This window comes from Salvia hispanica, chromosome 5, assembly GCF_023119035.1.
Source record: "Salvia hispanica cultivar TCC Black 2014 chromosome 5, UniMelb_Shisp_WGS_1.0, whole genome shotgun sequence".
NCBI lineage: Eukaryota > Viridiplantae > Streptophyta > Magnoliopsida > Lamiales > Lamiaceae > Salvia > Salvia hispanica.
This window is the reverse complement of record NC_062969.1, coordinates 8924283-8992109: the sequence shown is the minus strand read 5'-3', so window position 1 is coordinate 8992109 and position 67827 is coordinate 8924283. Positions and strand designations below refer to the sequence as shown.

General features: G+C 36.2%; 11 protein-coding genes and 1 non-coding gene across 19 annotated transcripts; 4 read left to right on the top strand and 8 right to left on the bottom strand.

The window, feature by feature from the left end:
* Positions 1 to 2022: 2022 nt before the first annotated feature.
* Positions 2023 to 3086, top strand: LOC125188689 (BURP domain-containing protein BNM2C-like). Its single transcript, XM_048085691.1, has 2 exons — positions 2023 to 2148; positions 2224 to 3086. The coding sequence occupies exons 1-2, from the start codon at positions 2107 to 2109 to the stop codon at positions 3001 to 3003; spliced, it is 822 nt and encodes a 273-aa protein (XP_047941648.1). The 5' UTR covers positions 2023 to 2106; the 3' UTR covers positions 3004 to 3086.
* Positions 2169 to 6255, bottom strand: LOC125188686 (rRNA-processing protein UTP23 homolog). 2 transcript variants are annotated; one of them, XM_048085689.1, is made up of 7 exons: positions 5966 to 6255; positions 5762 to 5842; positions 4418 to 4538; positions 3964 to 4254; positions 3776 to 3841; positions 3263 to 3401; positions 2169 to 3010 (listed from the first exon to the last, which is right to left on the bottom strand). In XM_048085689.1, the coding sequence occupies exons 1-6, from the start codon at positions 6154 to 6156 to the stop codon at positions 3300 to 3302; spliced, it is 852 nt and encodes a 283-aa protein (XP_047941646.1). In that variant the 5' UTR covers positions 6157 to 6255; the 3' UTR covers positions 2169 to 3010; positions 3263 to 3299. The 2 variants fall into 2 exon arrangements, with proteins under 2 accessions (XP_047941646.1, XP_047941647.1); XM_048085690.1 differs by having other exon boundaries at positions 3292 to 3401.
* Positions 6256 to 7706: 1451 nt separating this feature from the next.
* On the bottom strand, positions 7707 to 8225 carry LOC125189355 (organ-specific protein P4-like). The gene is made up of 2 exons (XM_048086639.1): positions 8178 to 8225; positions 7707 to 8068 (listed from the first exon to the last, which is right to left on the bottom strand). The coding sequence occupies exons 1-2, from the start codon at positions 8223 to 8225 to the stop codon at positions 7838 to 7840; spliced, it is 279 nt and encodes a 92-aa protein (XP_047942596.1). The 3' UTR covers positions 7707 to 7837.
* Positions 8226 to 10773: 2548 nt separating this feature from the next.
* On the top strand, positions 10774 to 14964 carry LOC125189231 (ATP-dependent Clp protease proteolytic subunit 6, chloroplastic). Its single transcript, XM_048086523.1, has 9 exons — positions 10774 to 10959; positions 11063 to 11112; positions 11348 to 11411; positions 12162 to 12363; positions 12473 to 12538; positions 12689 to 12829; positions 13414 to 13467; positions 14415 to 14507; positions 14794 to 14964. The coding sequence occupies exons 1-9, from the start codon at positions 10871 to 10873 to the stop codon at positions 14839 to 14841; spliced, it is 807 nt and encodes a 268-aa protein (XP_047942480.1). The 5' UTR covers positions 10774 to 10870; the 3' UTR covers positions 14842 to 14964.
* Positions 14965 to 15029: 65 nt separating this feature from the next.
* Positions 15030 to 18242, bottom strand: LOC125189230 (dehydrodolichyl diphosphate synthase complex subunit NUS1). Of its 2 annotated transcripts, none has more exons than XM_048086522.1 (9): positions 18224 to 18242; positions 17896 to 17961; positions 17663 to 17714; positions 16903 to 17173; positions 16724 to 16785; positions 16268 to 16451; positions 16059 to 16155; positions 15622 to 15704; positions 15030 to 15223 (listed from the first exon to the last, which is right to left on the bottom strand). In XM_048086522.1, the coding sequence occupies exons 2-9, from the start codon at positions 17949 to 17951 to the stop codon at positions 15216 to 15218; spliced, it is 813 nt and encodes a 270-aa protein (XP_047942479.1). In that variant the 5' UTR covers positions 17952 to 17961; positions 18224 to 18242; the 3' UTR covers positions 15030 to 15215. The 2 variants fall into 2 exon arrangements, with proteins under 2 accessions (XP_047942479.1, XP_047942478.1); XM_048086521.1 differs by lacking the exon at positions 18224 to 18242 and adding an exon at positions 18139 to 18157.
* A 654-nt stretch (positions 18243 to 18896) lies between these two features.
* Positions 18897 to 22429, bottom strand: LOC125189232 (mediator of RNA polymerase II transcription subunit 32). 5 transcript variants are annotated; one of them, XM_048086526.1, is made up of 5 exons: positions 22142 to 22429; positions 21529 to 21598; positions 21276 to 21322; positions 19762 to 20206; positions 18897 to 19269 (listed from the first exon to the last, which is right to left on the bottom strand). In XM_048086526.1, the coding sequence occupies exon 4, from the start codon at positions 20197 to 20199 to the stop codon at positions 19762 to 19764; it is 438 nt and encodes a 145-aa protein (XP_047942483.1). In that variant the 5' UTR covers positions 20200 to 20206; positions 21276 to 21322; positions 21529 to 21598; positions 22142 to 22429; the 3' UTR covers positions 18897 to 19269. The 5 variants fall into 5 exon arrangements, with proteins under 5 accessions (XP_047942483.1, XP_047942482.1, XP_047942484.1 ...); XM_048086525.1 differs by lacking the exon at positions 21276 to 21322; XM_048086527.1 differs by lacking the exon at positions 21529 to 21598.
* An 8634-nt stretch (positions 22430 to 31063) lies between these two features.
* On the top strand, positions 31064 to 44589 carry LOC125188574 (phosphatidylinositol 4-kinase alpha 1). The gene is made up of 26 exons (XM_048085508.1): positions 31064 to 32260; positions 32391 to 32732; positions 32822 to 32983; positions 33177 to 33347; positions 33483 to 33641; positions 33740 to 33867; positions 33959 to 34265; positions 35287 to 35455; positions 35589 to 35806; positions 36348 to 36506; positions 36598 to 36780; positions 36893 to 37402; positions 37489 to 37848; positions 38301 to 38515; positions 38677 to 38860; positions 38968 to 39104; positions 39203 to 39353; positions 39687 to 39953; positions 40254 to 40331; positions 40414 to 40485; positions 40897 to 41069; positions 41154 to 41349; positions 42128 to 42268; positions 43136 to 43344; positions 43806 to 43967; positions 44057 to 44589. The coding sequence occupies exons 1-26, from the start codon at positions 31370 to 31372 to the stop codon at positions 44313 to 44315; spliced, it is 6003 nt and encodes a 2000-aa protein (XP_047941465.1). The 5' UTR covers positions 31064 to 31369; the 3' UTR covers positions 44316 to 44589.
* Positions 44590 to 44820: 231 nt separating this feature from the next.
* On the top strand, positions 44821 to 47266 carry LOC125188577 (ABC transporter I family member 10). The gene is made up of 5 exons (XM_048085511.1): positions 44821 to 45110; positions 45369 to 45455; positions 45962 to 46087; positions 46178 to 46300; positions 46966 to 47266. Exons 1-5 carry the CDS (start codon positions 44859 to 44861, stop codon positions 47173 to 47175), a joined length of 798 nt encoding a protein of 265 aa, XP_047941468.1. The 5' UTR covers positions 44821 to 44858; the 3' UTR covers positions 47176 to 47266.
* Positions 47267 to 47356: 90 nt separating this feature from the next.
* On the bottom strand, positions 47357 to 50765 carry LOC125188576 (oxidation resistance protein 1). 2 transcript variants are annotated; one of them, XM_048085509.1, is made up of 8 exons: positions 50421 to 50765; positions 49188 to 49657; positions 49019 to 49091; positions 48853 to 48933; positions 48672 to 48735; positions 48214 to 48301; positions 47816 to 47900; positions 47357 to 47624 (listed from the first exon to the last, which is right to left on the bottom strand). In XM_048085509.1, the coding sequence occupies exons 1-8, from the start codon at positions 50511 to 50513 to the stop codon at positions 47586 to 47588; spliced, it is 993 nt and encodes a 330-aa protein (XP_047941466.1). In that variant the 5' UTR covers positions 50514 to 50765; the 3' UTR covers positions 47357 to 47585. The 2 variants fall into 2 exon arrangements, with proteins under 2 accessions (XP_047941466.1, XP_047941467.1); XM_048085510.1 differs by having other exon boundaries at positions 49188 to 49652.
* A 5020-nt stretch (positions 50766 to 55785) lies between these two features.
* Positions 55786 to 55877, bottom strand: LOC125191458. The gene has a single exon (XR_007171140.1). It is a non-coding gene; the product is annotated as a small nucleolar RNA U31b (small nucleolar RNA).
* Positions 55878 to 56391: 514 nt separating this feature from the next.
* On the bottom strand, positions 56392 to 60279 carry LOC125188738 (polyol transporter 5-like). The gene is made up of 3 exons (XM_048085764.1): positions 60032 to 60279; positions 59560 to 59922; positions 56392 to 57818 (listed from the first exon to the last, which is right to left on the bottom strand). Exons 1-3 carry the CDS (start codon positions 60171 to 60173, stop codon positions 56746 to 56748), a joined length of 1578 nt encoding a protein of 525 aa, XP_047941721.1. The 5' UTR covers positions 60174 to 60279; the 3' UTR covers positions 56392 to 56745.
* Positions 60280 to 61496: 1217 nt separating this feature from the next.
* On the bottom strand, positions 61497 to 65682 carry LOC125188740 (polyol transporter 5-like). The gene is made up of 3 exons (XM_048085767.1): positions 65436 to 65682; positions 64964 to 65326; positions 61497 to 62783 (listed from the first exon to the last, which is right to left on the bottom strand). The coding sequence occupies exons 1-3, from the start codon at positions 65572 to 65574 to the stop codon at positions 61726 to 61728; spliced, it is 1560 nt and encodes a 519-aa protein (XP_047941724.1). The 5' UTR covers positions 65575 to 65682; the 3' UTR covers positions 61497 to 61725.
* Positions 65683 to 67827: the final 2145 nt, after the last annotated feature.

The window sequence follows — 67827 nt, the reverse complement described above, 5'->3', positions numbered from 1 at the left end:
ACTTTACTCTCTCTTACTTTTTCTCTCTACTTTATTCACTTTATACTTTATTCTCTTAACTTTTCATCTCTCTTACTTTTTTTTTATCTATTTATTTAACACACCCAACACTCATTTCTAAAACTCTGTGCCGAAAAGTTCCGCCTCAACTATGAAGAAACGGAGTGGGTGGCATCCTTCAAGATTTTGATTCAATTGTTCGACGTGTGCACAAAAAAAGGCAACTTTGCAATAGATTTTTATTTTTGTCACATTTTACTTATAGCTTTTATAGAGTTTTTAGAGACTCTGCCTTTAGGGTTAAGTAGTTGGTTAATCTATGATAGTATAGGTGTTTCTTACCTTCGTTAGTTAGTGTTAGTTTTCAGATTTTACTAGCTTTTCTTTACCAAAAGAAAGAATGAGTTTATTAAGTCTTATTAATAATCTCATTCTTTAGAATATGTTTTACGTTCATAAGTTTGTGTTAGTCTTTAGGCTTTACGTGCTTTTTTTTTAATGAGTTTATTAATTGTCTAATTAAATCTATTTGTTAGCAAAGTATTAAATAATTATATTGATTTAAAAATTTATGAAACTTATAGGTATATCTGGCTTGAGCAAATTCATTTAATTCAATAATTTTAGTTTATAAATTTTTGAATATTGATGTGGATGCTAACAAGGATGAATCTGGGAAAATTGTTCAATTATGTTATGATTATATATTTTCTTTTAAATATCAAATTTCACAAATAATAATGTATGAAAAAAAATAAACCGTGAATTAAATCAAATCAAATCATAATGTAATTTGATTTAGGATTTAAATCAAATTGTGAACACACTTAAGTTGGCAAGTTAAATTGAAAAGTTGTAGTACTGATAAAATCAAATTGCTCAAATAAATATCGCCCCAAATAATTGAGAAAACATATGCGGTTAATATGGGGGCCCTTATTTTTCAAAGATAAATTGACCCCTGCATTATTTGCAATACATAGAGTGATGAAAAAAAGATAATGATAAGCGACAGTTTTCAAAACATAAATATACAATTGCACCCACCAACTAGTACTAGTATAATGAATGAAGATTCTATGTAAATTGTGATTTAGATAAGTTTTTGCTATGATAAAAAAAAGTTACAAAAAATCATCGACAAACTCAATCTACAGTATTATTGCCTTTGAATATGACTAAAGCCTAAATTATATTCATGGATTCTATGATCATTTTTATTGCCTTTGCAAGAATAGATAGAATGAGGGCGGTAGACCGTAGATGTTAACATATGATTTTGAAAGCAATCGAAAGCTACTATATGTTTGGTCCAAATCATGTCTATAGACTATAGTTGTTCACCTGCAACGTATATAAATATTATTAACTGGATATTATCTATAGAGAATAAAATAGATCATCCAATCACATTTTTTTGTATCTTACACAATAAATTAAACCTATACATATATCAAATTACGAAATTGTCCATATAGAATGAAACAAATAAGAATGGTATGGATTTATCAATGTTTGTAAGAATATGGACTTTCATACATAATAATAATAATAATAATAATAATAATAATAATAATAAAGTATTTTTTGAATTACAACTCACATGAACATCTAAGATAACATATAATTAGAGAGAAAGCATCTTACAAAATTACGACTATATTATAATTTTATAGATCATGCAAGTCATTTGTCGATTATCAAATGAAATTGTTGTTCTATCCTACTAATAGTTACAGTAAATCGAACATATTTATTTTGGTATATACCAGAAATTTTGGTTATTTTGGGGTGCACATATTCATTTGTTTCTTTTTTATCCTTTCTTTAGTAATAGCTGCATAGAATACCAGATATAAAGGCTAGGTGGATATGTAATGTTTTTTATATCAATTGCCTTCTCATTTCCATTGCTCATTATTGAAGTGTCTGGGACAAAAAAAGTTCATATAATTAATAATAATACCTTCAAGCCTGTCCAATCAAGATAGTCATCAACAAAAAAACATATTGCCACCTAATACTATTTCATTTCAATCCATAACTTGTACAGTTGTACTAGAAAATATTGAAATCTGTAGATTTCGCATCAACTTAGAAGATCAAATGGATGTAAAGCTCCCACTCTTCAGCCTCATCATTCTACTGGTAAATGTTTCAACTCCAAATTTCAACACAAAATCTGGTCCATTTCATGTAAACAAACTGTGATAAATTTGGCAGGCAGCTATTAATGGAAATGGATTGCAAAAAATGGATATGAAAATTGAGCAAGTTCATTCATCACCCCACATGCATCACCACATGGATCCTTCAGTCATCGTCTTCTTCTTCGTGGAGGATCTCACGGTAGGAAACACCATTCCCATCTACTTCCCGAGCAGAGGACTGGACTCTGTCTCTGCTCATTTGCTCCCAAAAGAGGAAGCCGATTCCATTCCCTTCTCATCCGACCAACTCAACCACCTCCTTGAGGTCTACTCTTTCCCCCGGGGCTCGCCTCAAGCCACTGCCATGGAGGATACCCTCCGCCAGTGTGAGACGAAGCCCATCAAGGGTGAGACTAAGACCTGCCCGACATCTTGGGGTTCGATGCTTGATTTTGCTTCTAGCATCATTGGCTCAGGGACCGAGATCAAGATTCTGTCAACCACTCACATCACACCATCCAGTGCCGTTCTACAGAAGTACAAGATCATAGGGGTCAAGGAATATCCGGCTTCGAAGGTTGTGGCATGCCATACGATGCCTTACCCTTATGCTGTTTTCTACTGCCATTACCAAGAGAGCCAGAGCAGGGTGTTTAATGTTTCACTTACCGGAGAGAATGGAGACCGGGTAGAAGCAGTTGCAGTCTGCCATATGGATACGTCGCAGTGGAGCCGCAACCATGTCTCCTTCAAGGTGCTCGGAATTCAGCCAGGCTCCTCCCCAGTGTGCCATTTCTTTCCAGCTGATAACTTTGTCTGTGTTCCTTCGGCTGCTTTGATGCAGCAGGCTTGAGCTTGAGCTGCTTAGTCATATGTACTTTTGTTATTCAGTTTATGTAATGATCTTCAATAAAATTGCTGGAATAATCCGAGATAGAACATGTGTCCTCATATTTCTGGAGAAAACTACTAATGCAACACAAATAGCGGCATAATTTCAATGAATTCAATCTCATCTATTGATCAAAAGGAAGATAAATTGATTTCATCTGTATTGAATTGTAACATATCTCTGCAAAACTTAGGGTCAATGAAGGTACAAGCTCTAGTACAAGTCGGAAAGTTTTAGTTGTAGAAATACAATCTGCATCACGACTCAGTGGAAGTCTTGTTTTTCCTCGACCTCTTCCGTTTCCTGTTTCTTGCGCTATTATCACCATCTCCTTCCTGCAACCGAACTGTACTTCTCATCTGATCAATGACATAACAGAGTCGTTAGTAAATAACAGAATACACCCAAATATATTTTGGAATTATTGGTTGTATATACTATCAATCATAATCCTGCTAAAAGTTGCAGCTAGAAACTCATTGGGTTGATACATGTATTTGAAAAAAGGAACCGATTGACTATATGCCAAGTTTCCTTTGGACTTGATTGAAGTTCAATTGCTCACACAGTTGATTAGACTCGAGTGAAATCAACGATATGCTAATTATCATTTCCAAACTCCAAATAAAACTAAGTCTATTACCATGTTTAGGTAGAAAAAAAAAAGCAACATTGATATAATTATAGTACTTCCCAGTGGATTATTAGCAGGCAAAGTGCATTTTAAATGGACCTTTTCTGAAGCAGTATCTGTATTTCCTTGTTTCTTTTTCTTCTTGCATGATAGAGGATTTGGGCCCTGGACAAGACAACAATATTGCATAATCAAGGTATTCATTAGACAATACTTAGCATTGTTGTCACTGAGATATACTCCATATACTATATAAGAAAGCAAGAGTGAGACTCCAAATAACTAACCTTAGCTCTCTTCCGCTTGAATTGAGCTTTATCGGCTTTATCGATTCTAGTCATCTTAACATCTCTCCTGGGAATCAGTGTCTCTAAACTCTGTTCTTCTTCTGTTTCAGAAGAAGTCCTTCCTTCATCATTAGCTACTTTTTTCTTCTTTAACTTTAGCATCTTCAACTCCAACTCAGTCATACGTGACCGTTCCTCTTCAGCAGCCTTTGCAGTCTCTTGCTGAAAAGCTGATGGGCGTTCGAGAAAGAGCGCATTTCTGAGAGCATATACTAGAGGCACACCTGGAATCTGCCCGCTAAAAGTTAGCGAACAGCAGTTTGGAAGTACGTATGACTAAGACAAAGTCGAATATTCATATGTAGCATTTAAGATAAGGAGATGTTTACTTCTTGAGACACGTTCATAACATTAAAAAATTATTTCATGATTATTCTAAAATTGAAATAGGAACCTGTTGAAACTTTTTCCTCAGCTCCGCATCCTGTGTGGCGACAAAGAAATGCTCAGTGTTTTTTTCTCCAATAACTTCTGTTATGCATGCTATAGCACTCTTCCGCTTTTCATGATCACATCTATAAAACAGAAACATTACCATTAATAGACAAAGTTCAGACAGTTTGCAAGACACTCTCTTTCCAGGTTACAATCTATATATGTTAAAGGATGATTAATAGTTCATGTGAATGAATTGACTCTAAGAGCAACCAATAGGTTCTAATAGTGGGATGAGTAAATAAGGTAAATTATTCAAAGGGAAGAGATCTATGACACAACTAATAACCCTTTAATCCTTTTTTGGATAGTTTCTTAATTAAAATCGCCTAGCCATATGAAGCTTGTCATAGTACTTAGCAACATTGTCACACAATGACTGGAATACAGTACCATACTCAATCAAATTCCCTATCTAGCTTATAACGCCCAGAGCCTTTAATATGTATTACAATTATGCAACTATAGTCCATCTTAATCTAGGATCAACCAAGCAACCAGAGAAAACTCAAAAAGAAAAGAGAACAAACACTGGATTTAAATGCCATCGGCAAATTCAAATGGTGATTGGTGAACTGGTGATTTCAATGTGAGGCTGTCCTCAACTTGAGATAGCATGTCTAAGTATATCAAGTTTATACTTTTTTTTATCATTTCCACATATCTTCAATTTATCAAAGTAAAACCACGGCCCTTATTGTTCTTTGACTATGTCCCAATGTTATCAATCTCGTATGGCGGCTTATGGCGGTTCGCCTAAAAACCGCCGCAGGGATATGGCGTATTAGTATGGCGGATATGGCGGTCAATAATTAAATTAATAAAGTAATACTTATATATTTATATATAATTCAAAAATTAGAAAAAAAAAATATCATCTAAAACTCTTAAAACAATTAATAAAGCATAAAATACAACTCTAACATCCATGTTTCTTGCATAATGCCCCATTCCTAAATGGGGTACACACGCAATGTTGTCAAATGGCGGATATGGCGGTGCTATGGTCCTATGGCGTTTCCACCACCGAACACCATGCCATAGCACCATGGCGCCGCCATATCCACTATTTGATAACATTGCTACGTCCAGACGTGTTTATCTCGTTCTCGTCACCATTAGCTCTTAAGGACACGAGCACACTCAAGATTGGAGATAATTCGTTTTCATCTCCACAATTTTGGCATTAACCCTTCTTAAACATATACTCCTTACCAATTGGCATAGTTCCGAATTTTATGACCATTAATTGAATGATACTAAGGATAGCATAAAAGAAAGCATAAATATTGAAAAAACAAACCTTGCAACCATCAGGCTACGCGCAGCATCGACCGAGTCAGAGTAAGAGCTACCGAGGCTTTTCAACTCTGCAACAACACATCTGCACCAAGTGAATTAAAAAAGCCCTTTGTTAACCAAATCAATATATTAAGCTCACAATTCGCGGTCAGATAAAGCATTGAAAAGAAACGCCGCATAGCGACAATCAAGGCATTGGCAAAACCTGGTGGTGAATATTTTGACGGGAGCACCAAGGATATTTGTCAATGCGGTATCAGCTGGAGCAATTCCATTTGCTATAAGATGGTGCACGAAGGTCCCGTCGCATAGCACTTTGAAAGGCTCCCGAAATCCGAAGCAGGACGTGAAAAATCGCACAGCTTTGCGGTGCCGCTTTTGCTTGGTGAACCTCATTCCAACCTATTAACTTAACAAACAGAATAAGGCGACGCTGGAGATAGAGGAGATGGAGAAAAAAGGATGGAGAATTTTCTAGGGCTTTTTCGCTCTCTCTTTTTTCGATATTAATATAGATAGCCCACAACTTAGTTTCTGTAAAAATTTAGCTATAAATAATCAATATTATATCTCATGGTTAAATACTCTCTCCGTCCCAGATAATTCGATCCAATATTCCATTTCAGGTCGTCCCGCATAATTTGTCCTATTTCACTTTTACCATTTTTGGCAGTGGACCCATATTCCACTAACTCATTTTTACTCACATTTTATTATAAAATTAATACTTTAAAATTAGGACCCACATCCCATCAACTTTTTCAACTCACTTTCCATTAGATTTCTTAAAACCCGTGTCGAGTCAAAGTGTCCCAAATTATCTGAGACGGAGAGAGTATATATTTGTGTTTAAATCACGAGATTGAATTTCGCGATTCAATTCTAATGAATAATTATGTAATAATAACTCATAGACACCCCTCTAATTAAATAAATCTCACAATTCAACCTAAACTACATCTCATTATTATTTTATCAAATAACTACATATTGTGTATATAGAGATAAATACTGGAGTATACGTTTTCACACATATCTAAAATAAATTTCTAACATATTCCACTAAATCATGGTTTTAATATTGAAAATGTCAAATATTTTTGAAAAATATAAATATATAATTTGAATAATGGTAGTATTTATTAGAATCATAGGTAGTACATTATAAAAAATCAAACTTACTAAAAAATGTCAATATAGTGTTTCGAAAATATCAACACAATGCTTTAAGAATGTTAACTCAATGCTTAGATTGACATTTTACATGTATTATATTGACATATTTTATATATTATATTGACATTTCTGCGGTACGAAAAAACTAAAAAAAAAAATTAATTTTTTTTTCGAATTTTGACGTCAGAACATATGCATGTAGTATATGGTTGGAATCCTTACAAAATTATCTTTAATTTGATATCTGTTACATGAATTTAAAGTTTTGGAATTTCTTTTAAAAGTTAATTATAACTAATTGTAGTTAATTGACATTAATACCCCTATTAATATTTTTTAGAATTAATTTTATGGCCTTATTGACGTTTTCTGTTGATCATATTGACATTTCGGAGTTGATGATCTAGGCCTTTAATTTGAATATCTAATAGCTATTATTTAGTTGTAGTTAGCAATTAAGTATTGAGTTAGCAATATAACACTCCACTATTTATCAATATTATCATTATATAATTAACGTATTCTCTTGTCAAAGTTGGAAACAAATTATAACAAACTCATAATTTAGTATTCCCAATTTTATTTTAATAAAAATAAAAAATTCACAATATTTTTATAAAATATGTCATTATATACATTTATTATTAAATATAGTTGTCATTTTAAAGAAATACACATTAGAAATTAAAGCAAAATTTACATCAGTAATAAATACAAATAATAGTGTAAAAATAAAGGAATATAGGGTCATGATAAACAAACTACGGCAATGTAAAAATAGAGAATTGCATGTGAAATTTTATTATGATCACATATAGCATAACCAAACTCGAAGACTGCGTAAACTATCAAGTCTACAAATTTTGTTGATCCATTTTTCATTCGTGCTTGAAGTACATCTTCAATCTTTCAAAGCTTGCGGCTTCAATTGTTCGGAATGAACACAACGAGGATGATATATAATGACATTAGGTTTGGTCTCGAAGTTTCTAACAAAACGATCCAAATCTATGGAATCAGAGGTCGGGTTTGGACTCATCAAATCGCGCATTGTCTTAGGCATATCCTCATCACTCATCGTACTCTTCCAGTATTCTTCGGGGCCTCTTCTTGCACCGTCCACACAAACAAGCTGCAAAAATATACTCATTAGAACAAATTTAAGAAGAAATTGAAATGAACAAGAAACAGTAGAGTTTCGATTTTAAAAAACAATAACAACAACTAGTACGATACACTACCAATACGAGGAAGAAAAGAAGCAACGATGAGAAGTGTCCGGTTTTCATCTTGAGTTGCTAATGTTACAACCTCTGACTTAGTATTTATAGTTTGATTCATATAGCTGTGAGTACTGTTTTTGGTAAGGAGAGATAATGATTCTATAATGAAAATCACACCTTAGGAGGCTGTGAACCTTTGAAAAAAATAGTGCTGGCTAAGTCATGTTCCAAAACATACAATTGCAGTTTTATTTCCTAAATTATCTAGTGGTTACAGTGTATATCACTTATATTGCAGAAATGATGTGATATATATAAATTTCATGGGACTGATATGAAATATCCAGATTGTAATATCATTTTTTCAAAATTAAAAGGGTACACACCTGAGATGTGTTGTTTAATTAAAATGACAAGAGGTAACAATAAAATTATAATTATCACGTTTCTCAAGTTATGTGATGGTTATAAATTATAATTGGGAGTTTAACTAATCCATTTGAAGCATGAGTGTCAAACTTGAAAGTTAATTTAGATAGATTTTATTCACTCCCTTAATCATGTGTATATGTTTCTTTTGGCCACGCTTCCAATTCAACTATTACAAAGATATGGGCAAATGTTGGGATTCGGAGTATATATTAGATATGTTCAATGAATAATCAAGAGGTGTGTAACAAACTTGAATATATATATTATCTTCTAATATGAAAAAAGGTTTAATTATAATTCAGCCTTTTGGATCATAATAAATTCAAGCTTGAGCTGCATGCGGAGTACATAGCAAGCTTGTAAAATACTCCCTCTGTCCCATTAGAAATGAAACGTTTGCTTTTTTACACATGTTTTGAAAAAATAATAATAAATAGTTAAAGTGGAGAAAAAATTAAGTAAAAAAGAGAATAATATAAAGGGGACTCTCCTCTACATTATTCTCCCTCTTACTTTATTTTTTCACCACTTTAGTTATTTATTATAATTTTTCCAAAATAAGTGCGCAAAAGTAAACGTTGCATTTAAATGGGACGGAGGGAATATTTAACTTAATTTATCTAGCTCGAATAAACGCATATTTAATAAACTAAGCTGGAATTAAATTTGATTATATTCCTACGCAAACTTGGGCGAATATAATACTACTGGTTAAGATCCTTTCTGATCACAATTAACCATATAAAAATACAAGTGCTTTTAATTTTTTACTTTACATTCAAAACCCCTCCTTTCGTTTATTTAATATTTTAGGGGAAAAAATTAGATTTGACCTATATATATGCATAATTACTAAACTGGTTGGATTTTTATTGACTAAAAAGAAAAGCAAAAATCTGCTTTTGAGATCATGAAGATTTTTGAGCTTTGCTATTAATTCATAAGTCAAGCTCCAAATCATGTTACTACATAAGTAATAGTATAAGCTCTGTTTAGTGGAGTTATAGTAAATGTATAGACTTAATACTTACTTAAATAATGTTGAGTTTTCCATATTCCTTCAAGTTCTGTATTTAATCATCATAGAAGATTAAGATACAGTGTTTATACCGAGCACCAATCTATGACCACTTCATGGCAAGCAATATGATTTATGCGAGCACAGAAATGGCGCCTAAGTCAGGCGCTTTTTTTTTTATTATTGCAGTGAAAATATGTTAAGCATATCATTATGATTTCATGGTCATGAAAATAAGGCTGGAACTTTTACATAGCTCTCTTTTAAAATTAACTTCTACATAACTCTAGTTGACTTGCAAACATTGATAATGTGGCTCCTTTTGGAGGCTCATATAAATCTCAATAATTAAAAAATAATTGTGATATATCCCATCATATGTGCATGCCAACAAATCTATATATTACAGGTCCACTCTAAAATTATGAAGCTAGATTATTAGTAATAGTTTTGCCACGTGAAACAAACTTACAATCCGTTCTTATATAAATACTAGTAATGAATTGGATTGAAATGACCATCTCCAATCATACGTCAAAAATAAGTTTTGTAGAAAACTTTTCCAACCACGTATCAAATTCAAACTCTTTTTTTAAAAAAAATTTGGAACAATACCTATGATATCGACGAGACATGTACTTAAAAAAATAATATAAAATTTAAATTTAGCGTAATTAGTTTAAGTAAAATTAGTAAATTTTGGTGTGATATATAATGGTCAGAGATATCATCCTCGAATTGTCAGCAAAATGTAGTGCATATGTTGATATTTATTGGACTAATAACATAAAAGTGGCCCAAGAATATAATTGATTGAGTCCACTTTCCTGAAACAAGTTGTGTTGATATTTATTGGACTAATTAAATTAAAGTGGCCCAGTATTAGTATAATGGACAGAGTCCACTTCACTGAAATAAGTAACGAATAAATATTTATTTAAATGAACGTTAGTAATTACAGATTTTTAAATATCCAATGCAGCTTCTGATATAATAAGACCCAACAGAAAATGTAAACGAAAAAAAAATCTACTCCCTTTTTTAAAAATCTTAAAATCCACAAGTTATGAAATAAAAAAATTTCCATATTTTTAAAATGACAAAAAAGTACTAGGATAACGAAGTAAATGAAAAAGAAATAGGTTTCGCGAAGAGAGAGTCGGGTGTTTAAAACGCGACTCTAATTGGTGAGGGTCGACACCCAAACCCCCAACACAAAACAGTATCCGTTTCTTCGCCATTTTCGTTCATCATCGGAAGGATGGTAACATCAGCAATGGCGACGCCGCTTAATATGTCGATTGCTTCTCCCCGTCGAAGATTCCCAACCTCTCAGTTGTTCCAGCCCCGGTAATTTTTTTCGCAACGCTGCTGTTCTTCTGTAATTACTCCGTATTTTTTTATTACACTGCATCGAGTGAACTAATTTTTCCCCCCTTTTCTTCATTTTCAGACCTGTAGCGTCAGCTCTTTCAAGCTCCTACGGCGATTCTTCGTCCATCGGTATGTGCTTTGCAGCCATAGTGTTGTATGATAAAAATTTAAATCTGAGTTTAGTTATGATTTTAAAGTACAATTGTGATTGCTTATTTTTTTTGGTGCTATATAGGGAGTAGTAGTTTGGCGGGATGATTCATTTTTTGCTTTACTTTTTACTCCTCGTTTATTGGGAATCCAGGAGAGTGAGTGTGGGGGATTGGAGAATGGGATGACTAAGAATGACGTTTGATATTTCCAGGGTTTTCGTGTGGACAAAACAAATTGCCTTTAAAGCTTGAACAGGGTGATTATGCTAACCTGAGGTTAGTTTTTCTATCTTTGAGATATTGTACATATTTGTTTTAGATGGATTTTGAGGTGCGTTTGATGAGTAAGATAATTCTGAAAATCTGCTCGCCGAGTTTAATCTGAATTTTTGGTCATAAGTTGTGTGTTTAATACTCTTATTAATAATAAGCATGATTGAAGAGAGAATTGCATTAGTCTCTGCCTCTTGTACTTGCATAACATGTAGAAAAGACATAATAGAAATTAGAACCACAAAATTATTGATGTATCTGAAAATGACTAAACATGCAATTACTTACTTAATCTTGGCTTTCCTGGGTATTTGAAGAAGTACACGAGTCATCACAAAGTGACGAAGTAGCTTAGTTTATGCAACCAGGTTTGTGGAAATTTATTTGTGCGCACTGTGGACACCTCGGATCATAAATGGGATAAGCTTTGTTCTTGTGTCCATACTAGCTTCATTCTGGTATTACAGTGTTTTGCATAATTCTTCTCAAGGATATACACAAACTCTGATGCCTGAAGAAAATTCTGCTTTGATGTGCTGGTGATGGTTATATAACTGTCAGGGGAAATTTTAGCTGGACGTAAATTTCTCCAAACTGTTAGGACATCTGTTCCTAGATTAAAATTTAATCATGTTGTTTATGATCCATCATTTCTAATTCAGTCCTATTTGTCTGATCTTATATTCACTTTCTATTTCATCTTTCACTTGGTCTTTCACTTGGAAATTTTCACCTAAATATTTCCTCTATCAGTAATTCTGTTATAGAAGCCAAAAAGGGAAATCCGCCAGTTATGCCAGCAGTCATGACTCCAGGAGGACCTCTGGATCTATCTACAGTTTTATTCAGAAATCGCATAATCTTCATTGGGCAGCCAATCAATTCCCAAGTAGCTCAGAGAGTGATATCTCAACTAGTGACTTTGGCCACAATTGATGAAGAATCGGATATTTTGGTACATATATAACCTTTAGATCTCACGCAGAATATATCTCAAGCATAAGACTACTGAGGCTTATCTGAATGAGCTGGTGATATATATTAACCTTTTCTTCCATTATTAGATGTATCTGAACTGCCCGGGTGGGAGTACCTACTCTGTCTTGGCAATATATGACTGCATGTCCTGGGTAAGATAGCTAATTAGATTTTGCAACTGGTTTTCCTATTTCCTCTCATGTTCAATGAATGTTGGAGTTGATGCCTATCTCACCGTGCATCTTTTGCCGTTGCTTTGAACTTTTGTAATGATAATTTTTTGCATCTAACTATTTGTTCAGATAAAGCCCAAGGTAGGAACAGTATGTTTTGGAGTAGCTGCAAGCCAAGGTGCTCTTCTTCTTGCTGGTGGTGAAAAAGGAATGCGATATTCCATGCCAAATGCTCGTATTATGATACATCAGCCCCAAAGTGGGTGCGGGGTATGAGCTTATCCTTTCATGGGTATTTATTTTGGAGAAATTTTAGGAATAGATCATCAATTGTGATATTTGAAATTGGAATGTGGAGAGTGAAACATGAAGAGGACCAGATAACATAATATTTCCATCCCAAAATATTTGTATTTATAAGCTCACAAATTATGGTGCCATATGTTTTTTTTTTGCATAGAAAAGAGAATCAATAAAATGAAGCTGTAAGCCCGTATTTTTTTCAGTGACTTACAAAGTATTATATTTTATCCACTAGTTTGGGCTACTCGTGATTATCAAGATTTAGTTGATGTTGACTTTAGGTTGATCTTGTGCTCTAGTTGGCATTAACACTTATCAGAGCATTCTGTCCAGTAATATGCCCTCTTTTAGACCACCACTGGCCATAAAATAGGCAGCATTGGATGCCCTGTGAATCATCAATCATGAGAAAATTTTGAACTCAGTAACACTAGCATGATGGAAATTTTATGATTTTATATTGAGCTGTGTTCAATCCAGTTAACTTTCTTCTTGATATTTTTTATTTATTAATATGTTAATTTGAGCTGACCTGCTAGTTCTGATTGTAGGGCCATGTGGAAGATGTAAGGCGCCAAGTAAATGAAGCAGTTCAATCTCGCCATGTAAACACTTCTGCCTCTTTCTAACATTTTTAATACGGAGTATGTTTCTAGATTATATACTACTCCCTCCGTCCCATAGAAATAGGCCATTTGGGATGACACGGGTTTTAATGTGTAATTGTTAAAATAAGAGAGAATGAGAAAAAGTAGTTGAAATAATGTAGTGAATGGTGGGGCCCATAAATGTTCAAGTAGTACTGCCTCCGTCCCTGAAAGTTTGTCCCATTTTTCCATTTCCGTTCGTCCCCCAAAGTTTGTCCCATTTCACTTTTTACCATTTTTGGTAGTGGACCCCATATTCCACTAACTCATTCCTACTCACATTTTATTATAAAACTAATATATAAAAGTAGGCCCCACAATCCACTAACTTTTTCAACTCACTTTCCATTACATTTCTTAAAACTCGTGCCGGGTCAAAGTGGGACAATATTTGGGGGACGAAGGTAGTAAAAGAGAAGGAGATAATGTTTCTATAAATGGATATGGATTATTTTTCTGTGGGACGGAGGGAGTATAATTTTACTGGATATTGTGAAATCTACTTCTGCATGTGTTTCTAATATATCATGTTGCTGTAAGATCTGGTGTGGTAGATGTTGCATGTTGGAATCATTCCCTAAAGTGGCTAAAATGTAAAATGGTTTGATGATACCTCTCCTCTGATATGCTTCTATAACATCAACTTTCTTTAGAACCTTACCAAAATGTATGACTTTTCATGTCCTACAAGTACCAGATAGTGTTTTCTCTAGCTAGCATCAAAATAGTGCTAGGATAATTGTATGTCTCGAGGCCATTGCGTCTTAATTTAACACTATATCTTACAAGTTGAAATAAGTTACCTGGATATTAGATGAATGTACTCAACAGTATGCAAATCACTACCTTCTGATTTAGCATGCATTATATCAGTCTAACTTTATCCTCATGACTATCGAATGCAGAAAATTGACAAAATGTATGCTGCCTTCACTGGACAATCTCTTGAGAAAGTACAACAGTACACAGAGAGAGACCGATTCTTATCTGTGTCTGAGGTGATGTTTTGCTGGCTTTTGTATGCATACTCTGTTTTCTTGAAATTTAAAAAATGTTAGTAAGAAGGTACCAACCACAAGGTGATTATGTCCAGTAAGCAGAGTGGGCGGGTGTTTGTGGATTAGAAATTAGAGGTAGCGCATCAAGTAGTAAAAAAGTAGCTGATTAAAGACCGATCTATTGAAGCAATAAGTGTCTCCATATTCCTTATACTCCAGCCATTGAAGCAATAATTGTCAGTTTATTGTTCACTTTGGATCCCTTACCTGTCTTACTCATTTGCAGGCCATGGAGTTTGGTCTTATTGATGGGGTTTTGGAAACAGAGTACTGAACTTAGATCACTTCAGGTTTTACATCAATTGTACCATTGTAAAACAAATATCGATGGAATTATGTAGCATAATCAATATTTCTCTCATTCGATAATGTAATGCAAGAAATTATTATTCGTCCATTTTTTATTGGATTGTTCATCCTTGCTTTTGGTCAATAATAGTTGCAGCAGAAAATAGTGTTATAGGAGAGAGAAAAATAAGATATTTGATTTATAGCAGTAATACAGTTGATTGAGTAGCATTTATAGGTATCACACAATGCCTAAATAGCATACATAATTCTGAGCATTGCTGCTTATGTATATGGTGTAACAAGTATCTTATTCTTCTAAATGTCTCTGGAGGAAAATGTCACCTGAGATACACCAATTCATGTACCTGAGACAAGAGGGGTGAAAAGTCAGTATAGGAGTACCATAAATTATGTAATTTCCATAATATTGAAATGTCTTTTCAAATGACATTTTACTTGAGATACACCAGTTCAAGAATTTAACTTGCACCAGAGCACCAGTTAAGTTGGAGTACTTTTAAAATGTCATTTTGATCTTATGAAGTGTATGTATATTGGATAACATGAAAAAAATAGCGGAATTGGCTTCCAACAAATTATGGCCTCAATTTCAAAAACAATGATCCCTCTTCAAATGAGCTTTGGAGAGTTGAACTGCAAAGATTTTTCTATTAAGTTTTATACTTGCAGATAGAACATAGTAGTACTATATATATATCATCAGAAGTTGATTCATCTTGCAGATTGAAGCGGTTATACATACCGTAGTTCTGACGCACCATAGTGTACCTACGAATGGCTTTTATTAAGGCGCCATATTTCATAGACTTGAGGGGTCCCATGTGCCTGCAATAAAAAGAAAGGGATGAAAATTTTATTGTTGAATTCAAAAACAGAGATAACAAAACTGAAACTGCTTTATCCTTTTTCGCTGCAATGCAATTATGCAATAAGAGATATAATGCTACTGATTGGAATCATACTTGCTCTTTGTCCATCATTGCTCTTCCAATATGGTAGGGTATATAAATTAGGGTGGTATATGCAAATCTATTCCTTTTCAGATTGATGCAACTCAAGTATGATAATTTCTTTAATATAGGAAAATGCATTGCTGAAGAAGATTTCTCAGGTAATGATTCCAAAAAAGTGATAAAATTAACTGGGTGGATTTTCAAGAAGTGAAATGCAAACACTCACACAATCTCAGTATAACGAAGTCTCCATGCTGGAAAACCCAGGTGACATCTCACAGGTCCATAAATCAACATCAAGTCAGGTTCGGGTGCCGCATACCCTGTCTCATCAAAATTATCCCATCATACACCAGGGGGCATTATATCTCTGTATATACATTTGTACAGAAAAGTAATTAAATAATAAACAAGCAACACTAAAACAAAACACACCTATTTCTGCAAGAGCATCTGCCATATCAGACTCGGTCAACTCAGGAACCTCAGCATCAGCATTTACATAATGTTTTTTTAGAAGAAAATTTGCTGCTTTTGCAACTGCATGTTTCCCATCAGTAAAAGAAATAACTTCCAAGTTCAGGTATTTCTGCTTAACAAGTGCATCCCCGTTAGCTCCCTGCACAAAAAAACATTGATTTTCTTATTAGAGGCCAACAATTCAGAATGCCATTTCTATTTCCCGTGTAACACCCATGAAACCTAAAGTATATCACTTGCTGAAAAGATATATAAAATGAAATTATAAGAGGATGACAAATTATAAAATCTTAATGGATATCGAGTTCAAGTGAACCAATTGGTCCATATGATATGGGCATCTTAGTTGATGACCAACTGCAGAATGAGTTAGCGACCTAGAATTAAGAAAATGTAGATCGAGATCAATACATTTGGAATCACTTCACTTCTTAACCATAGAGATAGGGCATCTTTGGATCTCTTCAGCACTCCTACAGCGCAAAGAAACAGTCAATCACCATTATGCCCGGAAAGATGTAAACACAAATATTTAACATGGATCACCAATTCACGATCAGGGTTTTTACACAGTATCTTAGCCCCTGTACCTTCTGGATCATAGAGGCACACATTTCTCAATCCCATAGCCGTGAGCCATCTCAGTAGCTCAAGAACTTTCATAGTGTCAAGAGCTTCTTCACTGTCCAGAACAACAGCCAGGTACCTAACTTTACTGATGTCAAGATCTTTATATTGCTTCATGAAGCCACTGGAGATGAGGTAGCTCTCAAGCGCGTTCACCAAATCCACAGCAAAGTACCAAATGCTCACAATCAGATGCATGATAAGCCAAAGTAAGTAAAGGCCAAGGTCGCCACTCTGCAATATGTTCAGACAAAATAACACCTAAAGTTTGAGAATATATTGCCACAAAGCAAATACATTTAGATACTAAGCACAAAGGTGCAAAGCAAAGAATTTCCCAGCATCACGTGATGGCTGTTTGTTCACTTCCCCAGCCAAACCCTGGGAAATGAGCAAAAGTGTCTTGTCTTTGTTTTGAAGGTTAAGTTAGTTTGACAAGAACTAGTAAAAACAAATGAATCCTCTGTCAATTCTGGGAGCCGTACAGCACAAGGCTAACCAAATTTGTGTTTTCAAATTTTCAGTAGTTTGGCGCAATTTTATTGCTAGTAAAACAAACCTGTTACGGAAAATCTAAATTGAACTAAACCAGAAACTAACATAATCTCACACCTATACTCTATGACATGTAAAGTACTCTGAGTTGCATTTTACATTACAATAACACAAAAATATAGCAGTATAACTTCAACAATTAATTAACAGAAGTCTGCACTCACTTACCGACCATATCCTTTTGTAACCCTTCTGCATCCGATCCCCTAAATCCAAAGCTCTGCAAACATCCAAAACCAAAAATTAATCTACACCAAATTCCTCTAATAACAAAAGTACGAAAACATAAACAAAAACAAAAACATGGAACCCTATTACTACGAGCACAGGGATCACTAAAACAATTTACAAAAATCAAACAAATTCAATTTGAGAAACCACAAAATAAAAGAGGTGCTAACTTTGATTCGATCCTGCGAAGGAAGGTGGCCAGATGAACGAAATCCATGTCCAGCATATCGGAAAGCCTAGAATAAAATGGAGACAACAAAGTCTACTTAATTAATAATGCATCATATTGCGAAAATTAGAGGGAAAATAGTGAAAATTGAATCACGGAAAGCGAAAAAGTATAAAATAAGAAGAAAGAGAGAGTTGGGGTTGGGGAGAAAAAACAGGAAGAAAACAATAGGAAATGAAGTCACACGTAAATTGTGCCTGCTTCAGCAACACTTGCTCTGCATGATGAGTGAGAAATAGAGGAGAGAGACGAAGAGAGGCTTGTTTTACCTTAAATCGCAATGTGGAGTTGAATCTTATTGCTCATTTTGGGTCACAATTGCGGGCCGGGCCACACCCTATTACTTCGATTTATTTTATTTTACTATGCTACAACTACTATATAGTTTCATTTAATATTTTCTATAAATTATTATTGATTTCACAAATTCCGTAAAATTTATTATTTTATAGTACTAAACATGTTGAACTCGTAATTTGCTACTACAATTTTACATAATTACTTACATCACCGTAGATTATCAAATGCACCACCATCATCAATTTTTTATCTTAAATATAGTACAATGTGTTTAACAATTACCAAAAATCAAAAGTTGCTATTAAAACGAAATACTAGCAGTATTATTATTTCCACGACCACAATTTGCTCAAGGCCAAATAAGTAACCTGTCTATTTCAATTAACAATTCCAGAAGCTTGTTTGGGATTATCTATTTACAACACCATTGCATAAAAAATAGGCGCCACAATTTATTTCTGGATACAAACATTCACCACACTAGACATATTATGATACATTATCACCTTTTTATCAAGATTCAATCAACATAAGCCTCACACGCGGCAAAAGACAACGACGGATAGCTTACCTGACATCCTTCACCATTAAAATTTCTGGAAACTAAGATAGGCAACAATAAAATTTCTGGAAACTGGAGCATCAGCCAAATTACTTCACATATCACACATATGGCTTCTCAAAATCAGAATCACATACATCCTCTTTTGGACTTTGGTAATGGTGTTGCTCTGTCTCAAGAAAAGTGAAACAACAGTACAATATCTAAGTTTCAATGCTTCCCCAAATAACACATAGTAAGCCACAAGTATCATTGAGACCGTGTGTTTCATTCTTCATCATTTTCAGATATCACAGTATAGCCGTGACTGCCAATTTTGCCTAATTACACAGACTGGAGACTGGAACCTTCATCCTGATTAGATAACATCAGGGGCATAAATGCCTATCTTCCTACGCTGAATTCTTTTGAAAGGGCTAAGAAGAAGAATCTTGCACCAGAGGTTGGTTTCACCTACCAAGCCATAAATATAAGTTAGTACAGCTTAATCAAGTGATATACTAGAGCAATAGGGGGGAAATAATTCTGGAGATCTAATAAGTAAACCACACAATATGATGCCAATAGAGGAGATAATTGAGAGTAGAACTATGGAGAAGAGCCAATTATAACTTTATTATGAACCTCTGAACATTTCTTTACAGGTCTACCATCATGATTACACAAAAACTTGGTCCATCATAGACCTCTTACAAATATGATATGGGACCTTAATACAGAACTTACAAATATTAGTCCAATTAGACCTCTTAATTGGTAAAATCATGGTTTGAGTTTTCTTGTTTAGCTACCAAGTGTCCAAGTTATACTTTTTCACTTTGATATCAAAATAATGATAGGCATTTCACTTAGAATTGAAAGTAAAAACTCGTTCTAGTAGGACAAGATACAACTTGTATTCAGAAACAGCTCTGAAATCAGAACAGTTCAAATGACTGGAAGTACCTATTGAGCAGGATCTTCGGTAAATCTAGCATCAAAAGGAGCGGCGGAGTTAGGATGCGACGTGCCACCTCCAGCCCCAGACCCTTGTTGCAGTTCAATCACCAGCCATCTAACAGCTTTACTCATTTGCTCCAAGCGAACAGCACTGATCGGTGGAAGACCACTTGGAGCAGGCTGGCCAGGTCTAGGAGCAACAGAGCCAGTAGCCTCATCCACAAGACACTCGGACCCAATTCTTTGCTTTACAGATTCCACAAATTCTTCAGCTTGATCACAAGCAACTCGGAAAAGCTCCCAACGTTGCTTGAAATTCTCTAGTGCAGCATCAGTGGCAGGAGTTTTTTGACCACCTGAGTTCTCCTTTGCTTCCAATGTACTAGCTGCTGCAGAAATGAACTCTTGATGGGCAGTAGTCAAGGAATCCACTATATTGTCCATCCGAAGTCTGCAGAGGGAAGCCACATCAACAACTGCCTTCAATAATGGAGCATGCAATCTATCTTTTACATATACAAAAAAGATAGTTTCCTGAGAATTCACGAAAAATGCCATCCTCTACCATTTTGGTGGGAAACATCAAGAATCACTTTAGAGAATATATCATACTACTACTTATCTGCTACATATTATAAATTTTAGATTCAAATTTGATATTATAAACTGACAAAAGCACGTTTATCATGACCATTGTGCTCTACATTGTAGTTGCAAAAGCATGTCTATATTGAAGCCTTGAACTCTACAGAGATATTCAGTTCAGCACTGACAGGTCTTGTGCCTTGAGCTCTGCAAAGACTTTTTAGCTTATCAAAGAAGTTTTGGCTTACACAGGAAGTTTTAAACCTCTATAAATACCAACCCTATTCATTGATTGAAAAATCATTTTTGTAGACTTATTTTCTGTCTACCATTGTTCTCTCTTAACTTCATGTTTGTAGCTATGTTCCTCATTTTTCTTTCTTATATTGTTATCACTTTTTAGTTTGTTATCTTTTAATTTTTCAAATTTTGTTATAGTTTGTGGGTAACATGTGTTAATAAAAAATACTAGCAGACAAAGAAGCTAAGCGTACTTTTCTGGTAGACTGCACTAATCTGATGGTTGCATTCCAGAAATGGCTAGAGATTATAATGACTGCAAAGGAGAGAGCATACTACTCTAGAACACAAGGTAGCAGATAAAATCCATCTTGTTTTGATATAGCTAGTTCTAGTTCGGTTTAGCAATAAAGATGAAGATTTTGTCAAAAAATGAAAGAATGGAGCTGCAGTCGATCCAGTACAAGAATAAAAATGCAAAGTCGTTCTATTTCTCAAAAACAAAGCCAGCTATACATGTGTAAACACTACAGCAATAACAAGCCCTGAAAAATACTGGAGTCAGCAATACAGCAAAGAGATAAAGCAATATCCTACTGAAGAGAAATCTGCACAAGAATAGGAAAATTAAGAATAATCTATCTATAAAAGGAGATGGGAGATGGGAGATGGAAGATCGAAGAACTCTATTGTTCCTTGTGCAAAGAAAATGAAGCCAATGCTCTCAGCCTTAGAACTTCAACTGAGACAAGAAATAGGGGACAGACTCAGGAGCTGATCAGGCCAGCACTCAACAACTAAGATCAGCATAGAATAAAACACACAGTGGTGCATTTCAAAATAACTGTGAACTGACTATTTCAAAATATTTTTTATACTTAATTTATGTTGCAAGAGATGAGTGTGTTTACAGAAATGCTTATTCATAACAGTAAGGCTTATGGGTACCTCTGTGTTTTACAAAGAAACTAGAGCCACACAAGCTATTGAGCTCTATATAACAGGGAATCACAGCTAACTGCAATTTAACAAATACTAGTAAGATACAACTCATAAGACAAATAAAACCTAACTCAAAAGGTCAAAATAACATAAACTAAAGAATACGAGTAAGAAGAATCTGAAATAACTTATACACCATGTAGATATAAGAATAAATCTAGCCCAAGAAAAATGTCAATTAGCCATATTTGCTTAACTCCAAGCAGACAATCTATAACCTATCTAAAAAAAAGGAGAAAATTTTTTATTGAAGACAATACTAAAAATGTTTCTTTCTATTGCAGATGAGATAACAAATGAGGAGAAGCATATGAAAAATAATCTCTGAGATCTATATGCCAAAGTGCAACATAAGCTTACAAATTTATTTGTTTTACCCGTTCAAGTAACAACGTTTTAATAAGAGTTGATTTAGCTCACATGCCAAGATCGATTGATGAACTATTTCACAAACGCGAGAGACAACCACACGCACAAATAAACATAGATACAACCAAAACCAAAAGGAAACATGCAATTTCAATCGTGATCAAGCAAAATAAGAAAACTACACAAGGACCTTGACTCCTCGGGGCTGGGGCGATGCGGATGGTGGAGGTGTGAGGTGTGCAGAGAGAAGCTGGAAGAATGAGAAATGACTGATTGTGGCCGGCGACGACCGATTTATTGCGGCGGTAACAAACGGCAGTTCGACAGTGAAGAGAGAGATTGAGAAAGAGATAATAAGGAATTGAAAACTTTGTGGCTGAGTGAGATGTCGACTCAGGAGAAGGGAAGGTGGAATCTCGAGATGGAGAGGGGATGGAGATATGAGTTTCCTAGGGTTTTAAAAAAAAATCAATTCTACTGTAAAAATTACAGGCCAAGTGAGGAGTACTTGAAATTCATATAATATTAAAAAAAAGGGACGTTGATCATATGTTTAGTGCCTAATAAATAAATAAATACATGATGATAGTATGAGTATTTATTTTCAAAGACATATCCATCAATGAGGTAGAAGTTTTCATTCAGTATTTTTATCTTTTTTTAGAAGTGAACCTAATTAGATATAATTTAGAATTTTAATCACTTCTTCAGTTAGGTGTTCTTAATTATAGTACTTTCCCTTTTTTAATCATATTTGAGTTATTTTTTTATTTTTAAAAGTTTTTTTATAGTTTAATCATTTTTATATAGTAATTCTTATTCTCTTTTCTACTTTACTTTCTCTTACTTTATTTATTTTCTACTTTACTTTTTCTATATTTTTTTCCTCTCTTACTTTTTTAGCTATCTACTACTGTTATTTAGCATACTCAACATCATTTTCTTAAACTCCGTATTGAAAGATTTGCCTCAACTATGAAGGAACGGAGGGAGTAGTATAAGTTTTGGTTCATTACTAAAATAATATCTTTGAGAAAAATTACTTAGAGCATCCACATGTTAGAGTTTGTACACTATAAATCACATTTCGAGTGATTGAATACTGTAAAACTCTTATTTTATTTTCCAAGGAATAAAACATATTATTTTTGTCATAATGTTGTTATATTTTACATTTAATGGATGTTAATGCATGTTTAAATGTATAAGTTAACTTAACAAAGTCTAAGTCTTTGTTTTAGGGAGAAAGGCGGCGAATTCGATAAGCCCTAGATTTGCGCTCAGATTTACCATATTTTGAAGATCTTTTCCTTCTACAACAATGAATGGTTTTCCCCTATAAATAAAACTTCAAGCTTCATCAAAAAATGAGAGAACTTCTACTTGCAAAATATTTCATAGAGATCAAGACCTAGAGTATTTCATTGGTGCAAGGAGTTGGAGAAGGATTTCAAGAACATCAAGAACGACAAGGATTCAACCTACGGGTTTTATTTGCTTTAGTTTTATGTTCAAATTGTCTTCCCTTCAATCTATGTTTTTAGCTTATTCATTTATGTGTAACTAAACTCATAGGATTATAGGGATGTGTTAGTAACGACTTTGGTTATACAAATTCCTTTTTTCTATTTAATATCCGTTTTGTTTTTACTTTGTTTCTTCCCTAAGTAATTTTGATGTTGCATGATTGAGTGACACAATTGTGTATGATTTAATATAACTTGCTTCATAACTGTGACAAAGTTCTAGCGAGTTAGATCCACTTAGTAGACGCTACAGTTAGCTCCCCTTAAAACGGCATTGTTAATTGAGAGTGAGGACTTTTCAAGGGTCTTAGAAGCTTTTTGGAGTTACGTGTTATGATTGACAACCCTAATCTTGTAATCAACGCTTGTATCGCATGAGCATAAGCTAGGTGACTCGTTCTATCAAAGTAATAACTGTGCTAAGGTATTGTAGTTGGAATTTTGTAAAACCATAACTGTGAACACACATCTTTGGGATTCCCTTATCTCTATCGTCTTTCTCCGTGTTTTATTCGTTTTTAGTTTTCCAAAAGTTTTCAAAACCCACTTGTTTTTCCGGATAGTATTTGAGTCTTAGTAGAGGATAGACACTTTGTGTTCGTCTTCCCCGTGTTCGATATCCGGTACTAACCTTTAGCTATACTATATATACTCTGTATACTTGCAGGTTTATTTAGTGCTAATAAAAAGTGCATCAACCGGTTGTGGGCGGCGTCCACTTTAAGGTAACACGGTCAATCCTAAACAAAGAAAAATAAGAATTTCACAACCTAGATGGAATTAGACTATCCATCGTGAAAGGTTGCAATGTCAGTCCGCATATTTCTAAGCCTTACTGAAATAAGATGACATTGGTGTGGTAAAGCACTGAACGGATCTAACAGCAAGACTTGTCTTTATGCTATCTACTGAAAGGCGAGGTCTTGATAAATGTTTGTTTCTTAATCAATATAGGTTAGCATTGAGCATGCGGTATTGATTATGCATTACTTTGACTTATCAAATGGTGCGGGTTTTTCGTAACCCAATAATCCTGATATATTGGGTAGTGGTGATTAATATCTAACGGTGCTAGGATTGCTATTATGTTGAATCGTGCGCGAGGTGAGTCTCGTTTGATAATGTCCTTAAGAGGAGCGCGAAACAAGGCTTTATTATTCGGAACCTAGCTAGTTGGAGTTTGATCACTCTATGAATAATAAATAAGTGTTTCATGCTAAGTCCACTCTTGAAATTAATAAGAAGTTAATTAATTAAGTCTATAGCAGCCATTAATTAATTAATGGGCATTTTTATCTTAAGCGCGTGAAATGAAAATTAAAATGGAAACCCGGATTACTTATAATTTTGGATTTGGATGGGGAGAGTTCAATATTACTTCAGTAGTGGCTGCTCGTAATATTCTAATTAAAGCTTATATTAAATTGTGGGTTCAATTTAATTAGTAAAAAGTAAATTGGATGAGCCCAAATCCAAAACCTTCCATAGATCCCCGTCTGGGCCCAAAAGGAACTTAATATAAATAGGAGAATAAAGGAGACAGAAATCATAAGTTTCTACAACAAAATTTTCGTCCCCCTCTACTAAGAGTTCGAAATTCTCTCCAAATTGGAAAATGATTTCTTCTGTCTTCTTTATTTAAGTCCTAGTATTCCGGTGAGATCAGCCCACACTGATATTGGAGTACAGTTCGGGAACCAGAGAGAAGATCTGTGGTCTAGTATTCAAAACATCACGTGGAGAAGTAGCTAGCCATCATCAATTCTTTGGAGAATTAATTAGGTAGGGGTGTCGAAACGGGTAGCGGGTATTGGGTACCCGCTACCCGACGGAAACGGGTAACGGGGCGGGATCGGGTAATCAAATTTTTGGTTTTGCGGGTATCGGGTATACCCGATACCCGCTCGGGATACCCGATAATCCCGAAAATTACCCGATTTTAGTTTAGCATTTTGTAAATTTTAATTTTAATATAATTTTTAAATTATCTGGTGACTCAAACTTCAGCATATAACTTTTCTTTTTTTAAATTTTTTTTTTCCTATTAAGAGCAATTAAAGTGTGTTTTTCTATGCACAAATACTAATATATATAGTAGCATATGTAGTGCATTAATAATATACAATAGCATATGTTACACACACACATGTATTACTGCACACATATTAAATTGTGGATGTTAAGTTTCTAATGATTCATGGAATTGTATGTTATTTAGATGCATAAAATACCAATATTATAACGGATGAAGATTAATAAGTTGAGGATAATGTAAATAATAATTAAATTTTTTTTTAGAAAAAATATAAAAAAAGGTCGGGTCGGGTCGGGTACCCGCCATGTCGGGTGCGGGATACCCGACTCGGGTATCGGGTAATACCCGACACAGTGCGGGGCGGGTATCGGGACAACAATTTCGGCCAAAATCGGGTGCGGGTACCCGCGGGTACCCGTTTCAACACCCCTATAATTAGGTATTGTTTCCGCTCCGTAGAAAAACATGTTTTAGGTTTCAATATTCTTAAAGCATGATTAATTCAAGTTATGAGCATGATACATGTGAGAATTACGCGAATAGATTTTGTCTAAATAATCTGCTAAATAGATCTGATTATTATGTGATTTATTTGTTCGAATAATAATTATTAAATTATGATAACTCGACGCACGCTTCCGCTGCCAGTTCCTTCACCACAATGGGGCGGATGATAACCCGCTCGATGCATCGTCCGCCCATCGTCATCCACTGTAGCAGTGTAGCTCCGCGGCTATGCGATCTCCTTCCTTCGCACCCTATGCATCCTCTGCGGACGAGGAACCATTTTTTGCATCCTCCGCCCCGTTGCGGGGGTTAAGGAGGATAGGTCCGGACAATGCACACATTTTCTTTTCTTTTTTTTGTATTTTCTTCTATATATATAACCAATTTTTTTACTACTTCATTTCACACCTTTCACCACTCTATTCCCCATCTCAATTTCTCTCTAATTCAATAATAAATTTCGATGATTTTCCATATTTGCAAGCATAAAATATTAAAAATAAATACTGACAATAGGATTTGCCTTTAATTTGTGATGTTTTTATATTTATTCTTGCTAATTGATATATTTGCAAACATAAAAAATAAAAAAACAAATACTGAGTTAAAATTATAGGGCGGGCTATAGGGCGTCCCGCTGCAGGTGGATGGAATGGAGGATAAAATGCTGATGTGGCGGAGGATAGAGTACCCCACTGTGGATGCTCTTATATTTATAGTAATTTTAATATAAGCCTAATGTTTATTGTAACGATGGTTAGAAAAGTTTGAGAATTATTTCATGTATACTTTTTTTTTGGGAGGTCTTGCTATGGTTGCTAAGTGAATTTTAGTAATCGTTCGAGTTCTTTTAATGTTGTTTATTACAATTGTAAATCATTTTTAGCTAAATTTTTAAGAAATAATTCTTACAATTTTTCATCATTGTTGAGTTACACACTTACACATATTTAAGAATTATTCCAATAGTAGTTTTGATATTAGGGGACTCAAACAAGTGCATTAATACTTTTGGGGTACAATGAATATTACGAGTGATAAAGGGGAGATATTTAGAATAACATCGACCGTAAACTAGTTCGTATGTTTGGTAGGGTAGATAACTCAATTAGGAATGAGATTGTATGAACAATATTATCATTTTTTCATATAATTTTATCCTTATATGAGTTATTTACCCTACAAAACATATCTTAAGAGGAGTACACCATAAAGAAAGCAATGACATTATGACAATCTTAAAAAGAGTTGGCAATGTAGGTGAAGTGTCAGTGTGCCATTATCGCTATTAATAACACTTTTATTCATCGGCGGATCTAGGTGGAGTCGGGCGGGGTCGGCCGACCCCGCCGTGGGTCCATGAATACCATTGGAAAATACCACTACTCAGCATGCCGACTCTCAAAAACCCTGCCTCCGACCCCATGGTTGCCTTCTCCACATAACCGAAGCAAATAAGACAATGAAACTAAAAATTAGAGAACAAAAATGAGAAGAGATATACATATACATCATTATCGTAGATAAAAAATTGATAAGATTTCGATAAGAAATTTGGAAGAAAGAAAGAGGAGAAGTGAGAATTTTGCAGAAGAGAAGTTTGGGGAAGAAGATGCGTTGTGTTTTGAGATTCATTCGGTCTTCATTTTTGAGATTTGGGCAAAGATGTGGGGATTTGGGCTTCCACAAATTAAGTTAATTTTTTGAATCAAATTATTTTTTATGAAAATCATCACAGCTGAATAAATATATTCATTATTTATGTACATAGTACTTTAATCTTTAACAATTTTCAAATTTGGTGTTACGGATATTTAGTCTATTTAAGTCATAAAAACTACAATATAATAATTGAATACAAATTTTATTACATAATAGTTTTTTATTACTTACTCCGTCCCCAAATAATATGCACTTTGGAGAAAACACGAGTTTAAATGTAAAATTGGTAAGAGATGTAGAGAGAAAAGGTAACTAAAGTATTGTTAGTGGAGAACCGGTCTAAACTTATTAGAGAGAAGAGATTTTCCAAAATTAAAAAGTGTATATTCTGGTGGGACGGACTAAAAAAGAAAGAGTGTATATTCTTCTGGGATGAAAGAGTACAATATAAAAAGAAAGAGTACAATTTAAGTCACCCCTCCTCTATTTTATTAGGATTGGTCTTCGGTATTTGCATATTAGTACTATATACTTTGGCAAAAAAGTTAATCAACACGATAGTGTTTGTAAATTACATGACGTATCACAAATTTAAAAATACTTTAGAATACAAATAATCCGAACGCACATAAATTTGTGATATGGATATTAGTAAGAATCAACTAAAGTGTATAATGAAAAATAATAGTATTACTTAAATTTTAATGTGTTTTTTTTTCTCAAAATATTACTCCATTTAAATATTTTTACTTTTTAAAATAATAATTATTTAAATAAATATATAATAATATATTTTTCACTATGTCCGACCCCACGAGTTTTATATCCTGGATCCGCCATTGCTTTTATTAGAATAATTATTCGGTGATTGGAACTTATTTTTTTCAAAATAACAAAAATTAAAGTTAAATAGCATGAATAATAAACAAAACTAAAATTAAATAAGCTAATAGAGCTTGTTAATAATAGAATCTTATGAATAATAAATTACTACAACTCTAAGAAAACAATCAAATAGTGATTTTTTTAATTTTTTTTAATAATCAAACATTGCAAATGAAAGTAATGCGAGTAATACGTAATATTGAAAACAAATAAATTATATTGTTGAAAAAATATTTCGAAAAATAACAAAACAGACTTTGTTAGAGTATTAATGTTTTTCTTATTTATGAAACAAAGAAAAAAGAGCAAGGACAAAATATTGAAATTGAACGAACTATGTTAGACGTGATTACTAGCATCAATCTAACACAATATATCCAGTCAACTTTTTAAATATTTAATTAGTTTTCATCTCATTAATATTCTTCGACCATAATTATATTTTTTTTGATAGTTTATCAAAAAATTATAAAAATAAATAAATAAAAAACATAAATTATAATGATTAAAATACGAAATTAGAAATACATATTTTTGGAAAGGACAAAATTTTTAGATTGAATAGAAATTTGGTGAATCAAATAATATATTATTCTCATCAACAAATTCACTATAAAAAAAAGCGCCCATTTGTGAGCACAATAGTGCTAGCAAACCTGTATTAAAGTGCTCGCAAACATAAGTATTGCTAGCAGATTGCGAGCACCAACTCTGCTAGCTATAGCGCTTGTAGCAAATTTGTGAGTAGTTTTGCGAGCAGAAGTTCTTTTGCGACCACCTTTTTGCTCGCTAATGGTGGATGTCGGCCAAACTATGTGCTCGCAATATTTCTAGCACCTCCATTTTGCTCGCAATTCTTCTAGCACCTCCATTTTGCTCGCAAATTTTCTAGCACCTCTTGTTTATCGAGCTCTTTCTGTTACCAACATTGTGCTAGTAGAAGTGCTAGTAGAAAGAACAAAATTTTAATATTTTTTTAGTAATTATTATCTGGATAATTTATTAAATAAAAATTACACCGAAATTGACAATTAATAAAGAACAAAATTCAAAACTTACATAAAATTAATAAGATTGTTTTACACTTTCAGTTTTTACTAATTCGGTTAACCTTTTCAGTAAGATTCAACAATAGTTCTAACATCCTCTCATTTTCTTTCTCAAATTCAGCGTCTAACTCCATTTTTTTACGCACTAAAGCAGCATCAAAGAAGATTGACTATTTGAGGAGAAAAAATTAGATACATTATTTTTGTGTGCAAGACTATAGCAATTGTGATATTTATTTATAGATGAAAATTAATAAATTTTGTTATAATTTTTATATATTTTTATTATTTAAAATAAAATAAAATAAAATAAAATAGTAAGAGATTGTGCCATTTGATGCGACCTCATTAGTTGCTAAAAGAAATAGAGATGGAGAATGTAGGTTGGAGTAAATGAGATCACGATGTTTATAAGAGAGAGATCTTATTTTATTTTTTAAAAATATATTGTAAATGACATGATGGTTGAGCTTGAGCACCGATGGGAGAATTTATTCACGTTTGAGTGGTGTTTGGTTGACAAGATAAAATAATAGAAATATATAATCTCAATTCAGGATTGAGTTGTGAGATTATTTTAGTCATAAGAAGTTAGCTAAAACTAATTATTTCATAATTATTCATTTAAAATTGAATTGTGAGATTGAACCAACGCAATACAAGTTTAAGTAAGCAAATTGAATGTTTTAATAAATGGTCGAATCTTTATTTCAAAACTATTGGCTTTTCCTCTACACAATAGTTACGGCCCGCAACTAACCAAGTAACAATGAAATAGGCGGCCGGCTGCCGCCAATCAAATTCATTTTCTTGCAGAAAAATAAAATTAAAATCAAATATTATAAAATTTGACACTGAAATCATTACTTACTCCTTCTGTCTTGTAAAAAATATGAGTAACGAATGTGACATGAAAAATAAGATAAAATTAGTAAAGTAAAAGATACCATCAGTATTAAGATAAAATTGATAAAGTAAAAAAGAAGAGGAGAATGATAGTTAAAATAATGTTAGTGAATAGTGAGATCTATATTATTAAATTAATACTATAACTTTTAGGAAATGGAATGCACATATTTTTGTGGATCAGATGAAAATAAAAATTACATATTTTTATGCGAGGGAGGGAGTATAATTTAGTTCATCAATTTGTAAATTTGACACTGAAATCATTACTTATAATTTAGTTCATCAATTTGTAAATTTGACACTGGAATCATTACTTATAGTAATTTGGTTCATCAAATTAGTTGATTTAAATTACTAGTAGCAATACTTTGTTCATCAAATTAGTTGATTTAAATTACTAGCAATACTTTGTTTTTTTATGTATAAAAAATCACAAGAACAAGCCGTACCATCCCTTTTTCCTATTTTTTCGGAGTTATACAAAAAAGGAAAAAATAGAATTTGATACACAAAATTAAGAAAAATTTATAAAACAAAAGAAGAAAAAGGAAGGCACAGACAAAAACAAAAAGATCTGAAAAAACGGAGGCGCGGTAATGTGTGCCCTCAACGCTGCACAACTCGGGGCGAAGACGAAGAGCGAAAGTCTCAATACGGCGCCGTTTCATCCCCGGCATCTGTTCCCCATCTCCGCCGCTGTTCATAAACCCTAATTTTGCTGGATTCCGTTCCGAAACCCACCGCATTCAGTTGTTGTGAATCTCGGCGGCACCTTCTGCTTTTGATCAATGAGAATTGAGTTGGAATTTTGAGAATCTATACGAATCGTAGTTAGATTTCGAGCGATGGAGTCGTTGGTGGAGCTCTGCGATTTAATCGCGCAGAATCCTGCGCAATTTGGTAATAAGATAGCGTGGATTTGCAGCCGCTGCCCGCCGGCGGAGTCGCTGATGACGGGATCGCCGACGGTTTCCAGGTCTCAACTCCATGCGATACTCGCGGTCGCGCGATTCCTTTCGAAATGCCCGAATTCGGAACACGAAACCCCCAAGGCGCTGATTCTCGCGTTTTACCGCTCAATTCCTTTGACCTTTAATCCCAAATTCTGGCCGCAGGCGTTTTATCCCGCGGATGTTTCTTCGTTCTTCACCGATTTCATGAGTTACATTTCGAATGCGGCCGAACTATGTCCTAAGTTTTCTAGTGATGTTGCGGGATTCACGGGGGAAATTGTACTTCAGACGATGGCGAATGCTGATTCAAGCATATCTAGGGTTTTCTTGAATGCTCTATGTTCGAATTTCCCTCCTATTCTTTCTGCTGATGCCAATAAATTGATACGATTTCTTCTTGATCGCTTTGATGTTGGGGTTCCTACTTCTCCAAAGGAAGGAATTTTGACCCCTGATGTAGGTTCGGCGCAGGGCTCTCCGCTGAGTGGGAACTATAATCAGTCCCCTAATGTTTCTGCAGATTCATCAAGCAGCTCTGGTATTGTGGCGAATGGGGTGGACAACGTTTCTTGGAAAAGCAATGGAGACTTATCTGCTCCTGCAGCTTATAAGAAGAACTTAAAATTCTTCGAGGACGAACCGGTGGAGGGTCTTGAAAAACAAGAAATTGTTTTCAAGTTGATTGGACATGTATGCAGCAAGGTGGCTATTGATCCCCGCCTTACAGAGCAAGTGCGGGGAATAGCAAAGAGTCAACTTAGCTCAATGGCTGATTTCCTGAAGGTAATGACTAACTCTAATAAACTTGCACAATTCCGTGTCAAGGTGGTTGCCATTAAATTTGATACTGCTAAATATATATTGAAATTAATGCATAAACAATTATCGCTGAAATTGTTTGTGGCATTGACAGATACGGAAGCGCGATTGGTCGGAGCAGGGGCAGTTGCTGAAAGTCAGGATAAACAGAAAGCTGTCAGTGTATCAAGCGGCTGCGTTGCTGCAAATCAAGACTCTCGCATCTCTTGACACAGAAGGAAAGTCTTCAAAAAAATTGTTGCATGGAGCTCTTGGATTGTTAATTGAGGCTGCGGAGGCATGCTTGTTCTCCGTGTGGCGTAAATTGAGAGCTTGTGAAGATCTTTTTGGCTGTTTGATTGCTGGCATCTCTCAAGCTGCTGTTATTCGTGGAGGTCAGCTCCTCCGGGTTCTGCTTATTCGTTTTAAACCCCTTGTGCTGGCTACTTGCGCTCAGGTATACTCAGTTTTTGGCTGGACTTGCTCCGTATGATAGTTAGTATCATGAAACAATCTTTTTTCTTCCTTATGATCTTTTGTGAACAGGCCGATACTTCAGTTAGCAGTCAAGGATCTATGTTCAATAGTGTCCTGAAAACATGTTGTGAGTTAATTGAATTCGGTTGGTCCAGGGATCGGGCTCCCTTGGATACCTTTATCATGGGACTGGCAACTAGTATTCGTGAACGAAACGATTACGACGAAGAGGTTAGTATCCATTAACACTATTCCAGGCTGGCAACTGTTTCTTTTATGTTAACAATAAGATGCATAACATTTTATTGAATTTTCGATTAAAAGTTAGAAAACAATGGACAAAGTAAATTTCAGTGAGGCCAATCGACCAAGACACTCACACATTCTTCTGATTTTGGCTTGACATTCTTATGTTCTTTATCAGGATGGAAAAGAGAAGCCAGCAACCCCACCTATACAGCTGAACATCATACATTTGTTGGCTGAGCTCAATGTTTTCGTTAAGAAGCATGAAGTTGTAGATATGATACTACCCCTTTTTATTGAAAGCTTAGAAGAAGGTGATGCTTCGACTCCTGGGTTATTGAGGCTTCGCGTAAGTTCCAATCTCTTTAAAATAAAATCCTTATGCTTTCTCTCGAGCTTCTTGCTATGTCATTTCATTTTTGCCTTTTCTTATAAATTTTATCTTGCATTATTTTCTCAACCTGCTTTTGTTGAGTTACTGCAGCTTCTTGATGCTGTTTCTCGCATGGCGAGTTTAGGTTTTGAGAAGTCTTACCGTGAAGCAGTGGTTTTGATGACTCGAAGCTACATGGGCAAACTCTCAGAAGTTGGCTCTGCTGAAAGTAAAACCCAGGCACCTGAGGCGACAACGGAACGTATTGAGGTATGTTTCAACATTGCATCTGAATATTTGTAGGATACTCCACAAGGGGTGGAATTCTGCTGTGGCAAATAGTTGCTCACTGATTCAATCACCTCTAGACATTACCTGCAGGATTTTTGTTGATTGCAAGTGGTATTACATGTAATAAGTTGCGGTCAGATTACCGTCACCGCTTACTATCACTTTGCTCAGATGTCGGCCTGGCGGCAGAGTCCAAAAGTGGAAGGTAAAGTTTAGCAATTGTTGTTTGAAAAAATTCAGTTTTTGGATACTAATTCATGAGTGACTTACCAACTAGTTAAATCAATATTTTTCAGGAGTGGAGCAGATTTTCTTGGTCCTCTTCTTCCTGCTGTGGCTGAAATATGTTCTGATTTTGATCCTTGTGTAGATATAGAACCTTCACTCTTAAAGCTATTTCGTAACTTGTGGTTCTATATTGCGCTCTTTGGGTTAGCACCACCGATACAGAAAACTGCAGCTACGTCAAAGTCAGTTTCAACTTCACTTAATAGTGCAGGCAGTGTGGGTACCACTGCTCTCCAAGCTGTGGGTGGACCATACATGTGGAATTCATTATGGTCTACTGCTGTTCAACGTATTTCTCAAGGGACCCCACCTCTCGTAAGTTAACCTAGTTATTAAATAAGCACTCAGTTATCTTCGCTCTTGGCCAACTTCTTTTTTACTGGGGTAACTTTATTGATTTGAAATAAAAAAGAAATTATTGGATTTTCCTACCTCTGATTATAACCATCATTCATCAATATACTCAAATATACTTGTGCAAGCTTGTTCTGCTGGAACCATGGTGATTTAAACTTTATTTTGCGTTCACTAAAGTCCATTTGTCCCTATCAATGTGAAGCATGATATCTCTCTGTATTCTATGTACATGAATCCACCAATAAAATTGGACTTCACTTGGCTTTGAACATTTTGAATCGTAAACAGTATGATTAAAATGTCGTTTAATGGTTAAATCATGAATTGTTTTGTATCCGAATATCTCTTTTCTCTTTAGATTAATTACTTGAATATTACAAATGGTGTCATATATGTCTAGTCCTCTTTCTTGGCTCAAGGATCTGAATTGGAAAGAAAGATGGTAGTAAGAAACAAAGAATGCTTGATATATTTCCTTTTCATGCTATCAGGAATTTAGATTTCACTGTGAAAAATAGAAAAAAAGTGAATGATAGTAGCATGCACTGCATGTTCAACTAAAGCAACTAAGACATTGGGTTTACTCTTATTTCAGAGGGTATTTTAGTTCATTTATCTTAGCATGTATTGTAAAATGATACTCTTGAACTGCTAGAATCAATATTAGAGTCCTTTAACCTTTTGTTGAATAACTTCATTGTTCCCTGTGTAGATTTACAATGATGATTAAAAACTCTTTTCTTAATTGGTTTCTAAAATGAAATCAAAGTTGATAAGGTGGAGAGTAACTGTATAAGGTCTCTTAAACAGGTCAAATCATTCCTGGCATGTATCTTATGTCAAGTTTATGGTAGTAGTGTTTTGGATATTCTTATTATTTGATTTTATATCCGTTACTTGGGGCCATCATTGATGTTTTAGTTACATGTACTAAGTACTTGTTAAAACTAATTTTCTGATGGCAAAATTGTTTGTTCAGGTTGTGAGCTCTGTGAAATGGCTTGAAGATGAGTTGGAACTCAATGCTCTGCACAACCCAGGTAGTCGTCGAGGGAGTGGGAATGAGAAAGCTGCTGTGACTCAAAGAAGTGCTCTTGCTGCTGCTTTAGGAGGGCGGGTGGAGGTTTCTGCAATGAGTACAATCTCAGGTCTTTGAATAGCATATTTTTTTTAGGCAAATCAGACTCCTATATTTGGATGTATTGAAATTAGTCACCATTCTTTTACTTAAGTGATTGACTCCAATCCTAAAAATTTGGATACCATATTTGATTTCTGCAGGTGTGAAAGCAACCTATCTTTTAGCAGTGGCATTTCTAGAGATAATACGATTTAGCAGCAATGGAGGTATTCTGAATGGAAACCCAAATGCAACTGGCTCTCGGAGTGCCTTCAGCTGCGCCTTTGAATACCTAAGAAGTCCTAATCTTATGCCTGCTGTATCTCAGTGTTTGACTGCTATTGTTCATCGGGCATTTGAAACAGCAATAACTTGGCTGGTATTCTCCTTCTCATCCTCTCTTCTGTTTTGTCTTGTTTGTGGATCTGCACAAGTTTGGCTTATTCTTTTGGGCATTATATTGACAATTTAGCGGTCTTATTGGGATATTTCGTTTTTTTGGGTAACTGCTGGCATTACTTGTACTCCCTCCGTTCCATAGTAGTGGAGGCATTTCCCATTTTAGTAAAAGTCATCACATTTTTTCTCACTTACTTTACTCTCTCTTTACTTTATTCACTCTTCATCTCTATACCTTTTTCATTACCTACTTTATTCTTTCCTTACTTAACTCACTTAAACACAATTTTTCTTGAATCGCATGCCCAAAAGAAATGCCTCCACTACTATGGAACAGAGGGAGTACTCCTTAATTCTGGTGACCTTTATAAGAACAGTTTTCCAATTTAATTTATATAATGTGCTCTAAGCTTGTAAGTTGTTTGTTTATTCTGTTTGTTTCTTTCTCTCAATATGCTTTTCTTTATTCTATTATAGAGATTCCTTCCCTAAATGTCATGGTCTATATCAACTTTCTGTAGGAGGATAGAGCATCTGAGACTGGGCCTGAAGCTGAGATTAGGGAGTCTACTCTCTCGGTTCATGCCTGTTTTCTAATAAAAAACTTGTCCCAAAGGGATGAGCATGTACGAGACATATCTATTACTTTGTTAACTCAACTCAGAGAGAGATTACCTCAGGTAAAATGCCATATGGTTTTCTCATCATCTCACACTTCATTTTCTAGCTCACATTCTAAGAATACCTGTATATGGTTTACATGTCTTGCAGATATTGTGGAATTCATCTTGTTTGGATGCTCTTCTGCTTTCAATGCATAATGATCCACCTTCTGCTGTTGTGAGTGATCCTGCCTACATTACCAGTGTCCGAACTTTGTACCAAAAGGTTGTCCGTGAGTGGATTGTTGTGTCGCTTTCACATGCTCCGTGCACTAGTCAGGGTCTTCTTCAGGTTTGTAACTTTCTTTACTGGAAGGCATCTATACTCATTGCATTTTTCTTATTTTTTTCCTCGGTCTTTCTATATGGAATCTCAGCTCTTCTTGTACCCTTTCTATATTCAGGAAAACCTTTGCAAGGCTAATACTTGGCAGAGAACACAGCCAACAGCTGATGTTGTTTCTCTATTGTCTGAGATACGGATAGGCACAGGTAAAAATGATTGTTGGAACGGTCCAAAAACTGCAAATATTCCTGCAGTTATGGCGGCCGCCGCTGCTGCATCAGGTGGAAACCTGAAGTTGATGGATGGATTCAATTTGGAGGTTCTTGGTACTGGTATGGTCAGTGCGACAGCAAAGTGTAACCATGCAGGAGAAATTGCTGGAATGAGAAGATTATATGAGAGCATTGGTGGTCTTGATCAATCTACTGTTGGTCTAAATCAAGATAATCCAGATGGGTCGGCACAGCCACCACAGCCCAAAAAAGAATCCTTCAATGAGGTATTGCTTTCCAAATTCGTAAAGCTGCTTCAGAAGTTTGTAACTGTTGCAGAGAAAGGGGAAGAAGTAGATAAATCATCTTTCCGTGAAACTTGTTCTCAAGCCACTGCTTTGCTTCTTTCCAATCTGGTAATAACTTTGTGTAAACTTCTCCTTATATTAGTTATGACTTCAATTTCTTGTCTTTTTAAACATGATATAACATATTTTATCAGGATTCAGATTCAAAATCAAATCCCGAGAGTTTTTCTCAACTTCTGCGCCTTCTTTGCTGGTGTCCAGCTTACATAACCACACTTGATGCTGTGGAGACTGGCGTGTTCATCTGGACATGGCTGGTTTCTGCTGCTCCTCAGTTGGGTTCGGTAGTTCTTGCTGAGCTGGTAGATGCATGGCTATGGACAATAGACACTAAGCGAGGCCTATTTGCTTCGGATATAAGGTGTTCTGGACCTTCTGCGAAATTGAGGCCCCAACTTGTAGCTGGTGAGCCCCAGTTGCGGCCAGAGAAGGACCCGGTTGAACAAATAATGGCGCATAGACTGTGGCTTGGATTTTTTATTGATCGATTTGAAGTAAGATTCAACATCTACTCTCATAGGCCTCATTTAAAGCCTCTGTCGTCTGTATCAAATTTTAATTCTGATCCCAAATGTTATGCTTTAATTCTATATCCTCCATCCCGCAAGAATATGCCCTCTTTCCTTTTTAGTCCGTCCCACAAGAATATACACTTTCTAAATTTGGAAACTCTTTTCTCTCTTATACGGTGGGATCCATTCTCCACTAACAATACTTTGATTACTTTTTCTTTCTACTTCTCTCTTACTTTACCAATTGTGCATTAAAACCCGTGCCCAACCAAAAGTGGATATTCTTGTGGGACGGAGGGATTACTAAATAATCTGCCAAAGATGACAAGTTAGAAATGTTGCATGACAAAAAATATTTTTGTCGTGGGTTCCTTAAGCTGTAACGCACTTATGAATGCGCGTTAACTTGTTGCTTTGAAATATTGTCTTTTCAGGTAGTTCGGCATGACAGTGTTGAACAGCTTTTGCTACTTGGCCGGATGTTACAAGGGACAACAAAACTCCCCTGGAATTTTACTCGACATCCAGTTGCCGTAGGAACTTTCTTCACCCTTATGCTTTTTGGCGTGAAATTTTGTTCGTGTCATACACAGGGAAACCTTCAGAATTTCAGATCAGGGCTTCAGTTGCTGGAAGATAGAATATATAGGTATAGCATTTTGTCATGTTCATAAATTTATTTTTTACATATTAACTGAGTGTATCTGTACACTGAGCTGGCCTGAACTTTTTTTCAGTTGTTTGATTACTTTGACTCAGTGTAGACCTCTGATTCTATTCCTTTTTATAATATTTTTTCCGTTTCAAAAGAGCTGCCTTAGGGTGGTTTGCTCACCAGCCAGAGTGGTATGATTCGAGAAACAAATATTTTGCCCAGAGTGAAGCTCAATCCGTTTTAGTGTTTGTCCATCATCTTTCTAATGAGCGGGTTGACCCAACACACCATGATCCGAAAGCTCGGGGTGTTGAAAATGGCAGCTCCACAAATGACTCTGTAAGTAATTATAAAAATCCTGAAGTGCATAGACCTACACCATAAACATTTGATATTCTTTATGCATGGGTTTTACGAAGCTGAGGAAAAATTCTTATGTTCTGCAGAAGGATCACTATCATCCTATCTGGGGTCAGATGGATAACTATGCTGTTGGGCGAGAGAAGCGGAGACAGTTACTTCTTATGTTATGCCAACACGAAGCTGACAGACTTGAGGTTTGGGCTCATCCTGTTGGATCAAAGTAATGATCGTTGACCTTTTCAAACTATTTCATTGGATTTTGCTTTAGTTTAGCTGTGGTGATATATATGATATCTCCAATACTGAACTCGTGTACAGGGAAAGCTCTTCCCGGCTTAAAATTAGCTCCGACAAATGGGCTGAGTGTGCAAGGACTGCTTTTACCGTCGATCCTCAGATTGCTCTGTCATTAGGTGCACGATTTCCAGCAAATTCTTCTCTGAAGACTGAAATCACGCAGCTAGTCCAAGTACACTTGTGAACTTTCCTGAGACTAAATAAATTTACATGTTAGCACAACATATCAGTTTAGGAGTGAGTAAATTCACACATACAAAAATTCAATAAGAATCTTAATTAAAGCAAGAAAGCCTTACAACAAACAGCTCCTTTCTGAGCCTATTAGTATGTTCTTAATACAGTTTCAGATTTCCCATTTCGAGTAAGACTATTATGTATAAGATGAAAGATGTAGATGAGACTTTTCATTTTAAAACACATACATATTGGTTGTATTTTCCATCTTTTTTCATTATTTGTTTTGACATGGTTTTAACCTGTGCATTGTTTTTCTTCTTACTAGTCACATATAACGGAGATACGCAGTATTCCAGAAGCTTTGCCTTATTTCATAACCCCCAAAGCAGTAGACGACAATTCAACGCTTCTGCAACAATTACCACACTGGGCAGCTTGTTCAATTACGCAAGCTTTAGAGTTCCTTACCCCAGCATATAAAGGGCACCCTCGAGTCATGGCTTATGTTCTCAGGGTGTTGGAATCTTATCCTCCTGATAGAGTGACATTCTTTATGCCTCAGTTGGTGCAGGCACTAAGACATGATGAAGGGGTATGATGGCTTGCTTTCATGTGATTGCATTTTGGTGGCATATAGCAGAGTGATATTGTGAAGTAAAGAAGTCTACATATTAAAACTGCAAGCTAGGTGGTATTATTAGTTTGGTGCCATGAGTCCATGTCTCTTGAGTCGCCCTTGATTTGTATAATAGAAACAACTAGTATTTGCATGTTTAAGAAAATGATCTTACTTGAAATCATCACTTAAATAAGAAATTTTTTCAGCGTTCTCACTTTACCTTGTATATTATATCAGAACTGTACTTTACATATTAGCAATTTCGATTTGCAGAAGTTGGTTGAGGGTTACCTTCTTAGAGCTGCTCAACGAAGTGATATCTTTGCCCATATTCTGATATGGCACTTACAGGTGAAAAAATTACTGATGGTATACAGCATATTATGCAATTTATCTATTGTTTGAATTATTTATGACAGGATTTTCCTTACAGGGTGAAGAAGCCTGTGTTCCTGAGGCAGGGGCAGGGACAGGGGCAAAAGATGCACCTTTGCCGTCTCCCACGGTATACTTCTTCTGATGCAGAAAAGAACAAAATACAATTTTTTCTGTTTTTACTCATTCGTCATTATAATCGTTAGTGTGTATTCTCTAAATCCATGATAATTATGTTAATAGTTATAGGCATAGATGTTTCTGCATGTTATATTGATCTTCTGCAGAATTCCAAGCACTTCTTTATTTGAATGTCATATATAGTCACATATTATTGTATGTGAAGATTGATTTTGTTTGTTGACTGATAATAGATGGCTTGCAGTATATCCATTCTAAAACAGTCCTCAAGTATGATAGTTTCCCTTGGAAATACTTTAATAATCAGTTTCTGTTTCATCATTTCTATTTTAGTTTAGTTCTGAAGCTGTGGTCTTTTTTATACTTAAAACTAATTTTTTTTCCCTCTCTTTTTCTTCAGACTGTCGCCTTTCAAGCTTTGCTTCCAGTAGTAAGAGATAAAATAATTGACGGTTTCAGTCCCAAAGCGCGGGCTATTTTTCAAAGAGAATTTGATTTCTTTGACAAGGTTACATCTATATCCGGTGTCCTCTTTCCAATTCCAAAAGAGGATAGGCGGGCTGGCATAAGAAAGTAGGAATTACAATTCAAATTTTGCTTGCTGTGTCTCTTATTTAATGTTAATGGTGAGATACCTTTTTTTTTTAATATTGATAGAGAATTGGAGAAAATCCAAGTTGATGGAGATGACCTCTACCTACCTACTGCTCCCGGCAAACTTGTAAGGGGTATACAGGTTGATAGTGGAATACCTTTACAATCAGCAGCAAAAGTTCCTATAATGATAACATTCAATGTCATCGACCGGGATGGGGATCATAATGAAATAAAGCCTCAAGCTTGTATTTTCAAGGTATATGACATTCTGAATGGATTGGGTGCTTAGCATAGTTCATCGTAGTTCAATTCAAGTTTGGAGCAAAACTAATGGCTACTGGAGTTTGCTAGGCACATATTACCTGGTTTATAGTTTATAAGGACGGACTGATAGATAAGATCAAAAAGTGGTTGATGTATTAGCAACAACAGAAAGATCTTATGACAGAACAGCAACTAAGTAAAGGCAGTTGTGTATTTGATCTGAGGCTATCTGTTGCAAAGTTTGTGCAGACTTTAAATATATGTACATGTTGGGCCCTTGAACCTAAATCTTTATTTTGTGATTTACTAATTTGGGATCATGTAGGCAGCTTTTTAGCCATACATCCTGGCTCAGCTATAACCATATCTTTTGGTGCACTTCTTAATGATCTCATACTCTGTTATGGTTATATCCTTCCTAATTGGACTATGTGCTTTGCTATCTGCTATGTGGAAATGCTGGTTATCTTGCAACCTAGCACGTAATGAACCAAGACCTCACTAGAAAACTGTTTAAGAGGCATTTTAGGCAGTAAGTGATTTGTAATAAGGATGGAATTTCTTTTTTGTGTGTCTGTCTGTGATTTGTTCTCTCTTTCTAAGATTATGCATGTGTTAATCTTCTTTATGTGGTTTGCAGCATGCCTGTGTACTGCATGCAATTATGAAAGTATCCGTGTTAATTTGTTTCCTAGTTGTAGCAAAGAGAAGTAGATAAGCATGTCTGAAAATATATGGTTCTTATCCTGATGCAACTGGTTTGCTTGTAGGTTGGAGATGACTGCCGACAAGATGTACTTGCTTTGCAAGTTATTTCGCTTTTGAAGGACATCTTTGAAGCTGTTGATCTTAGTCTCTATTTGTTTCCTTATGGAGTACTCCCAACTGGCCCAGAGAGAGGAATTATTGAGGTGTGTCAACGTCATCTATTACATTATACTTCTATGAACAATTTTTGGCATGCCCTGACTTTTTACCATATGATTTCTTCACAATTTAATGCTCATCATGCGTCTATTGCCTTTTATCTTTCTTTCTAATTTGCTTTTCTTGGATATTGTGGATAATATATTAATGTGCACCTCGCCACTTGGTGAATCAGTTAACAAAATAAGAGATCTGTCGACTATCCTGTTTTATTTCGTACGGCAGAACACATATTTTTTATTTGTGCAAGCAGCAAAACTAAACTGTTCTAGGTGTGAAACTCAGAATGATGATTAACGACACAAGCACAATTGTCTATTGGACTCTTAGAAAAATGGGACTGTCATTCTAATGGATCAAACATGATTGTGAGGCCATAAAGAGAATATTAAATAACTGGTTCACTTGCACATGGTTGTTCACAAAGACAAAGTATGAGGCTTACACTAATATTAAGTAGTAACTCTCAGAATGTATTCAGGATTACTCCACTGTACCAATCAGCATTATAACTTTAAGTTATTACTTATTCTGAAAAGTGTCATGAGGCAATATATTTAAAAAAAACTTACCAAATGCCATTCTAATAAATATTTTTTGACATGTATTGTTGGTGTCCTATCTGGTTGAGAAAATGTAGAAGGCTTGTGTTGGTTGTCGAGAAGGAAATTTAACTTGCATTACTTATTTGTTCTGAAGAAGCTGGTGCTCTATGCTGTATCCACAGTGCATCTTCTTGAATAAGCTATGGGTGCTGAGCTCTGAAGCAATTCCCTTAAATAGCTCGACATGTTCTCATATCCGCTTCCTATCAATGTTTGCCCTAAATTTCCTACCTATATGCTTGACAGGTTGTGCCTAATTCTCGAAGTAGGAGTCAGATGGGCGAGACCACTGATGGTGGTCTATATGAGATATTTCAACAGGACTTTGGGCCAGTTGGATCACCCAGCTTTGAAACTGCTAGGGAGAATTTTCTCATTAGCAGTGCTGGATATGCAGTTGCTAGCCTCTTGCTTCAACCAAAAGATAGACATAATGGGAATCTTTTATTTGACAGGTAAGTGCATATGCACATCAATGCTTAAAATACAATAACCCAAAGCGTTACTTGGTCATTGCAAATCCATAGATGGATTCTGTGGCTCACAATACCATCCTTTAAGTCTCCAAAGTTCATTATTTAGATTGCCATTATTTTTTGGCATGAATCAACTTTTACTCTATTTTCTTACATTCTACAAATATTTTGATGTTCTATCTTAAGGAGATGGGGATTGTTTTGTTGTTGAATGATTAGACACACCATGTTATCAGGATGCATTACAGTCTCTATGATGATTCAGAATGAAAAAAAATGTGATTGATGATTAAAATACATTAACAGTCAACTTGTATAGCATGAAAATCTATGTTGGTTCAATTGTGCAGTTAGTTTTAATATAGGGAGTACTATCTTTTACATCCTCAGACAATCAATTTTGACCATGCTAAGCCTGTTGTGATTCTTTGTGAATGCAGTGTAGGTAGGCTCGTTCATATTGATTTTGGTTTTATATTGGAAACTTCTCCTGGTGGAAACATGAGGTTTGAAAGTGCTCACTTCAAGCTGAGTCACGAGATGACTCAACTACTCGACCCATCAGGGGTGATGAAAAGTGATACGTGGTACCAGTTCGTAAGGTAATGTGTTAGTAGTATCTTGGTCTGTCTTCTCTCTTTTCAAGAATTATGCTTGATGCTAGCTAACGTTCTCATCTTTCCTTGCGCAGCTTGTGTGTAAAGGGTTACCTTGCTGCACGGCGCTACATGGATGGGATCCTAAGCACAGTGGCCATGATGCTCGACAGCGGGTTGCCTTGCTTCAGCAGAGGAGATCCAATTGGAAATCTTCGAAAGAGATTCCATCCAGAAATGAGCGAGCGCGAAGCAGCCAATTTTATGATCCGCATATGCACCGATGCGTACAATAAGTGGACGACGGCTGGATACGATTTGATTCAGTATCTCCAGCAAGGCATTGAGAAATGAGGAAGTTGTATAATCTTGGTCTCATTATGTTTTTTGACGCTTGTATCTCGTAGCTGGGAAATGAGGAGAAAACCACGAAAATATAGGTGTTGTTTATATGGCTGGGGGATCGATGCTCCTGATAATTTATTTAATTTATATTTTTTGTGGTTTCGTTTAAACCTTTTCAGATAGAACTGAGAAACAGAGTTGCGATGCGTGGTGTGATCCATTAACTTGTAAAAATGTAGCTCGATTTCGTCATGGAAGTATTCGATTAATTTATTTCGTGCCACTTATATTTGATATTATGATTTCATATTCTCCTTTGGTTATATGCATGAAACTCTGGGATTATTATAAAATATGGCATGTTAATTTCAAAATCAGAAAATAAGCACCTTAACATATTCTGTTGGGAGTTATTAATTGCTTTGGGAATAAAGAGATAAAAGTATGCTAAATTTGAAATAAGCAAATCATAAAAAATAGAATATATTTTATCTTAAAAATCATTGAAGCATGTAACCTTTTTCTTTTTTATCATAGCAAATATTTATCGTAATGAATGCCACCGCCGTGGTTCGCGCCACAGCGGCGGTGCACTTTCCAGTTCTCCGTGCTCACTCTACCGGAGAAAATTACGCCGCAGCTGTTAACAGCTCAGCTATAGAATGTCGGAATCTAAGCTATTCCGTCAGGACTCGGCAAGGAAATTTTGTCCCAATTATCAACGATTGCTCTCTCACCATCCCCTCCGGCCAGTTCTGGATGCTTCTGGGTCCCAATGGCTGCGGGAAATCTACACTTCTTAAGGTATATAACGAATTTGATTTTTGACATATGCAATGTGTGTGAATTGTCGCCAATTGTTTGTTGTAATTCTAGACAACTTATTTCCTGGATATTCGTGAAGATACCTATATTGGAAGCAACATTAATTTGTTTTATTTGTGTGCATGATGTATTATGATGCAAACATGTATGGGAAGTGTGTGGTTGCGATATTGGGGAATGGATATTTCTCTAATCTCATGAACCCTAATTTCTTAATTTAAACACAATACATTGCAGATTTTGGGTGGTTTATTGAATCCAGGTGGTGGTTATTTGCATGTGAATAAGCCCAGGAGTTTTGTATTCCAGAATCCTGACCATCAGGTACCGATCACGTTTGTAACTCTGTAAATTATTTCTCTGATGCAGTCAGATTGCCATAAATCCCTTTTTGTTTGTCTTTTTCTTAAGTTAAAATGTTTTGATTCAGCACTTTTAAACAGTAAGCCATTATATTTAGGAAAACTTTACAAAGGTGTGTGCAGTTTGTTGTGACTCTTGTGATTTATGTTGGTTGGAATAAATTATGGGACATGCCATCTTTCTTCAACAAGTAATACTATGTAGGAGCTACATGATAAACACTTATTTAACTTCTTATCCTCGTGTATATATGGTTAATGTTAGAAAAACGGAGGCATTGTTGTGTATCTAATTAGGTAATGCACAGGATACGTCAGAAAACTTTGCTATTATCTCGAAACTTTTGAAGGGCTTCTACCGTTTCAGTTTTTGTTATCAGAAATGGCCATGTGTGGCTACATGTCAAATCTGTGTTAGTCAGAAATTATTTTTATAAGCCATTTGTAATCTCTTCATTCTTTTGGCAGGTAGTTATGCCCACTGTGGAGGCGGATGTGGCTTTTGGCCTTGGCAAATTCAATATAGACAATGATGAGATTACATCTAGAGTGGCTGAAGCTTTGGATGCTGTAGGCATGTATGAATATTTGAAAGTATGTCAAAACACAAAATTAAGACAAATTATTTAAATGTTTATGAGCTAAATATTTCTGCGAGTCTGACTGTTGTCTTCAACCATCTAGAGACCCGTCCAGACCCTTAGTGGTGGTCAGAAGCAAAGGGTTGCTGTAGCTGGCGCTTTGGCGGAAGCATGCAAAGTATTGTTACTAGATGAACTTACATCATTCTTGGATGAAGATGATCAGGTATGGCTAATGGCCTAGTTTCTTTTTTCGGTTGTTTGTGGAATGGAGGATAAGAATTTCATGGCCTCTCACAACTTGTGCTATCTGAAGTAAAGTAGGTGAAATCCTAAAATGAAAAACCACTCTCTGAAATCCTGAAAATTTTGTTCCATGTGATGAGCAAAATACATAGAAGAATCACAAGTTCAAAACCTATAACAGAGAAGTAAAATTGAGATATCCAAATTTTCTACCAAAAATAAAAAGGTGAGATGTCCACACCTATCCTACAGATGTTGGACTCACTTCTGCTGATAATGATCCTACTTAAAACACATACCATCACATTTTCACTTTGCCTGTATTGTTATGTTGAGCTATATGGTTGGTTAGATATATATGCACGGCTGCATGTGCATTGGTCTTTCCATATTATTAAGTTCAGCATTAGATATATGTATTTTCTTAAGACATCAAATAAGTTAGTTTTGTTGTGATCTACATTCTTGCTTAATTTGAGGCCATGGCCTCATATAATTGTTTATTAACATGATATGATGTCGCAATACTCTAGTATTGCTGCATACCCAAGTGTATTTGAACATGGGCTCTAGCTTATATTAGTACTACATGTTGAGATGCATCGTTCAAAATGTGAACAAAGATCATTTGCTAATTTTTGATAGGTTGGGGTTGTAAGAGCAGTTAAAAGCTCTGTGGCTAGTTCCAAAGGAACTACAGCATTATGGGTTACTCACCGTTTAGAAGAACTCGAGTATGCAGATGGTGCCGTCTACATGGAAGATGGAAGGGTTGTTTTACAAGGCAATGCTTCCACCATAAAGAATTTTGTTGAGTCTAAGCAAGCTTCTTACATTAAGCAAATCAATTCTTGAATATTTAGCATCGCCATGTATCTTTTCACTGGATTCCGGTATACATCTATCCACTCTCACATTTCTTCAATAATACATCAAATTATCAAAACATGTAATCGATTTTTTTAGTGTAGCTAATGATGATATTGCTAGCCTCGAAGCTTTTAGATATTATAAATATAAATTTGTAAGGAATAAATATATAAATTTGGATATTATAAGACCTTGAAACTAGTAAGGAATTGTTGCTCATTACAACACAAGATAGATAAATATCGAGTTTAATTTCTACCAACCAATGGGGCGACACATGTAATGCCCTGCTTGTACATGTTTGGAGAAAAAATAAATAAATTAAAATGAAAGAATTGGTCTTCCATAGTATAAAGTTGCAACACAACAACAAACTGTGGTCTTTTGCTTTGCTTTCATGTAAGGTATTGAGACGCATGTGTAAAACCCCACAGCTGCAAGAGAAATAACAAGATCAGCAAAAAACCAGTGCATGTATTAGTACAAGTACTATTTTTTTAAAAAAATCAAACCACCCAGTGTGGGCAAGGGGTTTAGGCAGACTCCCAACCCGTGAATAAAATCTCATTAAGATGCATGAATTAAAATGTACACAATTTATGAAGGGTGTAGCTAGAATGAGTACCTCTACATCCTTCAATACAAACTCTTGATCATGAGCTAAACATGAGTTCCCAAATGTTTCACAAGGTCCACTGGTTCCAGATAATCTACAATAGAGGATCAACAAATAAGTCAAGACTAGCTTATAAACTCTTCCTGAAAATGTAGGAGGGCTCTAATTGTCTTTGTTGAAAAGAGAATTCTTGTCCAGGAAAAATACTTATAATTCTAATAGTTGTAATTGCACCTTTTCTATTACTAACATGGTGTTAAGCTCAATCAGGGATTCAAGATCCAAAGTCATATTTTTACAAAGAGGCCTAAAATCTTACTGTATAAGATACAGGAGTTGTCGTGCTTTATTAAATAAACTTAGCGAAACCCCCCCTTAGTATGTAGCCATGTGGTAAAAGAACTTACAGATCTTCGTTCAAGCGCAGAGCAAAGCTGGCACCTCCTCCAAAAGCAATCAAATCATTCAAGCACAAATAGAAGTATCTATTCACACCTATACAAATAAACAGATAGAGGTAGTCAGTTCTGAGATTACAATAGTGACTAGCGATACAACATGTTTCAAGTGAACTCCTATTGATATTTAAGCATAGCAATCAGGCAATACTCTAAATATATGTTTATGAAAAATTATTCATTTCAACAATGCAATCTAGAACGCATCCTCTAAATATGAATCACAATCTTTTGTTCATTTTAGTTGCCCTCAGAGACAGTTAGCATCTACGTAAGTAAAACCTAACCATAGTCCACATATGCTAAAAATATCTATGAATCCAAAGAATTACTTAATCATGTGAACAGGGTAACATCCTGCTAAGATAGAGCACACTCTTACTATGGTTACAAGGGGATGTGCTTACCAGTTGCTCTGAATAGCCTTGATTCACCATATATTGTCGTGAAAACAAAACTTTGATTTGTTCCCTGTCAAGTAGAGGACAATAGGTAATAAACGGCGTAAGAAGGTCAAATGTGCTACTGGAATTCGGAAACAGTAATTTGGAACATGATTTCCATAGCTGAGAGAAGCATATGACATACTTGATATTTCCTTTTTGAAGTAGCCTTTAAAGGGCAATCAAATAAGCCACCAAATACAGCACCCTTCTTGTCTCCGGTGATCTAAAGACAAAATATGGATCAGTTGTAAATGATTAGAAGTTTCAAAAAAATATCTGTAAGCAGGTAGATATAGAGGTCAACGTACCAATAAACTTGGACCGTTCAGATCAGCACTCTTTCGGATAAGTGTGTTTAGTGATATGCCATGTCTTGCCGTACTGCCCTTCATTCAGTAAATTATAGAGCGTACATCAAGCCCTGATTGTGAAATTACATAACTGAATGCAGTATCAACAAGTATAAATCGATTTTACCTGTACAGTAGAGCCCATTGGCAACCTTTCACTATGTTAGGGAGTGATGCCTCGAGGAACTCATATAAATCTGGAGAGATGAACACAGATTCATCGACAAAGCTGGGCAAGGACTTCTCAAGACTATGTGGCGTAAAGACATCTTCAAATGTATCGGAGCTAGAGCCACTACTAGTGCTTCTCTCAGCATCAGGTACTGAATTTTCTAATTGGCTGCCAAATGAATCAGGATTCTGGCTCGTCACCGAGCCATGTCCACTATTTTCTTTTTGAAAATCATCATAGCTTTCTGTCCTGTCCAAGGGTTTATCTTTCAATGAAAAACTTTTACTTCTCCATTGAAACGACTGTGAACCAGTAGACGTAACTCCGTTAGCTTGCTCATTTGGTCGGTTCCAGCTGAAACTGGCTGAGGGGAGAAAGGAAAGCATAGAAGACGGCGACTTTCCATTCTTAGGATGCAACCTGGCCTACACAAATATAACCTAGTATTGTTAAAAAATATTTAAACAGTATAGATACTTGTCGAGTATCTAAAAATAATGAATATCAACAACAGAACCTTACCATGCTTGAGGCTTCAGATATTATAATATATGAAAATATAACAAGATGAAATGCAATCAGTACTTTTCAAGAAAGAATCATCAAGCATTAACCCAGCTAGAGCTACTCCTGTTGATCCAACACCACATAATTTCTCCTTTTACCTTCATGAAAGCCTCTACCTAGTTAAAATTCAGACTGAACCAAATGAGACTGCTTTTGAAGCCCAACTCACATTCTTGTCCAGGTACATTCATCACTAAAGATTAGGTATTAAGCTGAATTTATTCTTCAAGGTCATTTAACCTAAACATAGATGAATTTATGACAAAAAGGAAGCTAATTGACGCCGCCTTTTCCCATCAGATCACAATTCTATTTTTGACATTTTCAGGTGTTTCAGCTCGATCAAACCTATTATAAGCCCTAACTGAATCAGGATCAAATTGAGCCCTATTCCTGCATCATAAACCTAAAAATTTCCCCAAATAGCATAACTAATTACCAAAACAAATCTCAAAGCACAGACACATTGCACCAAAAAACCTAAATTCAAAGCCTTCACACATGGATCATATGATTGCTTTTACCAAAATCATCAAATCGCTCAATATCAATTTCAACCATTCATATATTCAAAAATATATACAGGAAAAAAGCCTAAAAAGATAGCCAACGAAAGGGTACCTCAGATTCTTGATCTACCACCTCATTGGATGTCTGCGAATCGGAAAAGAAACTCGATAATTTATCGTAAACCTTGTCTCTAATGACATGCATTCTTCCCTTCCCTTTCAATACCTTTCTTCCCCCTTTTTGTAGAGAATTCCGTGCAGGTTATTGTTTATTAGGGGGGAAAGAAATTGAAAAGATTGGATTTTTAAGAAGCCCAGATCCAGAATAGGGTAAAAGTGATGTGGAAGATTAATAAAAGTAGCTATTTTTGAGGGAAGAAAGAAGGTTGAGAAAAAATGATGAATGATGAATGATGATGCAGTCACCGACTGTTCTCGATCCGTGTCAATTGAAGCGGAAAATTGGTGTCAATTTCTCACTCGCCTCTATTTGAAATAAATTCCTTTTCTAAGTGAATTGTAAAAAAACCTTCTGTCCAAAGAAAGGAATAAATATTAAAGATTCATACTCCAACGTTACTCATTTGATTTTAAGTAAATAATTAAATCAATATTTGACTGAGTTAAATATGGAACTTTAATTTTGAATTATTAGATTTTAATGATAATTGATAAAGATATAGTAAGTTGTAATTAATAAATGATAGTAGTAGTAATAAATTTTTTGTAAGTTACAATTAAAATAACCATTCCTAATTAATGTTCTTCGGTCGTTAAGGTTTTCGGTACTTTATCTTAGCGACTAAAGTAATCCCAATTCATAGACAAATAATTTCAGTCGAATAATTATAATTGTTGTTTAGGGCATCCACAATAAGGCGGAGGATGCGACGCCCTAAGTTCCGTCCTATGCTCCATCACATTAGCATTCTATGTTCTGCCCCTTCCACCTGCAATGAGGCGGACTATAGCCCGTCCTATAGTTTTTACTCCCTCCGTCCGCGAATAGGAGTCCCGGTTGACCATTTTCATCCGTCCGCCATTAGGAGTCCCGGTTAGACATTTTATCTTGGGAGTATAAAAAATGACCCCACTTTTCCCTTAATTTAGAAGCTGCAATTAATTTTAATCCACTTTGATTGCAAATAATAATATAAATGGATCCCACATTCCACTATCACACACTTAAATTATTACACTTAAATTTTTCTTAAAACCCGCACCCAACTCAACTGGGACTCCTATTCGCGGACGGAGGGAGTACTTCTATTTTGTATTTAATTTATTATGTTTGCAAATATATCAAGCAAAAATAAATAAAAAAAGCAACACAATTGCAAATCCTACATTCACTTAATTAAAAAAAAAGTTACAAAACAAAAAAAATAAAAAAAAGTGCACTACAGATAAAAAGAGGTTAGTCTAAAGCATTCCCAACTTGCGGCGGAGGCCATCGATTATATCCTGGAGGTACGCGATTTGAGCCGGATCGTCCGTCTGCCTGAGGGCGTTGTGCGTGTCCAACAAAGTCCTATAGTCGGAGGAAGCCACCAAATCCGTGTAGGCATGTCCCGTAGCTGAAGTCGGGGCTGTGGACGCGCTCGGGCTCGGGCTTGGGGTCGGGGCCGGGGCAGGCGGCGCGGCCTGTGAGGATGTCGTCTTGCCCTTGCCCTTGGCAGCCTTGATGCCAGCGGGACGCCTAGAGGACATCGGTGTGCCGGAACTCTCATCCTCGTACACCAGATGGTTGAGGTCCATTGGAGCTACGCCGCCGTTGCTGCTCGTATAATCACCGACTAAGGTGTGCTTCGCCCTCTTCTTCGCCGCCGTCGATTGGGGTAGCACACCTCCAACGAACTTCTGCTTCTCTTTCAAGAGCACCCAGGACTGGTAGTGCTTGAAATCGCCGTACAATGACATGTACGACTTCACCGCTTTGTTGCGCACATCCGATAGACTCTCGCCGTTGCCCTGCTCCCTCGCGCACTTCTCGTACTCCCCCGAGAACAAATTGACCTGCTTCTTTATTTGTTTCCAGTGCTTGCGGAGCGGCTCCCTGTGGCGCTTGTAGGCGGTCGGCGGCTTGGCCTCGTTGTATTTTTCAGCGATGCGCTCCCAATACGCAGTAATCTTCTGGTTGTTGGCGAACACCGGATCCTCTGAAATATCAATCCAACACCTCGTCAAGACGATGGATTCTTCCGGCTGGTAGTTCATCCTCCTCGGGGCGAACTCTTCATTCACCACCAGAAGCGGCAACTTCTGGGCTCTTGCCTTGGTCCGCTACTTCTTGGTGGCGGAGCCCGAGTCCCCGGCGGCGGCGGCGGCGGCGGAGGAGCGGCCGCGAGGTAGGGCGGGTGGCGGGTGGGAGAAGGCTCCATGTCTGACAGCCCGTACGAGTCCGTGCTGAAATCGGGACCGTACTGGGTGTTGGAGTTGAAGGGCCGGTATTCATCGGGTTCTGTACCCGACCACCGTGCACCACCACCGAACATCGGACTATTCAGACTTAGGTAATCTCCGGGATTCATTTTGTTTGAAATATTTAGAGAGCGTGGTGGAAGGAGAGAAAATGGAGTGAAAAAATGGGGTGCATATATAGTGTTTGAAAATTGAAAAAAAAAGAAAAAAAGAAAACGCGTTCTATCGTCCGTCGCATCATCCGCCTTGCCCACAGTGGTGGACGATGCGACGGCCGAAGGGGCGGAGGAGGCGCTTCGTTTGCGGAGGATGGAGAAGCCATCGTCCGTGAGCCCACAGTGGCAGACGAAGGAGCGGAGGATGCATAGTCCGTCGCATCCTCCGCCCCATTGTGAATGCTTTTATATGTTTATGATATTTATTTATTTCCATTTGTTCGAGTCACAAATATAAAGATAAAGTGTAATCTTTTCAGTAGTAATATTTTTCTTTAAAGTTTTCTACTTAAACTATAATCGAAGAATACCAGTTTGTGGCAATTTAAAGGTGCTCTAACGATGAAAACAAACTGAAATATTATTATTAATCAACAAAATGATTAGTTTTAAAAAGTGTTCTTTGAGGACATTTTTTTGGGGCCATTATTATTTCATAAAAACGAAAGCTTTCAAGATTAAATCCACATAGTATTCAAAATAGTTTTTATAGGAAACATTTAGTATAAAAGTTGGATATGAAACATCTGTGGCCCTCTTTCACATGAAATAAAGTAGCATTTCATAATTAGAAATAAAGTAGCATCTCTATATATTTGAAATTTCATAAAGGTGATTTAAGACTTATCATATTGAGTGAAGGTATTCACAATAGGGGAGATCGCTCCCTCACAACAGCTTTCTCAAAAATTCCTCATGCCTATTCATCATTCTATCTCGTGGCCTTCCAACAGCTTTCATAATCTTTAATAATCATTCAATTTAAATCATTTTAATTATTGGCGTTTAGAGAGAAAATTTATACTCAAGAAAATAAGAGAGTATGAATAAAATAAAATGCAATGAGAGCATTCACAATAGGGATGCTATTAGAGGTGAAGACCGTCGGACAGCGCTCGGACAACTTTTTAAGCAACTCAAATACAGTACGCCATTTTAGTAACCATATAAATTTGGTACACGGATAGTCGATAGATATGATCTTTTGTTTCCAATGCTAAAATTTTGACATAATTTTAGAAACCATTTAATTTTGGTACACGAATAGATATGATCTTTTGTTTCTAATGCTATAATTTTGACTTAGGAAATCATATCTAGTTTCATACTTTGCGTGTGTGATAAGTTAGTAATACCAAGATAAAGATTTATATATGGACATTTCTAATTGTTTGATATCATAGTTAAGCTTAACTCAAAGCCCAATATAAGACAAGGGCCCTCTCCAACCTTACCAAAATTATAACTTTAACCATGTTTATGTAACCCACCAATTTGTCAAGTTAAGCCATGTTATTTAATATACTATACAAATTTAGATAATTTCTTTTCTATCAAACAACGACAAAAAAAATTATATATTTGCATATCTTGACATGAAGCCCGTATTTCTTATCTTGTTTTACATATCTGTTCATATCCCATCTTTTTTATCAAACGAGTAAATATTATACAAAGCCCTTGCTCACTTTTTTTTCATAAAGTATATAATATATAATTAACTGTTATTGTACTTTGTACATCTTGAGCAATAGAGCCGTTTTTTGCAATTTTACTTCAATCGTTCTAGCAACTCGGTCGGGTCAGTTCAATAATAGACACTTTTGTATATTCTTGGATCAACAAACTGTATACGGCATATATTTTTTCACTACCTCATTGTTACATATTTTAGGGGGTGTTTGATAAGCTATATGTCTTAACATGTGATAACTCATAGTGAGATGATTCATCTTAATTTAATAAGATAACACAATTTTACCTAGTGTTTGATAGCTTAAGATATGAAATGAGATAATTTAGTTATATGTGTGAAAAGACATATATCTTATATTTATTTTTTATTAATTGAATTTACTTATAATATAATTAATTATTTTAGTCTAAGAAAAATTTAACAATAGCAAACTTTATTAATTAGTATTATAAAATAAATAATAACAGTAGAGAGAGAAAGAAGAGTAGAGGAGCATGACAGAGAGACAAGGGGAGGGGGGGTGGGGGGAATAGCAGTAGAGGCGGGTGGGGTGTGGGCGGAATTGCAGTAGGTGGTGGTGGGGGCAGATCCTCTGTTGTTTTGAAAAACACAGCACATGGTACTGTGCTTAAAACATAAAAATTATTAAATGCAACGATTAAAACAGTTTTTCATTTAAACACTTTCCAAAATTCAGTTAATTATATAAATTAAAATTCTTGCAAATACAAAAAAAATGTAAAATAAAAAATACACGAAAAAAATATAAAACATACATTTATGATATTCAAAAGTTGAAGTGTTATAATTTATGACTCTAGAGAATTGATATGCTGAGGACAAATTGTGAGGACTTGTGAGCACTCTGACACTTGGCAACATTACCATCAATTTCTCTCTCTTCCCTTTCTAATTTCCTCTCTCCTCTCTCCTCTCTCTCATCGTCGCCTCTCCCTCTCTCATCTGCAATTCTCTCTCTCCTTCTCTTTCATCCTCTTTACTTTGTTATCTGCATCAACTCTCTCTTTCACCTTTCTCCTCTCTCACGCCATTCTCTCTTTTCTGTCTCAATTCTTTCTTCCCCAAATCACCTCACTTCTTGTTCTCAATTCGTCACCCCCAAATTGAAACTGCCATAACCGATTTCTTCTCTAGTCATCGCATGGTCATCGCATGGTCATCACCGACGCATCTATTTTATAACAAAATTGATGCAGATCAAAAATCAAATGTGCAATGAAGGAGAGGAAGAGAGTGAAAGTATTAGAGAGAATGGAAGAGAATTAGATCGAAATAAATCATCGCATAGATCGAAATCTACAGAATCAATTACGGATCGAAAAATATTTAGAAAATTGGGGGTGGAATCAGAATTTGAATTTGAAGTGTCAATCACCACACATCTATTTTTAGCTGCAAATTAAGCCTGGGGCGACAATTATGATTCATCATATTCAAAGGCCAAACAACTAAAATGAAATTGAGAAAATGAGAAACAAAATCCATAAATTAGAAAGAAAAATCAGTCAAGTGAAAGGCAAAATGGAGCTCGGTGGTTTACTCCGCCGCAGAGATCAGGATAAAAGAGAAGAAGAGAGGGAATTGCAGAGGAGAGAGGGAGAGGAGACGATGAGAGATCAGAGAAAGGAGAGAGGAAATTAGAAAGGGGAGAGAGAAAATTGATGGTGACGTTGCCAGGTGTCAGAGTCGCTCACCAAGTCCCATTGCGGATGCTCTAATAGAATTTTTAAGTATTTTTAATGTTAGAAACACAACTAAATAGAGAATGAGATATTCCCGTATGTTATCGTTTCATTTAATAATTTTTATGTTTTAAGCACAACTCAAGGTACTGTGTTTCTCAAAACAGCAGAGGATCTGCTCCCGGGAGTGGTGGAAAGGGAACAATAGCAGGAGAGAGAGAGAGAGAGTACAGTTTGAGGGAGAGCTATTAAAGTCAAGAGCATAAATTTGAAGAGGTAGATACACAATCACGCCTTTTTCCCCCTGATTATTTATAATGAGATAGCCATTTTGTGTTTGTTTTGATGGGCCGACTATTTAACACGGATCACACTTATATTTTATCTAGGCTATCAAACGCCCATTTAAAATTGATAACTTAACTATCTTGCCTTATCTACCCTTACCCAAACACTCCCCTAGACGATTATTAGTACTAGTGTACTACTATGATGTTCATGTATGGCATAAAGCCCCATAAATTGAGCAAACCCAAGGGCTAAATCCCCTACTCGAAATAAGAAGGCAAAAACAACACACTCAAGTGAAATGACATATTTGCCCTCGCCAGAGCCCTATATTTACACACCACCACTTAAATTTTGCATTTGGATTTGCCCTTCATTTTCACTCTTCTTCTCCTCAAATTCCTTAAGCGTAGTCCTCCATTTAAAAAACGTCCCAAACAAGCCCTCCATCTCCTCGAGCGTCTTCCCCTGCGTCTCAGGGTACAAAGTGTAAAAAAACAAAAATGCCACCATCGCAACCCCACTGTAGAGGAAAAACGTCCCTCCAAACGTAATCGCTTTATGCAGGGATATAAACGTCATTGAAATCACTCCGCTGGTGGCGCGATTCATTGCGACGGCTATACTCGCACCCTGCGCCCGCAGCCTCATAGGAAATATCTCCGAGGTGTAGACCCACGGGATGGGCCCCAACCCGATGGAGAAGAACGCCACATAGGTTAAAACCATTGCTATGGAGAGCGTCAGGGCCCACACCACCCTCCGATCCGAGTGGTCAATAACGGTCAGCCCGATCCCGAGCGCCATGCTGGACACGATCATCCCTGCCACGCTGGACAAAAGCAGCGGCCGCCTCCCGACCTTATCCAAATAGAAGGTGGCGACCAAGATGAAGATTGTCTTGGTGAATCCGACGGCCATGGTGGCGAGCAGCTGGTCGGTGTCGGACTTAAGCCCGGCCTTCTTGAAGATGTCCGGGCCGTAGAGGACGATGGAGTCGATGCCGCTGGCCTGCTGGAAGAAGTGGATGCCGGCACCGCAGATGAGGATGTGGCGGACGGCGGGGGTGGGGTGGAGGAGGAGCTCGCGCCAGACGCCGCTGCCGTGGCTCTTTTTGGAGACGGCCACCACGTCGTCGGTGCAGTGCTCGGGGATGCCGGCGGCTTCCTTGATCTCGGCGAGGCGCTGCTTGGACTCCGCGGGGGAGTCGGAGGTTTTGTCGAGGACGCGCTTGGCGTCGCCGAGGCGGCCCTGCATCACGAGCCAGCGAGGGGACTCCGGCATTGCAAGAACCCCGATGGCAATGAAGACGGCCGGGATGCAGCCGATTCCGAGCATGAGTCGCCATCCTATGTGGGTGGGGAGCTTTGAGAAGCCGTAGTTTGAAACATACCCGAGTAATAAGCCTGTGGTTGAAAATAAATATTACTCCATCCGTCCACGATTAAGAGTCTCATTTCTAAATGGCGCGGGTTTTAAGAAATGTTAAGAAAGTGGGTGGAAGAAAGTTAGTGGAATATGAGTTAGTGGAATGTGAGGTCTCTTTATCATTTATGGTAATTATGAACCGAGACTCTTATTCGTTGACGGACCAAAATGGAAAAACGGGACTCTTATTCGTGGACGGAGGGAGTACTAATAAAAACAACGATATCGTTACCAAAGAATAAATAAATAAAAACAACAATATACTAGTAGTAGTTTGGGACCGTAAAAAATAAAATACGATGCAATTAGTTTAAGATACAATGAGCGTGTAAAAATAAGAGTCATTTGTAGCAAATTAAAGTGAAATTTTACATCGTAGAAGTAAATCATAACATATTACCATATTTTCCCCCTCTTTACTTATTTTTCCTCTTTTTCGATAGGCAGATAAACATATATTTAAAAGCAAGAGCTACACTATGAATTATGATAGACTCAAACTTAAGGCTTTTTTGCCTGCATGCTATAGTACTATTTTGTCATAACACCAATTCACACATGATATGTTCATGCTGAATTTTCTTCGGCTAATTTTTTCTCTTATTATTGACTCTCGAGGTGTCCATGGAGATGTGCACGCGTGTCTTTGCAAGATGTGCGTTAGATGATTAATTGGACCCATGAAATGCATAATTTTCTTCGACTTAAAATGTGAGGCTAGAAAATATGCCTCCTTTTCCGTATTTAATTGATTCAAAATTGGAATCTTTTGTGATATTTTTTTCGACAATGAATCGTACGTTTGATTGAAACTTGTCATAGACATAAATATACACGTATGTTTGATTGTTCCTAAAATTGTACTCCTATAAATAAAACAAAAATATATGTATTGCATAGTACTCATAGAAAAGATATACGGTATACCAACTATTTTAAACATATATAAATTGAATCCACTATTAATAATTAAATTGTGCTTCGCCAACTATTTTAGTATAAATACTGTTTAACATTGTCCGTACTCACAACAAAACAAATACGTATATTTAGAAAATTGAATATTATATTTTCTAAAAAAAGAAATTGAACGTTCATATTTAGAAACCAAAACGAAATAAACTAATCTTTAGTTCCGTAACCTTTCCAAATTCGTTTGTATGGATGGTGTAGTATTTTTCTCAAATGACTGATGGATATTTTTTCCCTTAGAAGTAATTCAAAAATCTTTTTAAGCTCGTCTTTCCTAAAAGAGTTGTAAACTTTTCTCTATTAGTAGTAATATTTACTAGTAGTCCTACTTAGAGCATCTCCAACCATTCCACTAAACTCAAATCCATTTTAGTGTAAATCTCAAACTAAATATTGATTTTACTCCAACCATTTACACTAAACTCAAACTTAAAAGAATATTCTCTATATTATGCTTTTTATACTTCACAAAATTTGAGAATTTTTTAGATTTTGGTTTAGTGTAAACCTAAAAATATGTATTTTTTTCTCAAAAACCAAAAATAGGATTGATTTTGAGTACTATTGGAGCTATATACCTATTCCATTTTAAGTTTTAGTATACCCTTGGAGATGGTATTACTAGTAATAAATAGACAAAACCCAAATCCTTATTTACTTTGTCACGTTGAAAATTTCGCTAGTGTACTCAAACCCCAAAATAATAGTACTAAAACAATTAGCAAAAAAAGTAAATTAAAGAGTTACCAAAATTGATGAAGACCTCAGGAAAGGAAGAGAGGAAGCCGCGGGCGGAGGCCGGGGCGACCTCCGCCGTGTAGACGGGCGCTATCATGAGAGCATAGCCGACGCCTATGCCGGCAACGAAGCGGCCCACCATGAGGAAGGCGTAGTTGGTGGCGAATCCCATGAGCAGCGCGCCCACGAAGAAAATAGCTCCGGCGAAGACGATTGTGTAGCGGCGGCCCAGCCAGTCGGAGGTCCGGCCCGCGGCGGCGGAGCCGAGAAGCGAGTAGATATTGATAATTCCCATTATCACCTCTTTTTGTACGTCAGTCATATGTATTTCTTTCTTTATGTAGATTATGGCTCCGCTCATTATTCCTACATCTGCACGTAGCAAAATATTTTAATTAATTTGTATTGTGAAAAAAGCAAAAAATTAGTAAATATTGCAACTAATTATTGAAGAGAATTTTTGTAAAGGAAATTGATGTACCATATCCAAGTAAGATGGAGGTCATGGAGGCCAAGAAAGCACAAGCCAAAGCATATTTGTTTCTCTTTGGTTTTATGGGTGTGGGAAGTTGGGATTCGATGGCGGTGGCGGCACCGTTATTCTCCGGCCCCTTTTCAGCCATGAGAGTGACAGTGTTAGATGGGTTTTAAAATTGGAATTTTGGTGGTTAGGATAAGAGGCTTTGGTGTGAGTGGTGCATGTGGGATGGATTTATATAGAAGAGAGAGAGGAAGACGAGACTCTTTCTTGGACTTGTTATAACATGTTTTTCTTTTTTATTACTACTACTACTACTACTATTATTATTATTATTATTATTATTATTATTATTATTATTATTATTATTATTATTATTATTATTATTAATTTGGTATCGATTGCGTATAGTAGTACTCCATAATCCATATACTTTCATTATACTATTAAATATATTGACTTCGACCAGTTGACCACATTTGCAATGAGTTTTAAAAGTAATTTAAATGAGTATGAGAAATATATTGTTCAAAGTTGTTAAAAAGAAAACATAGCATGTTATATGAGATGATTTGCATGCTTAATAAGCATAATAAGATAACACAAGATAATTAATTAGAGTAAGATGTGCTTTAAGATAAAAATGAGCTTTAAGTGCCTAACATGAGGATAAAGTAGGTCATGAAATAAAGTGAATGATTGTATATTTAGTGTTTTGTCAGAAAAAAAAATGACTCAATTTAGTTAGAACATCCAAAAAAGAAATACAATTCAACTTAGTTGGAACAAGGAGTATTACTTTTTATTAGAGGGTAATACTAATGAGATATTTCCAATTAAACAAAATGTTGAAGCCAAAAAGTAATTAAAGAAATCATGCGAACTTTGCTTCATCTTCTAAATCACTTCCCCTTTCCCACTCTCTCCTTCTTCCGCTCCTCATTTCAATCTTCTGCAAATTCATACTATCCCCACCACTCAACCCTTCGAAGCTTTGCAGTTATGGCCGATGACCTCGTCAGAGGAAACGTGCTCCAAAACGGCATCGCTCTCATCACTCTCGATCGCCCCAAAGCTCTTAATGCCATGAATTTAGGTTTCATCGTATTTATTTCGCGGCTAGTTTTCCTTTCTTATATTTTGATTTGCATTTAGTAATAATTATTGGAGCTTAATTTGAAATCTCTAGGAATTTGTCTACTGATTTAGTGTGTTAAATTCAAGTGTCTCTTCATTTGTGCCATATGTAATTGCTGCTAACCGTGGGATTTATTTGATTCTATGTAGATATGGACGTCAAATATAAGAGTTACCTTGATGAATGGGAATTGGACCCGAGAGTGAAGTGCGTTTTGGTTGAAAGCAGCTCATCTCGCGCATTCTCAGTAGGTCACAGAGCTGTTTTTTGCAATTTTACCTCAATCATTCTAGGAACTCGAGTCAATTCAATAATAGACACTTTTGAATATTCTTGGATCAACAAAATGTATACGACGTATATGTTTTCACTACCTCAGTGTTACACATTTTAGAAGATTATTAGTACTACTATGATATTCATGTATGACATAAAGCCCCATAAATTGAGCAAACCCAAGGGCTAAAACCCCTACTCGAAATAAGAAGGCAAAAGCAACACACTCAAGTAAAATGACAGATTTGCCCTCGCCAGAGCCCTATATTTACACACCACCACTTTAATTCCGGATTTGGATTTGCCCTTCATTTTCGCTCTTCTTTTCCTCAAATTCCTTAAGCGCAGTCCTCCATTTAAAAAATGTCCCAAACAAACCCTCCATCTCCTCCAGCGTCTTCCCCTGCGTCTCAGGGTACAATGCGTAAAAAAACAGAAATGCCACCACCGCAACCCCACCGTAGAGGAAAAACGTCCCTCCAAATTTAATCGCATTATGCATGGATATAAACGTCATTGAAATCACTCCGCTGGTGACGCGATTCACCGCGACCGCTATGCTCGCACCCTGCGCTCGCAGCCTCAGAGGAAATATCTCCGAGGTGTAGACCCACGTGATGGGCCCCAACCCGATGGAGAAGAACGCCACGTAGGTTAAAACCATTGCTATGGAGAGAGCCAGGGCCCACACCACCTTCCGATCCGAGTGGTCAACAACGGTCAGCCCGATCCCGAGCGCCATGCTGGACACGATCATCCCTGCTACGCTGGACAAAAGCAGCGGCCTCCTCCCGACCTTATCCAAATAGAAGGTGGCGACCAAGATGAAGATTGTCTTGGTGAATCCGACGGCCATGGTGGCGAGCAGTTGGTCGGTGTCGGACTTGAGCCCGGCCTTCTTGAAGATGTCCGGGCCGTAGAGGACGACGGAGTCGATGCCGCTGGCCTGCTGGAAGAAGTGGATGCCGGCGCCGCAGATGAGGATGTGGCGGACGGCGGGGGTGGGGTGGAGGAGCATCTCGCGCCAGACGCCGCTGCCGTGGCTCTTTTTGGAGACGGCCATCACGTCGTCGGTGCAGTGCTCGGGGATGCCGGCGGCTTCCTTGATCTCGGCGAGGCGCTGCTTGGACTCCGCCGGGGAGTCGGAGGTTTTGTCGAGCACGCGCTTGGCGTCGCCGAGGCGGCCCTGCATCACGAGCCAGCGAGGGGACTCCGGCATTGCGAGGACGCCGAGGGCAATGAAGACGGCCGGGATGCAGCCGATCCCGAGCATGAGTCGCCATCCTATGTGGGTGGGGAGCTTTGAGAAGCCGTAGTTTGAAACATAGCCAAGTAATATGCCTGTGGATGAATATAAATATTACTAAAAAACAACAATATAATATTTGCGCCATTCTAAGTGACTCGTTACTTAATGGTGACTAAGTGACTCGTTATTTAACGATAGTTTGGGACGATCAAAAATAAAATACAATTCAATTAATTAGTTTAAAACCTATATGTATTAAATTAAAGTGATTTTAAATCGTAGAAGTAAATAACATTATTTCTTATTTTCTTCCTTTTTCATATGGCAAATGAACATAGTACTACTTATTTTCTCCTTTTTTATATAGGTAGATGGGCATAAATTTAAAGGCCGGAGTAACATCACGATAAACTCAAACTCATGACTTTTGTCTACGTGCTGTATTATTCTGTCGTTAGACCAACCCGACACATGATATGTTCATGCTGAATTTTCTTCGACTATATTTTTCACTTATTATTGATTTTCGAGGTGTCCATGGAGATGTGCACGCGTGTCTTTGCAAGATGTGGGCAGATGATTAATTGGACCCATGAAATGCAGAATTTTCTTCGATTTAAAATATGAGGCTAGAAAATATGTCTCCTTTTCGGAACCGAACCTTAACCTTATTTTTTCAGTTTTCGGTTAACCGAAAACCGAAAAAATAAAGTTCGGTTCTTGGTTAACCAAGAACCGGGAGCCGTTTTCCCAAGCCTACTGTCGATGACTAAACTAAATGACAAGATTGCATATTTCTCAATGCATTAAATACACTAAAAATGATTAAGTTTAAGCTAATTTCGGTTCCGGTTCTAACTTAGAATCGAAAGGTTAGAACTGAATAACCGTTATTTTCTAAATATTTAATTTTTATATATTTATTTTAGTTTTATTATTATTGCTTTAGAAAAGTAAAAATTAGTTTGATGAATGACGCTGGTTTATATTGGTTTTGGACTTAGTTTTGTAAACTTTGTCGGAATTTTGGTTTTTGGTGATGGAATGGAATCATGGTTTTTGTCCTTTTGATTTCACGACTTATTACTTAATGTATTATATTGCACTTGAGTTCGGTTCCTTCATTGGAATCGAAGATCGAACCGATCGTTCCTTGAGGAACCGAACCGACTAAAGGTTCAGTTTTGGTTTTGGATTTTGGAAAAAATAGGAGTCGGTTAATCAACTAATCGATTTGGTCGGAAGCGAACCGACCAAATTTCCACCCCTAATCGATAATCGACAGGCTGAATAAATTAAGTTTACAAAATCTTTCTAACAGCCTAAAACAATTGGAGAAATTCAAACAAATCGTTTCCTACAGTGATTCGTTGAATATTCTTCCGTAAAATAACCCGAACTGAAATAAAATAATCTCAACTCAATGAAACTTGTCATAGACTTAATTAAATGTACACGTAATATTGTTCCTAAAATTGTATAAATATAAACAAAATTATATGTATTGCATAGTACTCATAGACAAGATATACCAACTATTTTAAACATATATAAACTGAATCCACTATTAACAAATTGTGCTTCGGCAACTATTTTTTTTATAAATATTGTTTAACATTGTCCTTACTCACAACAAAACCAATACGTATATTTAGAAATTGAATATTAAATATTTTCTAAAAAAAAAAGAAATTTAACGTTCATATTTAGAAACCCATATGAAATAAACTAATCTTTAGTTCCGTAACCTATCCAAATTCGTTTGTGTGGAGTAGTATTTTCTCAAATGACTGATGCATATTTTTTCCTTATAGAAGTAATTCAAAAAAAATTTTAAGCTCGTCTTTCCTAAAAGAGTTGTATACCTTTACCTATTAGAACATAAGTACTTATTACTTACTCCCTCCGTCCACCAAAATTTGTCCTATTTTTATATTTCCGTCTGTCCCCTAAAATTTGTCTCATTTCACTTTTACTATTTTTGGTAGTGGACTCCATATTCCACTAACTCATTCCTACTCACATTTTATTATAAAACTAATATATAAAAGTAGGATTCACAATCCACAAACTTTTTCAACTCACTTTCCATTACATTTTTTAAAACCCGTGCCCGGTCAAACCGAAACGAATTTTTGTGGACGGAGGGAGTAATAAATAGACAAAACCCAAATCCTTATTTACTTTGTCACATTGAAAATTTCGCTAGTGTACTCAAACCCCAAAATAATAACTAAAACAATTAGCAAAAAAAAGTAAATGAAAGAGTTACCAAAATTGATGAAGACCTCCGGGAAGGAAGAGAGGAAGCCGCGGACGGAGGCCGGGGCGATCTCCGCCGTGTAGATGGGCGCTATCATGACCGCATAGCCGACGCCTATGCCGGCAACGAAGCGGCCCACCATGAGGAAGCCGTAGTTGGTGGCGAATCCCATGAGCAGCGCGCCCACGAAGAAAATAGCTCCGGCGAAGACGATTGTGTAGCGGCGGCCCAGCCAGTCGGAGGACCGGCCGGCAGCGGCGGAGCCGAGTAGCGAGTAGACATTGAGAATTCCCATGATCACCTCTTTTTGTACGTCATTCATAGGTATTTCTTTCTTTATGTAGATTATGGCTCCACTCATTACTCCTATATCTGCACGTAGCAAATAATTTTAATTAATTTTTTTTGTGAAAACAGCATAAAGTTAGTAAATATTGCAACTAATTAATGAAGAGAATTTCTGTAAAGGAAATTGATGTACCATATCCAAGTAAGATGGAGGTCATGGAGGCCAAAAAAGCACAAGCCAAAGCATATTTGTTTATCTTTGGTTTTATGGGTGTGGGTAGTTGGGATTCGATGGCGGCGGCACCGTTATTCTCCGGCCTCTTTTCAGCCATGAGAGTGGCGGTGTTAGATAGGGTACTTGAAATTGAAATTTTGGTGGTTAGGATAAGAGGTTTTGGTGTGTGTGGTGCATGTGGGATGGATTTATATAGAAGAGAGAGAGTGGGAATGTGAACAAAATACCATGTAATTAAATCAAACTTTTAACTATTTGAGCTCAGTCATTGTATAAGGTCAAAGATCATTATAGCCAATTGTTCACGTCATCTATCAATCCTTAATGAGATTTAGACGAGACTCTTTTCTTGGACTTTTCTTGGACTTGTTATGACATGTGTTTTTTTTTTTGTTTTATTATTATTATTATTATTATTATTATTATTATTATTATTATTATTATTATTAATAATAATAATAATTTGGTATCGATCGCGTATAGTAGTACTCCATAATCCATATACTTTCTTTATACTATTAAATATATTGACTTCGACCAGTTGACCACATTTGCAAGTGAGTTTTAAAAATAAGAGCGAGCTGCACCAGAGGGTCCTAACTTTTCGACTTGTTTCACCGGATACCCCTAACTTTAAAAAATCCCATCAGAGGTATCTAACAAAATATATAATCACAAACCTTGTGTTTTTTGCCATTTTACGGACGAAAATGCCCAAATTGGCTGAAGGGCAATTTAGTTGTGACATCTAAGGCAGTTTTAACAGGGTAGACGTTACTATGTTGCTTGATATGGAAGGTTAAAATCATGTATTTTTTTTTTTTCCCATTTTTTTGGCGAAAGTTTAATGACAAAGTAGTATGCGGGAAGATGATTGCAAGTATTTTCGATGGGTTGAGGGAGTTATCCCGCAAACGAGTTACTTTCGGAGAGGGGAAACTTAAACGAGACCAATTCGAATCGGCTTAGAGCGAATAGCTATTTGAAGGTGTTAAGAGAAATTGCACATGAAACCGATGATTTTGAAGCCGAAATTGTGGCCATGAAAGCGAAGAGTGTGAAGCATTGACCTCAATTACTAAGACAACCTCTTTCCCGAAAGTTAAAGATCACAATCTTGTTGTTATGCTTTGTAATTTTTCTTTTTGTATAACTATGTTGTGTTTTCTAACATATAGTAATGAATTCGAGGAAGTTAAGTATTATCTTATGACTTAATCTAAATCACGATTGAAGTTTTCAAGAATGACTGAAATCACGAATGAAGTTACGAAACTATGACTGAAATCACAAACTATGTCCTCAATTGAAAAAACCCCGACAAAATAGAGTAAGTACTCTATCACATGCCATCAAAATATATCATCAATGCCACCATAATACTAGTGTAATTTGCTATAAATCACTGCCACAAAAATCAACCAAAATACTAGAGTAATTTGCTACAAATCACTGCCACAAAAATTAACCAAAATACTAGTGTAATTTGCTACAAATCACTGCCACAAAAATTAACCAAATACTAGAGTAATTTGCTACAAATCACTGCCACAAAAATTAACTAAAATACTAGAGTAATTTGCTACAAATCACTGCCACGAAATATATCATCATCGTTAACATACATATCATATAATCACTGCCACAAAATATTAACCAAATCCAAAAACCACTAGTTTTGTGACATACGAACACTGAAACCATCCCAAAAAAACACCAAGTTTTTAGAGTAGGTAAGACAGTCAATCTTGATCACCGCGGCGGCCACATCGCTGAGGATGAGTCCTGGCCGTGGTCCGCTGAGGCTGAGTCCTGGCCCTGGTCCGAGTGCTAGGTCCCGGATCCGAATCATTAGGCTGCAATAATATATATCAGAAGTGAGCGTACGAGTGGACAATATAGTTGTAGATGCTTATAGTACCTGTTGGCATTGGCGATTGTTTGACGATTCAGGCAAAGTACTCTCACCACTCTCACGCGACCCAACCTCAGACCGAGCATTTGTCCGAGGATCATTGCTGCATGTCCTCCTATTATGACCTTCCTGACCGCAACGGCGACATTTCATCACGAAGGTTCGTCATAGTGACTCACCTCCGTCCGCATGAAGATGAATCTGGGGCTCCTCACGCCTCAGTTTCTTCGGCCTACCACGCTGTCGCTTTGACCTCGGGGGCGCCAGTTCCAAAGAACCGTAAGAACTCTTCGGCCAGTTGTCCACCCCATTGATTGGGTAAAGGACATTCTCGTACAGCATGATCATTGTTGACTTCAAATAATAACGGGAGACGTATCGCATCACATCCTCGCCATTCTTGTTGATTGTTGCAATAGCATGAGTGCATGGGAT

Coding starts and splice junctions, on each gene's coding strand:
- LOC125188576 (XM_048085509.1), bottom strand. CDS start 50,513: ATGCATGTCATTAGAGACAAGGTTTACGATAAATTATCGAGTTTCTTT. Junction 49,658..50,420: donor TGGTAGATCAAGAATCTGAG/GTACCCTTTCGT, acceptor ATATTTGTGTAG/GCCAGGTTGCATCCTAAGAA. Junction 48,934..49,018: donor TGAACGGTCCAAGTTTATTG/GTACGTTGACCT, acceptor TTTTGTCTTTAG/ATCACCGGAGACAAGAAGGG.
- LOC125189231 (XM_048086523.1), top strand. CDS start 10,871: ATGGTAACATCAGCAATGGCGACGCCGCTTAATATGTCGATTGCTTCT. Junction 12,364..12,472: donor ATGAAGAATCGGATATTTTG/GTACATATATAA, acceptor TTCCATTATTAG/ATGTATCTGAACTGCCCGGG. Junction 12,539..12,688: donor TATATGACTGCATGTCCTGG/GTAAGATAGCTA, acceptor CTATTTGTTCAG/ATAAAGCCCAAGGTAGGAAC.
- LOC125189355 (XM_048086639.1), bottom strand. CDS start 8,225: ATGAAAACCGGACACTTCTCATCGTTGCTTCTTTTCTTCCTCGTATTG. Junction 8,069..8,177: donor TTCTTTTCTTCCTCGTATTG/GTAGTGTATCGT, acceptor ATATTTTTGCAG/CTTGTTTGTGTGGACGGTGC.
- LOC125188577 (XM_048085511.1), top strand. CDS start 44,859: ATGAATGCCACCGCCGTGGTTCGCGCCACAGCGGCGGTGCACTTTCCA. Junction 45,456..45,961: donor TCCAGAATCCTGACCATCAG/GTACCGATCACG, acceptor TTCTTTTGGCAG/GTAGTTATGCCCACTGTGGA. Junction 46,088..46,177: donor GCATGTATGAATATTTGAAA/GTATGTCAAAAC, acceptor TCAACCATCTAG/AGACCCGTCCAGACCCTTAG.
- LOC125188740 (XM_048085767.1), bottom strand. CDS start 65,574: ATGGCTGAAAAGAGGCCGGAGAATAACGGTGCCGCCGCCATCGAATCC. Junction 65,327..65,435: donor CTCCATCTTACTTGGATATG/GTACATCAATTT, acceptor TGCTACGTGCAG/ATATAGGAGTAATGAGTGGA. Junction 62,784..64,963: donor GGAGGTCTTCATCAATTTTG/GTAACTCTTTCA, acceptor ATTCATCCACAG/GCATATTACTTGGCTATGTT.
- LOC125188574 (XM_048085508.1), top strand. CDS start 31,370: ATGGAGTCGTTGGTGGAGCTCTGCGATTTAATCGCGCAGAATCCTGCG. Junction 38,861..38,967: donor GCAGCTCCACAAATGACTCT/GTAAGTAATTAT, acceptor TATGTTCTGCAG/AAGGATCACTATCATCCTAT. Junction 41,070..41,153: donor AGGCGGGCTGGCATAAGAAA/GTAGGAATTACA, acceptor TAATATTGATAG/AGAATTGGAGAAAATCCAAG.
- LOC125188686 (XM_048085689.1), bottom strand. CDS start 6,156: ATGAGGTTCACCAAGCAAAAGCGGCACCGCAAAGCTGTGCGATTTTTC. Junction 4,539..5,761: donor CGTAGCCTGATGGTTGCAAG/GTTTGTTTTTTC, acceptor TCTGTTTTATAG/ATGTGATCATGAAAAGCGGA. Junction 3,842..3,963: donor TCAAGCGGAAGAGAGCTAAG/GTTAGTTATTTG, acceptor TGTCTTGTCCAG/GGCCCAAATCCTCTATCATG.
- LOC125189230 (XM_048086522.1), bottom strand. CDS start 17,951: ATGCTGGACATGGATTTCGTTCATCTGGCCACCTTCCTTCGCAGGATC. Junction 16,156..16,267: donor AGATGCTCTTGCAGAAATAG/GTGTGTTTTGTT, acceptor TTGATGAGACAG/GGTATGCGGCACCCGAACCT. Junction 15,705..16,058: donor CTTCGTTATACTGAGATTGT/GTGAGTGTTTGC, acceptor TTTTTATTGCAG/GCACATGGGACCCCTCAAGT.
- LOC125189232 (XM_048086526.1), bottom strand. CDS start 20,199: ATGGACAATATAGTGGATTCCTTGACTACTGCCCATCAAGAGTTCATT.
- LOC125188689 (XM_048085691.1), top strand. CDS start 2,107: ATGGATGTAAAGCTCCCACTCTTCAGCCTCATCATTCTACTG. Junction 2,149..2,223: donor TCAGCCTCATCATTCTACTG/GTAAATGTTTCA, acceptor TAAATTTGGCAG/GCAGCTATTAATGGAAATGG.
- LOC125188738 (XM_048085764.1), bottom strand. CDS start 60,173: ATGGCTGAAAAGGGGCCGGAGAATAACGGTGCCGCCACCGCCATCGAA. Junction 59,923..60,031: donor CTCCATCTTACTTGGATATG/GTACATCAATTT, acceptor TGCTACGTGCAG/ATGTAGGAATAATGAGCGGA. Junction 57,819..59,559: donor TGAGGTCTTCATCAATTTTG/GTAACTCTTTAA, acceptor TTTCAACCACAG/GCTTATTACTCGGGTATGTT.